At 48.3% G+C, this 67,273-nt stretch overlaps 9 protein-coding genes across 14 annotated transcripts; 4 read left to right on the forward strand and 5 right to left on the reverse strand.

Annotated features, from left to right (window-relative positions):
• Positions 1-13,501: 13,501 nt before the first annotated feature.
• Positions 13,502-19,967, reverse strand: coq8b (coenzyme Q8B). 2 transcript variants are annotated; one of them, XM_084675063.1, is made up of 15 exons: positions 19,860-19,967; positions 18,914-19,095; positions 18,349-18,684; positions 17,825-17,891; positions 17,446-17,517; positions 17,202-17,318; positions 16,999-17,084; positions 16,766-16,906; positions 16,554-16,635; positions 16,278-16,371; positions 15,914-16,055; positions 15,640-15,747; positions 15,187-15,252; positions 14,872-14,958; positions 13,502-14,694 (listed from the first exon to the last, which is right to left on the reverse strand). In XM_084675063.1, coding segments are annotated over exons 1-15 (1,902 nt in total). In that variant the 5' UTR covers positions 19,861-19,967; the 3' UTR covers positions 13,502-14,373. The 2 variants fall into 2 exon arrangements, with proteins under 2 accessions (XP_084531189.1, XP_084531190.1); XM_084675064.1 differs by lacking the exon at positions 13,502-14,694 and having other exon boundaries at positions 14,877-15,010.
• An 887-nt stretch (positions 19,968-20,854) lies between these two features.
• fbxo46 (F-box protein 46) lies at positions 20,855-28,436 on the forward strand. The gene is made up of 2 exons (XM_084673456.1): positions 20,855-21,270; positions 24,954-28,436. The coding sequence occupies exon 2, from the start codon at positions 25,124-25,126 to the stop codon at positions 27,272-27,274; it is 2,151 nt and encodes a 716-aa protein (XP_084529582.1). The 5' UTR covers positions 20,855-21,270; positions 24,954-25,123; the 3' UTR covers positions 27,275-28,436.
• A 109-nt stretch (positions 28,437-28,545) lies between these two features.
• Positions 28,546-32,881, reverse strand: slc5a2 (solute carrier family 5 member 2). 5 transcript variants are annotated; one of them, XM_084673462.1, is made up of 14 exons: positions 32,852-32,881; positions 32,664-32,768; positions 32,491-32,550; positions 32,137-32,241; positions 31,879-31,984; positions 31,620-31,700; positions 31,083-31,312; positions 30,774-30,909; positions 30,529-30,636; positions 30,265-30,415; positions 29,956-30,124; positions 29,535-29,750; positions 29,327-29,405; positions 28,546-29,118 (listed from the first exon to the last, which is right to left on the reverse strand). In XM_084673462.1, exons 1-14 carry the CDS (start codon positions 32,864-32,866, stop codon positions 28,883-28,885), a joined length of 1,797 nt encoding a protein of 598 aa, XP_084529588.1. In that variant the 5' UTR covers positions 32,867-32,881; the 3' UTR covers positions 28,546-28,882. The 5 variants fall into 5 exon arrangements, with proteins under 5 accessions (XP_084529588.1, XP_084529584.1, XP_084529587.1 ...); XM_084673458.1 differs by having other exon boundaries at positions 28,546-29,097; positions 29,297-29,405; XM_084673461.1 differs by having other exon boundaries at positions 28,546-29,097; positions 29,267-29,405.
• A 532-nt stretch (positions 32,882-33,413) lies between these two features.
• On the reverse strand, positions 33,414-37,871 carry LOC146257315 (kelch repeat and BTB domain-containing protein 8). The gene is made up of 5 exons (XM_084673457.1): positions 37,262-37,871; positions 36,722-36,875; positions 36,548-36,626; positions 36,196-36,423; positions 33,414-36,076 (listed from the first exon to the last, which is right to left on the reverse strand). The coding sequence occupies exons 2-5, from the start codon at positions 36,873-36,875 to the stop codon at positions 34,486-34,488; spliced, it is 2,052 nt and encodes a 683-aa protein (XP_084529583.1). The 5' UTR covers positions 37,262-37,871; the 3' UTR covers positions 33,414-34,485.
• Positions 37,872-37,997: 126 nt separating this feature from the next.
• Positions 37,998-42,895, forward strand: sars2 (seryl-tRNA synthetase 2, mitochondrial). The gene is made up of 16 exons (XM_084673463.1): positions 37,998-38,295; positions 38,491-38,586; positions 39,817-39,846; positions 39,968-40,108; positions 40,234-40,288; positions 40,393-40,456; positions 40,641-40,746; positions 40,835-40,882; positions 40,989-41,097; positions 41,374-41,419; positions 41,610-41,697; positions 41,786-41,898; positions 41,984-42,077; positions 42,157-42,249; positions 42,375-42,440; positions 42,559-42,895. Exons 1-16 carry the CDS (start codon positions 38,023-38,025, stop codon positions 42,697-42,699), a joined length of 1,563 nt encoding a protein of 520 aa, XP_084529589.1. The 5' UTR covers positions 37,998-38,022; the 3' UTR covers positions 42,700-42,895.
• A 260-nt stretch (positions 42,896-43,155) lies between these two features.
• Positions 43,156-49,021, forward strand: LOC146257317 (uncharacterized). Its single transcript, XM_084675162.1, has 6 exons — positions 43,156-43,471; positions 45,555-45,595; positions 45,864-45,936; positions 46,052-46,120; positions 46,290-47,335; positions 47,448-49,021. Exons 1-6 carry the CDS (start codon positions 43,426-43,428, stop codon positions 47,514-47,516), a joined length of 1,344 nt encoding a protein of 447 aa, XP_084531288.1. The 5' UTR covers positions 43,156-43,425; the 3' UTR covers positions 47,517-49,021.
• A 59-nt stretch (positions 49,022-49,080) lies between these two features.
• Positions 49,081-52,234, reverse strand: LOC146257318 (inositol-tetrakisphosphate 1-kinase-like). Its single transcript, XM_084675164.1, has 10 exons — positions 52,152-52,234; positions 52,030-52,054; positions 51,491-51,613; positions 51,159-51,276; positions 50,799-50,900; positions 50,496-50,536; positions 50,203-50,368; positions 49,790-49,857; positions 49,494-49,656; positions 49,081-49,367 (listed from the first exon to the last, which is right to left on the reverse strand). Exons 1-10 carry the CDS (start codon positions 52,232-52,234, stop codon positions 49,135-49,137), a joined length of 1,122 nt encoding a protein of 373 aa, XP_084531290.1. The 3' UTR covers positions 49,081-49,134.
• A 95-nt stretch (positions 52,235-52,329) lies between these two features.
• LOC146257319 (proteasome subunit alpha type-6-like) lies at positions 52,330-55,297 on the forward strand. The gene is made up of 7 exons (XM_084673973.1): positions 52,330-52,840; positions 53,130-53,224; positions 53,740-53,821; positions 54,038-54,193; positions 54,560-54,738; positions 54,863-54,957; positions 55,053-55,297. The coding sequence occupies exons 1-7, from the start codon at positions 52,765-52,767 to the stop codon at positions 55,108-55,110; spliced, it is 741 nt and encodes a 246-aa protein (XP_084530099.1). The 5' UTR covers positions 52,330-52,764; the 3' UTR covers positions 55,111-55,297.
• Positions 55,298-65,178: 9,881 nt separating this feature from the next.
• otx5 (orthodenticle homolog 5) lies at positions 65,179-67,245 on the reverse strand. The gene is made up of 3 exons (XM_084674145.1): positions 67,149-67,245; positions 65,980-66,131; positions 65,179-65,814 (listed from the first exon to the last, which is right to left on the reverse strand). The coding sequence occupies exons 1-3, from the start codon at positions 67,243-67,245 to the stop codon at positions 65,179-65,181; spliced, it is 885 nt and encodes a 294-aa protein (XP_084530271.1).
• Positions 67,246-67,273: the final 28 nt, after the last annotated feature.

Raw genomic sequence — 67,273 nt, forward strand, 5'->3', positions numbered from 1 at the left:
ATATTACTCTCTCCCTATCTCTCTCCTGCTCTCTTTCCCTCTCTCTTTCTCTGTTTCACAATGACTCTCTCTGACTGTCTTTCTTTCTCTCTCTCTCACTTACAGTCCTTTCCCTCCCCTTTACTCTCTCTCACACACCTATAGTAGTAGTAATAGGCATTAAACATCCCCTGCAAACCCGGCTTTAACTGGGTCTATTCTGCTAAAGTATAAACCATTAATCCCAGAATGCATTTCTGCAGAGATAGACCCACCAACCGGTACATACATCAGTCACACACACACACACACACACACACACACACACACACACACACACACTGCAGTAACCTACTTCTATTCAGTCAGCTACAGTCAGGTTAGATCCCAGTTCCTTTCATTACCCTCGGTAACACACAGACACATATACTGACACACACACACACTCACTCACTGACAAACAGATGCAGAACTCACAGACATACACACTACATTAATATTCTAATAAATGTGTAATATTTACAAGCATACCAAATTCATGATAAACACAACACTTCCTTACCATGGTCTATTCCCCCATCCCTCTCTCCTTTCTGTCTCTCACTCCAGCATGTCCCTCCACTCCACTCTCACTGCCTCCAAACCCTGTCCCTCTGTACAAAGCCACATTGTGCCCAAACAGGGCTCAGACAAAGGAGGCAAGAGCAGTGTCTGACAGCGGCATCTCAAAGAAAACAGAGAACCATTTTGATACTAAAGAAACGCACAGAAACACACACTTTAACTGTCTCTGTGTAACAGTAAATCAACTGTGGTCTTTGACTGTAGACGGGGTAAGAGAGGATCGATGACTTTCTTCTCTCCAGGGTGTGGGAAGGGGGGAGAAAAAAGGGGAGAGAAAGAGAGTAAAAGAAAGAGAATAAGATAGGGTGTGAGAGACTGCGAGGATGAGAGAGAAAGAAAAGAGAGAGACTGGAGAGAAAGAGAGAGAGGAGAGACTGGAGAGAGAGAGAGGCTATGGAGAGAATGAAACTGAAGAGTGAAAGTTTGAAAAAGAGAGGGTTAATCAACTGAAGTGTGTCATGTCTCAAAGTTTGCCTAGGGGGCAGTGGCGAGCTCGTGACAGCATCTGTACATGGTCAGCTCAACGTCCTGCTGTTCAGTCCCACTAGCACAGGAGCTCAAGCTGCTGGCACGGATACAGCAGTTAGAGGTACCAGATCTAATACCTCTCTCCTCCTACAATACTAGATGCATTCTGACAACTTGTTTCTGTGTCTCTCCATCTCTGTGTCGCTTTTACTCTCTTCTCTCTCCATCTGTCTCTCTCCATCTGTCCGTCTCTCTCTCTCTCTCTCTCTCTCTCTCTCTCTCTCTCTCTCTCTCTCTCTCTCTCTCTCTCTCTCTCTCTCTCTCTCTCTCTCTCTGTCTCTCTCTCTCTCTCTCTCTCTCTCTCTCTCTCTCTCTCTCTCTCTCTCTCTCTCTCTTTCTCTGTCTCTCTCTCTCTCTCTCTCTCTCTCTCTCTCTCTCTCTTTCTCTCTTTCTCTCTCTCTTTCTCTCTCTCTCTCTCTCTCTCTCTCTCTGTCTCTCTCTCTCTCTCTCTCTCTCTCTCTCTTTCTCTCTCTCTCTCTCTCTCTCTCTCTCTCTCTCTCTCTCTCTCTCTCTCTCTCTCTCTCTCTCTCTCTCTCTCTCTCTCTCTCTCTCTCTCTCTCACACATTCTCCCCATCTCTCTTTCCCCTCAGTTTCAAGCTCCTATCAGTGTGCAATCAGTATGGTGTCCCGGGTCCGTTACACATCTCTCTCTTAAACACACACACACACACACAGAGAGACACACACAGACACACACATAGTAGTCTTCTACCCAATCGGACACACTCAAAACCTCACTCTGCTGCATGGCAACCGGCTACCATGGTAACCAGTGCTAGCATGGGCCTACTGGGCCAGGAAGAGAGGGAGAGGGGGCGAGGGAGAGAGAGAAAGGGGGAGGGGGAGAGAGGAAGAGAGGGAGAGTGGGTGAAGGAGAGGGGCAAACAACATGGAGGTGGTGACGGTGGTGGTGTTTGGACAAAACCAGAGGAAATGAAAAAACAAAACTGACTAAAAGCAAGAGGCTCAAAGGAAGAAACATTTCAGCCCAATACTCTGGGACAGTTTCACTGTGTTTCTGATGAAACCCTTCCGTGTGGGTTTGTGTGTGTGTGTGTGTGTGTGTGCGTGTGTTTTATTTCCTAAGCCCTCAGCTATCTGGCTGGCCGAAGAGGCTACACAGGAGATGTAGAGCTGGAGGGATGGAGGGATGGGTGTAGAGAGAAAATGAAAAAGGGAAGTACAGGAACAACCTTGTGTTTTAGAGGAGCGTGCCTTTGTTTACCACAAGAACTGTTCCTGGCAGGGATCAGAGAGAATGAGGGAGGCAGGGAGGGGAGGAGGGAGGAAGAGAAAGACAGAGTGGGAGGAGAAAGGAAGAGGGAAGATGGGAATGAGGGAGAGAGAGAGTAAAAGAGCAAGATAAAGGGAGAAAGAGGTAGGAAGAGAAAGAGGGAGACAGAGAAAGAGAGAGAGAAAGAGAGAACGGAAGAAGAGGGAAGACTTAATTGTAACTTGTTTAACTACATGCTCTTCTGGTTCTACCCATTGGCACTTATTTGCTTTTCACAGTATATGCTTCATGTTTTGGCTACCCGTAATGTTTTTGGGGCTATCTCGTTGATTATGATTATTGACCTATGCACTTTTTATAAAGCTCTTTCTTGTAAGTCGCTTTGGATAAAAGTGTCTGCTAAATAAATACATGTAAATGTAAATGTAAGACTGAGCTGAACTAGTGAATAAGAGGAACAGGGTCACAGAAACACAAATGGGAGTTGGGTTAATCCAGACAAGCCTGAGCAGATTCCTGCACTTACTCTCAACAGGCTCCATGCATGACATCACTTGACTGACAGCTTCTCGACAGTGTGTGTGGGCGGGGCTGGGTGTGGCACTGAGCACGCTCTGTCTGGTCTGATGCTATGACCTCATAAACGCTGCTGGATTAATAACAGCAAGATTCCTTCGGCACCACAGCCTTGCACTTGCAGGAGGAGAGGAGAGGAGAAGGGAGGAAAAGATTTGAGAAGCGAGCAGAGGGAGAGAAGAGAGGGAGGAGAAGATAGGAGAGGATCACAGATGGTTTCCAGGAGGTCTGGATAACACCACACGTCCTTCTGGGTGACAGCTAGTAGCGTACCCTGGAGAGAGGGGGGGGAGCAGCATGTCACTTTGTCATGTTAATATGGGGGGGCCAGCTGTCCTGGAGGGGGGAGCGAGACAGGACACACACACACAAAGGAAGTGTGAGTGAGTGAGTGAGTGAGTGAGCTGGTACAATGGCAGAATGGACCTCCACGCGCCACACAAAGAGATGAGCTCCAGGACCACCCCTTACCCTCACACCCCTGACCCTTGACCCCTGACCCCCCACAAAGAATGCTTTCCTCTTTGGCAGTCTGTCGATTCGTATGTGCATGGGTGTGACTGGCTTTACCTGTACAGAGAGATGTCTTGGTTTGCCTCATACATTCAGCCAGCTTGCCTGCCTGCCTGCCTGGTTGTTTGTCTGCCTGCCTGCCTGCCTACCTGCCTGGTTGTTTGTCTGTCTGCCTGCCTGCCTGCCTGCTTGTCTGTCTGTCTGCATGCCTGGTTGCCTGCCTGCCTGCCTGCCTGCCTGCCTGCCTGCCTGCCTGCCTGCCTGCCTGCCTGCCTGCCTGCCTGCCTGCCTGCCTGTCTGTGAGTTCCCAGGCCTGAAAAGCACCAGCAACACTCCCAGACTGTTTACATTTACATTTAGTAATTTCACTGTTCACTCACTCTGTTCACTCACTCTGTTCACTCACTCTGTTCACTCACTCTGTTCACTCACTCTGTTCACTCACACTGTTCACTCACACTGTTCACTCACTCTGTTCACTCACTCTGTTCACTCACTCTGTTCACTCACTCTGTTCACTTACTCTGTTCACTCAGCCCAACAGAACAACATCTGGTGGCACGGAAACCAGAACTTCTAGGAAAAATGTCTAGACTCAGTTTATTTAGAAATAACTCTCTAACTGAAATATGGCCAATGGATCAGTCGTAAACACTGTCTTTTTGTGGTTATTGTGTACCGACACTCACATGCCTGTTGGGACAGATTGACCTTCAGGTAGGCAGACATACAGGCAAGGAGACAGACATTCAGGGATACAGACAGCATACAGACAGGCAGACTACATTATTGATCTCTAATAGGCTAGATGGGTGGACTGGTGCCTGTCAGACACCAGTGAAAGCCTTTTAGAATTGCCAATGAGCTGATAACTTAGGAAAATTAATAAAGAATTCTGACAGGGTGACACTTCCAGGTAGAACCCCCCATTGCCCCTGTACGCAAAGACAGCAGGTAAACAAGTCTCTCAGGACTGATAGAATGTGTAGTGTCAGTGAGACAGTTTCGAGAACGAGAGAGTGAGAGAGAGAGAGAGAGAGAGAGAGAGAGAGAGAGAGATAGAGAGAGAGAGAGAGAGAGAGAGAGAGAGAGAGAGAGAGAGAGAGAGAGAGAGAGAGAGAGAGAGAGAGAGAGAGAGAGAGTGAGAGAGAGGAAGAACTGACGGGTGTTTATTCTCGTTGCTACAAAACAAAGCATCTGAGGGGAGAACGCTCCAATTGAACAAAATACACTTTCAGAAGAGAGGAAATGAGAAGAGTGGAGGAGAGGAGAGAATTAGGGAGAGGAGAGGAGGAGAGGATGAGAGGACAGAAGGGTAAAAGAGAAGAGAGTAGTGGAGAGAAGAGGGAAGGGGGGAAGGGGGTAGCTTGAGGTCAACCTCTTGCCCTGTAACAAACCCAGTAGACAGACAGAGAACATCTTGGGTAAACAAATCAGGCAGCAGTCCAGCTGCACATGTCTGTCATGTTTGTCTCCCTCTCTCTCCCCTCTGTCTCTATCTAACTCTCTCTCCCCTCTGTCTCTATCTCTCTCTCTCTCTCCCCTCTCTCTCTATCTATCTCTCTCTCCCCTCTGTCTCTATCTCCAGAAGAAATGTTAAACCCCATGAAAGAAAAGACAAACCGCAACAATAGAGCCCGCTCCCAAACAAGCGTGCCTGGACAAAAGAAGGGATTTCTGTTTTGAGGGAGGGAGGGACGGATGGATAAAGGGAGGGGAGGAGTGTGGACCCGGGGTGAGGGGGGCTCAGATTAGACGGCAGCCTCACAGATGGCGACTGTGGCTCGTCTTTTTACCACAGCTCCTCAAACAATGACCAGAGGTGCCCCCCCCCCCCTGCCTCCATCCTCCCTCCCTGCATCCCTCTCTTCTCTTATGTCGCATGTCTATCAGATGAGAGCGTGTGTCTCGCACAATAGCTGCCTCAATGGATCCGCCCACCCCCCGCTGCTGCTCTATAAACAGGCACGTGGGGCCGGTCAACCAGGGAACAATAAAGAGGAGCACGTCAGTCACACACCCATCCTACCCTGGAGCTCTCTAAACCAGCTGCTGGAATGACTACAACCCCAGGCTTCCCCATGGGCCTGTCAAGCTGGAGGCCTGGCAAGCACACTGCCAACAATGATGATAGGAATAGAGGAGAGAAACAGACAGACAGACAGACAGACAGACAGACAGACAGACAGGCAGGCAAGCAGACAGACAGACAGACAGACAGACAGACGGGCAGACGGGCAGGCAGGCAGGCAGGCCACCTCTACTAAAGCCTGACAGGAGTCTATTGTGACAGCAGCTGGTTGGAGAGGAGGTCAGACCAGCTGTGCCTCCAATGACCCCCCCACCCCCTGTTCCTCTGTACTCCCCCCCCCCCAGTTACAGCCCCCAACCAAACACAGCCAGCTGTAGGCTTGGGGAGTGGAGGGAAGAAGAGGAGGGGAGAGACAGAAAAAAGACATAGGATTGTAGAGGGCTAACAAGAAGTAAAGATCTCCAGATCTAGTTTCAAAGCTGCACCAATCGGGCAGAGTAACACACACACACACCATGGAAACCCATCTATTTGTGTGGCACGAAAGTCAGTGATTGCTTTATCCCACCTCCTGGTCCAAAGGTTCATCTCAAACACAGACACACTCCTCGTGAAGCCCTCAAGTTCCTTTCACACACACACACATCTCATAACTCTGGAAGTCTCCAGAGGGTGGCAGGGTAGGGCTGACTGGAAACTGGAAACAGCGATTAAAATGAACACTAAAGACTGAACAGGATCTTGCTACGACAGCAGAAAAATAACCAGGAGACCTTGGTAGCTGTGTATATATCGTTGGACCAATGATGCCAGATCTCAGGTGTGTGAAAGTTTTAGAAGAAGCATCAAGAGATATCAGAGGTCAATACAACCCACAAATACCACCACATCATGTCCTAATATAGTAGTCCCCAACCACACCATTAGCACCAGAATATCCTTAATGACTGCCTGGAAGTCATTCAGTCAGGCTGACTGGTGGACTTAGAAGGCTCTAATGCAGGCTGAGACTGTCTGCTTCTGCTAGAGACAGACAGCAAAGAGCTTCAAGCTGGTTGGGGCCAAGCACTCTCTTCCTGGAACTTACCCAACTATGATGGGCCAGCCCTGCCCTGCCCAGCCCTGCCCAGCCCTGCCCTGCCCTGCCCTGCCCTGCCCTGCCCAGCCTACCCTACCCCAGACCAGCTCAGCAAAGCCCAGCCAAGCCAATCCAAGCCCCTTCCAGACCACAGCCCCTAGCCTTGTGTCTCACATGGCCTGAGCTAACCTTTCCAATGGACCCTAGCCTAAGACTAGCCTAGCTTCTAGATTCCTAGATCCATGTTTAGTTTGCTCAATCTTAGACCAGACTAGCCACATTTCTAGCCTCTAGCCATGCCATGTCCCTGGAGGACAGTGAGCGTGTATACTGAATATTAGATGGAGACAGGCTGTTAGATAAGACCCCCATCCAGACATCATCAGAGCTGCATGACTCAGGAAGACTGGAACGCCATAATGGATGAGAGGCTGGAAGATACACACTCTACACTCACATGCAAGCTCAGACTCAACACACACGCTTCATGTTTTATTTACATTCGACCTTCTGTAGTGACAGAGACAATTTTACTGCAGAAAGGTTTGTTCTCTCAGGGCTGCAGATGGCCCAGCATGGTTTCAGCCTGGTTGTGGTCTGTTTCAAAGTTGCTTCCAGCCTGGTTCTTCTTCATAAACTCCTCTAGGCCAGCTAGCAGCTCTGTATCCTTATGATGAGAGACCACCCACCGAACAGCATCTCTGTTACTGTGGAGGGCTGCAGGCACCCCTTTTACTAGGTATATATTTGGATACCACTGTTATGACTGCAATGTGTTTGGATCTTCTACTCCTCTTTATACTTCTCTCTCTCTACCCCTCGTCCTCTTTGTTCTGGGATTCAACCAAAACACCAGTCCCACAGCATATTAGTGGTAGAATATACAGTAGATGCTTGGTATCTACTGTGGAAACAGGTAGAGAGATAGCATCTGATTCTGTGTGTGTGTGTGTATGTGTGTGTACGTCCTGCCTGCTTGTCATGTAAACGACACCAGTATGTCATCTTGTTATTCGTGCGCGCATTAGAGCTCAGTACTCAAGACAACAGCAGACCTGCATCCCAAGCAGGGAATTACCTCCATACACACACACACACACACACACACACACACACTAATTCCTGCATCTGGAATGTAACCTCAAGTGCAAAGAGCAGTGCATTGTGGGAGCATGCTCTAGGGATGTAAACAAAATTCATGAGAAAATGAGTGTGTGTGTGTGTGTTGTGTGTGTCTGTGAGAGGGGTCAGAGGGAGGGTTAAAAGCCATCCGGCCAAGTAGAAGAACAGTAACAGCTGGGCTTAGTATTTTTCTCTGCGGTTCTGGAATGTCAAGCCGAAGCAATAACACATTCCCCATGTGAAGCACACACACAAATTCACACACACAAATTCACACACACACATTCACACACACATTCACACACACAAACCCTTAATGTCAGGCCAAAACATGCTGCATAGGTTGTAAAGAGCAGGTCCGAAAGACTGACCGGCTGACTGATTCTGTGACAGATAAACAAACCAAATCCACAGTACTTATCACATAACCTGACCATTATTACCACCATTATCATGTCCTGTTACTGTTCCTCCATCCTCTCTCCACTTACCTCCTCACCCTTCCCTCCTCTATTCTCCTCCTCAACCCCCCTCCTCTATTCTCCTCCTCACCCTCCCCTCTTCTATTCTCCTCCTCACCCTCCCCTCCTCTATTCTCCTCCTCACCCCTCCCCTCCCCTCCTCTATTCTCCTCCTCACCCCCCCCCTCCTCTATTCTCCTCCTCACCCCTCCCCTCCCCTCCTCTATTCTCCTCCTCACCCTCCCCTCCTCTATTCTCCTCCTCACCCCCCCCCCTCCTCTATTCTCCTCCTCACCCCCCCTCCTCTATTCTCCTCCTCACCCTCCCCTCCTCTATTCTCCTCCTCACCCTCCCCTCTTCTATTCTCCTCCTCACCCCTCCCCTCCTCTATTCTCCTCCTCACCCTCCCCTCCTCTATTCTCCTCCTCACCCCTCCCCTCCTCTATTCTCCTCCTCACCCTCCCCTCTTCTATTCTCCTCCTCACCCCTCCCCTCCTCTATTCTCCTCCTCACCCCTCCCCTCCTCTATTCTCCTCCTTTCCCCTTGCCTCTTCTGTGCTGTTTTCCCCTGCTCTGCTCTCTCCGCTTCCTGGAAACCAATACCATTAGTCTCTTTGAAGATGATGACAGAGAGGGGGTGTGTATGTGTGTGCAAAAGAGAGAGAGACAGAGAGAAAGAGAGAGACAGAGAGAGAGGGAGAGAGAATGAATGAAAGATAAATTAAATGGTTAATGTAGAAATAAAAGTGCTCATACAGACATATTGATTGTGAGCTCTCTTTTCTCTCTCCCTCTCTCTCTCCCTCTCTCTCTCTCTCTCTCTCTCGCTCTCTCTTTTACTTTGTATTGAGTAGTGTGTCCTGGTCTACTGGTTAGCTGGCTGAATGACAGACTAACTGGTTGCCCTAAAAGCCTATCACGAAGGCTGACAATGGAGGGTCTGTTCCTCTACCAGCAGACCCTCATCTACCAAGTTCCTCTACTCCTCCTCTCGTCCTCCACTCCTCTTCCAATCATCCTCTTTCTACCCACGAGAAACAAGGAGCTGTTGTGTCATTGCCATACCTATTTTCTTCTCCTTTCATCTCTTCTCCTCTCCATTCATATATCTCTCCATCCATTCTGCCGACCCTACTTTCTTTGTTCTCTCGTCTAGCCTCCTCTCCCTTTTCGACATGCATCCTCAGTGTATCCTTCTGTCCCAATCTACCATCCCACCTCCATCCCTCCCTCTGTGGTCTGTGTGTCACAGCTGGGTGAGAGAGGAGAATCTGGCCTACAGCTGGGGCCTGGCACTGGACACATTATAGGAGGAGGGGAGGACAAGAAAGAGATAGAGAGGGAGGGATGACAGGACAGGAAGAGGAAGTAGGGGAGAACAGGGATGGAGAGAATTAGAGAGAATGAGAGGGGAGAGGAGGTGGGAGCCATGTTGTCGAATCTGGAGCTCCAACAGTTTGTGTTGTCAGCACCAGGCCTTGGCACAGTCAGAGATAGAGAGCACTCCAGCAGTCTTAAACTGTAATATCTACCAAATGGATCCAATAAAGTCATGTTGAGTCTTGGCAAAGATACAGTATTGTATCATTTATCCCTGTGAGTCAAGCTGTCAGCTAAGAGAGAGAGGAAGAGAGAGAGACAGGAAGACAGAGAGAGAGAGAGAGAGAGAGAGAGAGAGAGAGAGAGAGAGAGAGAGAGAGAGAGAGAGAGAGAGAGAGAGAGAGAGACAGACAGACAGACAGACAGACAGACAGACAGAGAGAATGCAGAGCATGTAGCTGGTCAATAGAGCACCATCTTGTAACTGTTCACTTCTACACAAGAATGTTTCCCCTCACTCAGTCCTGAGTGCCACCATGTGACGGACGCACATCTTTCTGTTCTCTAACAACCAACCTTCCTTTCTTTATTTTCATGTCTTTCTTTCCTTCAGTATTTCTTAACCCTCGTTGTGTTACTGTGACGAGCTTGTGAAGTCATCCACCCCCCCACCCCACTCCCTGTGTCAAACTGACAGCTCCCAGCCTCCAGCCTCCAGCCTCCAGCCCCAGTCCCTGTTGACCCCCACCCTACCATCTACTTCAATGTGTCTGTGGCTATGCCATCATGGGCCTTTTATGACACATGACTAAAATCCACCAACCGTTGAAAGGCTGCTAACCCATCCGCTAACCTGGTTTGAAGGCGTTTCACACATCACACCGCTGACAGAAATCTCCTCGATGAGATTTCAGCGTAGAAAGGAACAATTTCCACTTTCTCGTTATCCTCCACAAAACGTCCACTGAAGCAGAGGAATCACTGATTACTTGGGGAATAACACACAAACACACACGCCCTGATGCACACACGCTCGCACGTACACACATCCTGTGGTGTGTGCTGGGTCTACCAGCAGACAGCTTTCTATTATAGAAATAAGTAGCAAAGGCTGGGCTGAAACCAGATCTATGCAGGTTGTCCTGATGCATAAATGACCCTGGGTATGTGTGAGTGTGTGTGTGTGTGTGTGTGTGTGTCATAACACAGACCAGTAGATGACGAAAGTCCAGAGTGTCAGCACACACTGATGCCATCTCGTCCCACAACCCCAAGAGTTTCTGACAGAAATGAGAACAAATAGCTTTTTTCTTTCTTTCTCCACTCCGTTGGCCAAGTGCCTCTCCTTGCTCTTCTCTCCTTCTTAGTTCTCTCTCTCTCTCTTTGATCTTTCTTAGTTTCTCTGTTCATCTATCTATCCCTCCCTCTACAACTATGTATCTTCCTTGGGTTATTTATCTGTTCTTTCTCCAGTTCTAATCTCTGTCTTTTCCTCCCTATTTCCATCTTTCTCTTTTCTCTTCTGATCTCCTCCTCAGAGCTCCGTAAACAGACTCCTGTAATCAATTCTGCCTTGATCTGAGGTTGATCCCTGTTAATGTTCACAGCCAAGGAGGGACACGCACCTCAGACACGGCTCGTCAGGTTATTCTACCAGACACGCTTCAGTCTTGAACATCCTGTAGGCTTTACCACTGTGCTGCTTTCATAGAGAGAACAGTCCTAGTAGGTATTCTACATATCATGCTAATGTTCTAGAACCAGCCCCTGAGTATGTCCGGTCCACCAGCTTTGGGTCTACTCCGTTGGCGAGAGCCCGCAGACAGGAAGTGAACCCCGCTGGGGTGTCGGCCCTCCCTGACGACCACAAAAGGAGCCCCCCTCCCCTGCCTGCTCCTCTCCTCCCCACAGCTGATTGGGTGACCTCTGACCTCATCCCATTGAGGGGCCAGCTGGTGTCTGGCTAACGGCAGGCAGCTCCACACACCGCTGCACCCAGCACGGAGGCCCAGGGCCAGGGGCAGAGAGAGAGGAGATGTTGGTCTCCCTGTCGGATTTGCCTCCTCTCTCTGGTTCCTACGGGTGTCTTTTACACACACCACATTACAAATGCAGTGGACTGCAGTCAGTGGCCAAATAGGAGTCCGGTCCACATGTTGTGTCATTGCCACAGCAAAGCCTACCGATCTTCCCAGCCATTGATCCCCTCCAGCCCAGTCCTCCAAACCAGCCCAGTCCTCCAAACCAGCCTAGTCCTCAAGTCCTACAAACCAGCCTAGTCCTCAAGTCCTACAAACCAGCCTAGTCCTCAAGTCCTACAAACCAGCCCAGTCCTACAAACGAGCCCAGTCCTCCAGCCACAAACTGGTCCTCTAGTCATCCAGTCCAACCTTGCAGCTGTCCAAGCAGGTGGTCTCTACTGGGCATAGCCAGCTCGTACCCTTTCCCCTCTGTAACTACTTTGCATATGACACACACGTGCAGGCACACACACACACATGGATACTTGCAGGTGTGATGAACTGTTTCATTTTGATGGTAATACACTGTCACGGAGTAACAAATCCAGCTGCCACCAGTCCCACCTGGTTAACGACTCAACCGACTGACCCTGATCACACCTGACACCAGGTGCAACTTCAAATCACCCAGAAACACAGTTTAACAGGCAAATGCCATGACTATACAATGTTGACGTGTGTGTCGGAACAGTAATCCAGGTTAGAGAACAGACCTGTAATAAAACTGCACTTCCACTTATCAAATCATTCCACGTGATATCCTTAGTAGGCTATACTGTCATGGTTACGACGTTCACCACAAGAACGTGGCCTTAAGTCCTCCACTGACCATCAAAAGCAGCCTTTCTGATCTGTTCTACTCCGCTAGTTCCGTACTTCGCTGTACGATATTATCCTGTCAAACGATTTGTGATCTGGACGAGAAGCGGTACCTACGTGAGAGGGGAACCAGGTTCACCACCGGAATACACGTATTAAAACGCAGGGCGCGTTTTTGAAATGTAGGCAAAGATTATAGTCGGTCTCTACTGCACAGTGCAGGCAAGAAATGTTGATGGAAATTATATTTTATCTACGACCAGTAGGCTACACAAAAATGTCATAAAGAAACGTTCCTTACTTTAAACACAAACCATGCGCTAATGTCTGTTATCTGCAGAACAATAAACATACTTTATTGTGGCTGCTGACTGGCGGCAGACGACGCAGCTCGAGGCTACGAGGGTGGTCGCTCTCTCGGAGCATGCTGCAGCAGTCTGGCCGTAGAATGATCTCAACGTGTATAACCTACACCAAATGCAATGTTGTTCAACAGAATTGGGCTTAACACCCGGCCCCAGGTCCCAAGTTCCCGGGTCTTGTTTTAGAACACCAAAACGCAAGAGTCGTGGTCCCTTGCATGCTGCCACTGCCATACTACCTCGCTGTAATTCATTCATTATTAACCATTAAATCATCTCAAAATATTTAAGTCTTAACAAAACGATAAAAAAAACTATGTTTTACATTATTAAGTGAACTCACCGACTAGAACGGCGGATTGTTCAGTCCGTGCCGCCTTTTGTGTAATCCAATCCGTTTATGAAATATGGAACAATCTATGATTTCAGAATTTCTTCATCCAATCTATAAAGCGATGAAGCGGTCCACGCAAGTGATCTTGACGTGTTGATAAAAAATAAACACTGACTAGTCAGTCCACAGCCCAAATATTAAATTATATACAATAACAAGACAATAAGACAAAATAAGGATTTCGATCAATTTGTAGTAATCTTGGATGCTTTGGATGTTGACTGTGCAGTTACTGACGCACAGATTGGGCTGTTCCTCCGGCTCCACCCGCTGGGCCGGCCTTCTGAGCAAGCCGATTGGCACAGAAGCCCGGACATGCAAATTTCCTCTTTCCATTGATGTTTTACAAAAACAGGCAAAAATAAGAAATTTCAGTTACTCTGCAACGCCATCTTCCGGTGGTCTCATGGTTTTACAAACTAGAGTTAACCAACAGGTTTCATGTTTGTAACCGCTTTATAGGGTGGATAGAAACCCTGGTTATGAACATATACATCGTACTTTACAAGTATTGAATAACACAGTGAAACAACAGTTATAGCTGTTTAACATTTTGGGTGCTTTATAACATCAACAGTCCTCTTAATAATGAAGGCAATTTACAAAGCTCCATCATAGGGTCTGGAAGTGATTTCTCCAAACCACTGGTTCATTTCCTATCCTGCTTTTCCAACATATTCAAGACTAGACTAAAAGGCTGCAAGAAAGAAGTCCTGTTCATTTACAAGGGCATTTACTTGGTGTGGAAGCACCAAGACATTGTTGCACTGCAAAATAAAACCCCAATTGCTGTACAACATGTGATCATACTAAGGACTAAAACATCACCTTATTTTGCTTTAATGTCAACAAGCGTTTGTACAAGTGCAAGTGCCACTCGAGAACATTTGTAAGCCTGGACAATTATCAAAAACACCCCAAATTGATATAGTAATCAAAACAAATGCATTTTGACTTCATTGTACATGATACAATGGGCAACAATCCAATATGAAGTGATTTAAATCACATAACATTATTATAACGTTTTTATATAGTTGTATACAGTTCAAGCCAATGCGTCTGGCTAGGGCTTTGACTGACGCTGGCATTTGGAATTGGGCTGGGTATTCTTGACATAGGCATCTAAGCCTAAGGCTATCGGTGGTAAGGACCTGTGCTTGAGGCACTAAGCATGAGATGGGGGGAGTTAGTGTGGATTTAGGCCTGCTGGACCCAGGCTGAAGACAGTCTGATCCATGTAACCTTGGCTTGGTCCTGGAGCTAGGGAACTGGTCCCTGTGGGATTGGGCCACTAACTGGGCCAGCTCTAGGCCTGGACAGATTCCTCTAGGACAGGACGTTGGTCCCTTTCCTGGCGTCTCTGGCTGTAGGCGTTATAGATGTCCAGGAACATGTCCCTGCAAGCGATGCGGGCGCCCAGCTTGGAGCAGATGAGGAAGGAGCCCGCCATCTTGCGGTGGAGGGAGTAGGTCTCCTCCGGGGGCGGGGTCAGACGGTGGCGCAGCATCACGGGGATGAGGCTCTGGATGCGCTGAGTCGTGCTCTGGATGCTAAAGTCAAACGGCTCAGAGGAGGCGAAGGCCTCGCCCAGGATCATCACCGCCTCCACGTGGGCTTCCTGGAAGGCCTGGAGACGGAGGACAGGAAGGGAAAGATGGATGGACAGGAAGGGAGGGAGGATACAGGGGGAGGTTGGGTGTAGTTGGAGAGAAATTTAGTTTGCATTTTTCTTGTGTTACCAAGAGTCAATTAAAAAAAGATGTCCACCATGACAAGTGAAAACCAGAAAGAAATTGGCTCCTACCTTTGCCTCAAACCCTGTGAGGAACTTCAGGTCCTTGGACTTATCTAGAACTGTTTTCCTGTCGCCGATGGAGGCGGCATGGACCACCTGGTCATGAGAAGGAAGTGGTGAACATCACATCCTGCCAGTCCGTCCATGGCTAGCATGCAGCAGCAGTAATGAAGGTTTCAGATGAAAGGTTTACAATGTGTTGGCTTTATGCGACCTTAGAGTTCAAGAGTTCCATGGAAGTTGCTGTGGTAGGATGCGATAGCAGCTAGCAAAAGAGAGCATTTGTGGAAGGGTGTCAGGTGAGACGTGGGGATTTTTTCATACCTGGATGTAGTCATCTGTGAAGGATTCTGGGTAATCCCTGCAGGCACCAAAGTCCAACAGAATGATCTGGAAATGTAATAGTGTTTTAAGTGTGTCAAAAAGTTACAGGACATTTCTCTGCATTGCTGGAAACCTCTTCTTAACATCATGAGTCATAACAGTCAGTTTGCTTCCCATAAACCAACCATAAACTGCTACTGCGGCAGTATAGAATTACACTGAGTTTGATCTTGGCTTTGTCCAACTGAAACGCAATCTTCACTCAGCAAAGTTCTGGCCAACAAGGTATCAGATGAAAATTATTCAGGGGTTTTCTTTGCAAACAACTTGGTACTTGACCAAAAAGTCATGTGCAAGTTGAGCTGACACGTGAAATACTTCATCCACATGATAGTTCCCAACAGCCTGCTAATTCAGCACGTTCAACTGTACTGCATGAAAACGTGCCCACACCTGGTTATCCTCGGCACTGTAGAAGAAGTTCGCCCAGTTGGGGTCTGTCTGCATGAACCTGAACTCAAACAGCTCCCTCAGACACAGCTGCAGGATTTTGAAGCAGATCTGTAGGGAGAGCCCAGGGGTCAGTCCTAAAGTAGCACCATCAGAAGAATCCTGAAAGTATCTTTATTTTCATTCAACATTATGTAAATGAAAGGGTGCTTCTGCTTAGCGCCTCCCTCTTTCAGTCAGGTTATAAGAGTGTGTCTAAAGTTGGATACAGTCCTACCTGGTTGCGTGTATCCTGGTCCAGGTCCACACAACTGTCCAGGGGAACCCCAGACACCAGGTCCATGGCGAGAACCCTCCTCCCACACAGCTCGTCCACCACCTCCGGGACGCGGAAGAACGGGTCGCCTTCCAGCAAAGACCTGCAGGCAGAACAACATAGAATATAGGTCAGAACCAGCCCCCTAACCCCAGCTCAAAGTAGGTACCACCAACAGCTGAAAACACAACCACACAAGCAGCAAGTCCTGTGGTCTGGGTACAGGCCTGCAGACAACCCCAAGCATGAACACGGATTGGGAAAAACCGACCAAGTATGGCACACTGTCACCTCAGAAACTCGTCCAGCTGAACTGCGAGCATACCTGAAATGTTTGGCACTGTCAGCCTCCCTTTTATAGTCACACTCCCATGCCAGCTCCCTCTGAAGGACATCTAGGCTGCTGTCAGCAAACAAGCCTGAATAAAAACACACAGAATACATAAGCAGCATAATTAGTCTTTTAACAGTTACAAAGATGCTTCTGTTACTTCACTAACCCACAGTTGCCAAATTCACAAAAATGCCTGGGGATTGCAACATGAATATACCACAAAGATGTAATTAAATGATTACAAATGTGTAATAAACTGGAGGGTACCATCGGGCAGGACCACGCTCATCCTGAGGACAGACATGAGGTTGTTGATGTCGCTGTGGATGCTCTCTGCCACTCCTGGGTACTGTGGAGGAGAGAGAGCGATAACAGACAGCTGACATCAAAGGAGGGAGGATCCAATACAGGGAGAGGGAAGAGGATGAGACAGTGACAGAAAGACAGCCGGAAAGAGAGAGCCAGAGCGGATAACTCACCTGTATCTTCATGGCGATCTCTCTGCCGTCCTTCAGAATCCCATGATGCACCTGGCCTATGGAGGCCGCAGCAAAGGGTTTGTCCTCAAATGACTGCAGCTTCTCCCTCCAATCAGTCCCCAACTCCTCCTGAAGCACTTTCTACACACACACACACACACACGTTTCCAACTAAAGATATTCACCATGTTATTGTTCATATATCGGCCTCTAGATTCCAGCTGTTAACTCACATTCATCTGCCACGCAGGCATGAAGTCAGCACTCTGTCTGACCCTCTCAAAGATCTTCTGCAGCTGAGGGTTGATAAAGGTGTTATCTGGAGAGAGAACACAGAAACGCCTTTGTTTTTATACTGTAGTAACTTGCAGTAGGGCTGTTTCAGTAGCACATCAGTACTGCATTAGGGTTGACGTCGTGCATGTTGTGCCAGTACCTTGGATACTGAGCATCTGCCCAAGTTTGAGTGCCGCCCCCCGGACCTTGCAGAGGGTGTTTACGATCCGCTCCGCATTGGCGTCCGACAGGAGGGGGGAGTCCAGCAGGGCCCCCTCTGGGTGGGGAAGCACATTTAGGTTTAGAGCAACACGTGTGATTTGAGTTCATAATGACAGTAGATGTAAGAGTTGACATGACCTCTTACGCACCTGAACTGCAAGTTTAGAAACGGAGTAGCTCACCAGATCGCTTGCCTCCCATCGACTGCTTGGCGACCTCTGCAATGGCACCAATCCCCAGACCCACAGCCAGCCCTAGAGGAAGCAGGAGAGTTCCTAGTTTCAATAATCCTGTCCCAGACCAACACCCAGCCTGAGAGTTACACATTGAGAATGGGGGTGCTACTTTGAACAAGGACTCCGGTCTGGTGTCACTATGTCATATACTACATCATCTGACGCTGGACATTGATGGACACTTAAGAGTCTACACTTTGAGCGATATAGATCCATACATCATGTCTTGTCATTTGGGTTTGGGTCTATATGCTGTTACCTTTGAGTAAATCCTCTAACACATGTCATACACACACATAGAAATAATTGCTTGTGAGAAACGTACCCCCAAAGTTGACGAGTCTGCTGATCCTGGTGGCAGGAACCTTCCTCTCTCTGGCACGATCACTGAGCTGGGAAGACACCACAGTTAGAGCAGCCCACACCCTAAACCTCACTACTACCCAAAACTCTAGACGGCGGGCTACAAAAAAAAGACTCTGCATGACTAAAGTCATGTGCCACGCATGAAGGACAAACAGACCAGTAACCTTGACTCGGATCATACAGTGAACCTGCACATGCAATTCTGGTTTACCCATAACAAGTGTTAGACAGACCACATGGCCACTTGTCATTGGGATATTTAAATCACGTGTCTAGTGGCACAGTCTTTGTACAATACAGGGTACAACAATATAGTGAGTGGTATCTACCAGTGAACACACTGGAAAGAAACTGGTGTGCCATCAGCTGCTTCCCTTTACTTCAAAAGAAAGTCTGCATCCGTTTGCAATTTCCTGAACTAATGTCCCAGCACCAGACAGCTACAGGTTACACTTTAGACACCTGTAACCCAGGGTAACTTACCTTCTGTTTGGCTGGTCTGGCCAGGGCCTGCTTGGCCTCGCGGGCCTTCTTGATGTCCTCTGGAGTGAGCCGAACCACCCCTGAGTCATGTAGAAAGCGGGCCTGCGTGTACCGGAGAACAGAGGACGTGTGGAGGGATCTGGTACTCTGGCTGGGCCAGCCCGCTGCTCCTGGACCCGGATCCTGGGTAGGAGGCACGCCACTGGGCATGCCTGCTGTCCCGGCTCCCTGGCTGGAGGGAAACTCAGAGCCGACAGCCCACTTGGCTGACTCATCTGGATCCATCTCATCCCAGCCCTCCGCGTCAGGGAACACATCCTCCTTAATAGACTGTTGCTGTGAAGGGAGGACCAGGGATGGCAACCATTATTATATCACAATTCTATCTCTGTTATAACACTTTTCAATTACTGTTATACCACTGTCATATCACTTAAGAGTAGAGTACTACTGTTGTGTATATATTTGGTAGCCAAGGATACAAACAATACTACAGCATGCACCATACTACTTTGTGTGTTCTATGACTGTAACTAATGTGTATATTTATATGTGTGGGTCTCACCGTGGCAGTGCCCCCCATGACAGTACCCACAAGTCCTTCCACTACATCCTGGGCAGCCTTGAACCCAGCGCCCATGGTGGAGTTACACGCCATCAGCCTCAACTGATCCCCCTGGGTGGTGACCAGTGCTGAGCCCACCTTGCCCGCTCCACGAAGAACCTGCAGCACTTCCGCCATCATCACTACAACATGAGGGAGGGCAGAAATTTAATGGAATAGACAGCTAGGTAGATGGGAATTGGCAGACAGGGACGGACAGACATTACTCAGGGGGAGTGGGAGTCAGATGGCTGAGCGGTAATGGAGTCGGGCTAGTAATCAGAAGGTTGCCGGATCGATTCCCCACCGTGCAAAATTGGGCAAGGCACTTCACCCTACTTGCCTCGGGGGGAATGTCCCTGTACTTACTGTAAGTCGCTCTGGATAAGAGCGTCTGCTACATGAATACATGTAAATGTAAATGAAAAAGTCTCACAAAAATATGACACGCCCACTGCAATTGACATATAGCCAACTACACCTTACTTAATAGTAATACGACACACAACACAAATATAAGTAAAGGGAAACATTTTTACGTATTACAGCGTTTCTAAATGTGGTGTTATGAAACAGTGTTACTGCATATGATTGCTGTACAGTTATTTAACCTTGGGTGTATCAGCCTGTAGTACATGTTAAACACACGTGAAATCTTAAGACAATGTTGAGTCATTGTTCCTCTAAGTAAACACAGTTCACAAGAACACGTATTGTAGTAACATAGAAACCAATCAGATAAAATGTAACGATACAGTTTAATTTCAAGTCGGAGCCTGTGATGTAATGATGCTAACCTTACGTTCCTACCCAGTTAACGCTAGCTTGTACATTTCAACGTGTCACGTAATGTTACTACAAGAAAAGGTGCATCACTCTACAGTAAATCGATGTGTTTGCAACTCACTTTTGAAGAATTTGTGGTTAGAAGCCACTAATGTTCGTGTCCTTCACAGAACCCATGTGAATGAATGCTGTTTTGCAACAACGAAAGATACCGGAAGCTTAGTTTTGACCGTGGACGAAGTTGACCAATCAGCCTATGCAGTGAAGGCTTACATATACAAAGATGTGATTGGCATTATTGTAGACCAATGATGAGTGACCAAAAACACGTCGCGATAGAGTTACAACTTGACGGACGTCTGAAATGTACTTGCTAGGCCTATCATCGAAGTGAAAAGCTAAAGAAGGGCGGTCTTATCGCAGCACTCTGGGCAAGATTCTTTGTGTAGGGGCGTCCCCAGTTGGAGTATCACCAACTACACGTGCTGAGTGTGGTTAAGTGTGGAAACAGTTGGAACAAGGTACTCTCATCTGTAAAGCACTGAATCCCATCACATCTTTTTCATGTTACTTATAAACTAAAATAAAGAAATATAAGTGCAATCAATGACACCAATAGACATGTATACGTTTAAACCGGTTAGTAATAGCAGTGACATTTGAACCATGTACACGGTCTATCTCTTAGACAGTTATGTCTTAGGAAATAATGATATAATATTTTCATGATAAATAAGGAGAGATATCAAGATAGGTCATCACCCTGAGCTCTACTTTACATTCACTCTTTCAAACCCATCATTTGTACATTTATTATCCTGTAAGGCTGGGGGATGAAGTTACAGTTGTTCGTTCATTTATTTATAGCCTTGTGTCAGGAATCAAGACATACATTTTTAAAGATGGCATGATTATCTCAACTCTGATGGGTTTGACTGTGCAAGGTGCAATATGATCACTGACTCAGTAACTATGTGTGCGTGTACAACAGAAAGAAAGAGTGAGGGCGAGAGAGAGGGGGATGAGGAGGAGACTAAAGAGGGAGGAGGGGGGAGTCATGGGCAGCCATATATGGGCACACCACTGACTCTGCATCGCTATTGGCTGTGGGCCTTGTGCAGCTGCCTGTCAACAAGATGGCCTTCCTCCCCGCTGCTGTTCTGACTCTGATTATTTTGGTTCTTCATTAGAGAACATACCGTAAAGGGTTGTGTCATTTTTAAATAGACAGCAAGAGAGAAGAGGAGAAATGTAAAACAAGTGTCGGGTTTTTACAAATAGATTGTGTGTGATATAAACACTGTTAGCAAGTCGCGATATCAACCAACACTTAGTTGATTAGCTACAGAAAGTACTACTACTAGCAAGCTAGCTACGTGGACATGTTAAGATAACCGGAGTCACCTGCACCCATCCTCTCTTTAAATCATTGGTCATTTTGAGGCAAACAGGCCTGCAACTCGGGACGACTTTAAATTACTCATCAGCACCATCGGCAAGTTTGCGCTTGCGGGGCTGGCCCACAACTAAAGGTAAGTCAAAACCTGAACGGATATTAGCTAGCTAGCGCAGTTACTAGTAGTGCTAATAGTATACCGACCTTAACCGTTGTTGTTAGCTTAGCAGCTAGTTTAGCTAGCTGGTTGGCTAGCCAAGCAAAATATGGACGCCGTTGCTGGTTTTCTAACAGGCTAACTGTGCTAAGCAAACTTGCTTTGAAAGGAACTCCTAAACGTACTGCCAAAACGGAATATTGAATGTCCGACTAGTTAGCTAGCTGTCCGGCATGCACTAAGCTAACACATTTGTCTCAGTTCAAGAGCCCAGGGTAGCTGTCAAAATAGTTTTTTTACTTCCTGCCGTTTCTGTACAGTCTGCGATAGTTGACATGCTAATATTGTTAACTCGGCAAACTATCTTGCTGGCTGTGGTGTTAGTAGGATAGCGTGTAAACACTTGTCGAAGTAGCCGAATTATACTAACTAAATATTTTTATTTTTATAGCAATTTTGAGTAGTTTTGTTATACTGGACGATTATGTTTCAGGTACTGTACTGTTGGGTTGTCAGGTGATTTCCGAAGTCTGACTTCTTGCTAACTTCAAACCAAGTGAGGCGCGGGGCCTATTTGAAACATTAGCTATTGTACAATAACCGAGAGAGAGACAGCTAACCTCATAAACGTATCCAAATGTTTATCATTTAGAACAAAGTTCACTTGGGCTAGGATAGACTTCAGTGGTAGCAATGGGACCCCTCCGTGTAGAGTTTCAAACAGTAATAGGGTTTGGCGTCTTCACTGAACTGCCAAGATCAGTGTATGAAAAGGTGATGTCAAAAATGTATTTTCCTAGTCAGTGAGCATGGCAGTAGGCGTTCAGCTACACACTGCATTTTAGCACTGAGCTCTGAGTGGCCTTAAAATAGTACCCAGGACCAGGTGACCACAGATGACCTTCCTAACAACCCTTAGCCCCCTCGTCTGTCTGTGATGACAGAAGGCACTCCAGTGGTGTGTGTGTGTGTTCTCTGGGCTGGGAGGGAAGAGTGATGCTGTCAGTCTATTGTTCTGCCAGACTGGGCTGAGGGGGGCTTTCTTGCCGGCCCTGCTGCTCCTGCTGTATTGTCTCTTGGGGTCCATCAGAAAGAGGGCCAGCGGACGCCTTTATTTATCTGCCCCTGCCTCCCTCCACCGTGTCTGAAAGGGAGAGGGATGGAGGTGGAGGAGAGGAGGACATGTCCCTCTGAATGCCCCAGCCACCCCCACCCCCTCCGAACAGTCTGGCTCCTATCTAATGGTTTCTCAAATTGTCAAAATATCAGAGGGTCCACTGGGCTACATTTTCTTTTCACCAGCAATCTATTCTGCTGGTGGCCTACTGTCTTTTTAGGTGGTTGTTGTTGATTTTTTGTTTTTTTTGTTTTGTGTGAAACCTTTGTTTGACCAAGAAGGTCCCATTGACAAGACCATCTCATATCCAGGTGGGAGGAGGCCAGGGTAGGAAGGAGGCAGCTTGTAGCCTGTATCAGCATGATGTCAACCAGCCAGGTCCCACTGATGGAGAGAAAGCCCTGCCTCCAGGATTGGTGCAGTTCAGCTGAAGGACATCTTGGGGAGCCAATGAGATGAAGCTGTTGAGTCTGGCATACAACATTCTGGGATTTCTGTGGTGCTGAGCTCGGGACAGGATTTGGAGGATTACGCAAAAAGCTTAAAACCCAACCCAAGCCTTCATTTGTAGGAATTGTTTATAATGATAAAGGGGGGGGGGGGGGGAGAACTGCATGATCATTGCTTAGGTCATGTCAGCAGTCAGGTTTTATGAAGGCAGATTGCTGTGCCTGGTCCTTGTAGTCTGCTTTATCTACAATGGACAGGAGCATATCTTTTTCTCTAGTTGTCCAGAAATGTGTGGGTTTATCTGTGCATCCTTTCCTTCTATTTTAAGACCAGTAGACTACTCTAGTATAGCAACAGTGCATATTGGAGCAAAACACGACATCTTAATGTTACTTCCTCTCATTTGGTCTTCCTGGTTGATGGATCATATGGATATATGGATGAGATTCCTTATATGAAATGAAAACATACGGTGTGAAGATCTTATTCTCCGGCTGCTAGGGTTTTATTCTGGACCTTAATGTTACATTTTGAATTACCAACAAGCCTTCAGCCTCAGTTGGATTCCATTCTATTTTTTTTCTTCTTCTCTGAACAAACTTTAGTAAGACCTGGCCTACGTTTTATTGACATGACTCTGCAGTCTTTCTAGCGCAGGGCAGGGCTATGCTGTGATAGGAATCTGTCTGTAACCATCCAATCACACTCGGGTCCACACTGCCCCAGGAAGCGCAGTGTGTGTTTGTCACCAGGATGGACAGACTGACTGACAGACTGTGTCCTCTGACGCCATCCAATCTTTTTTTTATGAGGGAGAGGCAGAGAGAAAGGAAGGGGGGAGGCAGTAAAATGAAGAGAGGGAAGGGAGAGGAAGAGACCGTCATGCCGTGCACTGAGAGATGTAGCTATGAGTCTCGTATAACGGGAGTAATCTGCCTGAGCTGTGGCTGCTTTGTGGTGACATAAGGCATTTGATATAGCTGGCCTGGCACACCATGATGGCACAGTCTGCATCCTTTCACCATTCATTTGGTCCTGAAGCACTAACTCCACCCACCTGGTGCACCTGGCCAGTAAGATAAAGTGCACCCGAAGGCCAGAGAGCGACAGCAGTGTAAAACTGACATTGGGCCAGCTAGCTAGCTACAGGCCCGGACCACTGTTACTGTCTGTTGCTAGGTAGAAACATTTAACGAGGCAGCTTTTACAGTACATCACAGGCCTGGGCTTGCGTGAATAAATACTGATGATCCCTCTTGGACACCAAACTACTACAAATGACACTGTGAAACAGCAGTACAGCTGTCTAAAGGCAGCCTGTCTACCTGCTTGCATGTCTGTCTGTCAATCTGTCAGTGCCTGCTTTTCTGCCATGACTCTTTCTCTGTTCTGTTTGGCTCTGGTCTGTGTAATCTCCTCTTAGGCAGGTTCCCTTTGAAGAGCAGCGAGGGAGAATCCATTTGATGCGTTAGTCCTTTCACTCCCTTCATCCCTCTCTCCCCATCCTTTCCTTCATCCCTCACTCTCTCTATCCTTCCCTTCATCCCTCCCTCACTCCATCCCTCCCCCATCCCTTCCTTCAGCTGACACACTCAGACCCGGGGCTTGAAATGAGAGATCTCTGGCTAATTTGATTGGAGGGCTTCAAGGCGAGAGAATTGATCTTACAGTAAAGCTCACGTATGGTCTAATTGAGTTGAGTTGTCCGTCTGTCTGTCCACCGGCCTGTCTGTCTTCCTGAGACCTTGTCTCGGAGCCAAAATCTGTTGTTGAAGAGGTGGTAGTACATTAGCATAGTTGTAGTCTAGTATTGTTATTACTGTCTTCCATTAGCAGAGAGAGGGAATAGGAGAGAGTGGGGGGGAAGTGCTTGGATCCAGTTGCATATGTAATCAGTCCATAGTGGTTGTTGTGGTGAGCAGGAGCCTGCCCAGTCACACTGCAGTCCATCCAGAAGGGATACAGCTCCAGAGATTGAGTCTGATCTAACTCCATCACCATCTCCTTCTCCCTTTTTCCATCTATTCCCCTTTCCCCGTCTCCCTTTCCCTCCCCTTCTCACCCACCCCCCTTTCCTCTCTCTCTCTCTCTCCAGATTGCATGCCCGTCCCCTGTGGCGGTGCCCGCTGGTCTGGAGTGCCAAGGTGCCAGGTGCCCGTGCAGACAGCCAGCCAGCCAGACAGACAGAGAGAGAATGAGGGACCAGGAGCAGGGCCGCGGGCCAGCCTAGGTGTGGGCATGCACCCGCCCCCCCTCTGAGCCCTGATGGACAGAGACACCTTCTCCCACATCCGCCTCTGGTGCCCCCGTCCCTTCAGCACCTACTCCCAGAACAAGCCTCGCTCGGCGGGCACGGGGGGCGGCGGGGGCGGGGGGGGTGGCCCTGGGGCATCATCCTTATGTAAGACCAACTCCTCTGGGGGGAAGGGGGCGTTGGATGGCGGGGGGGTCGGCCTGGAGGGGCAGGGTGAGGACGAGGATGCCGGTTCTGAGAACACGCCCCCGGTCGCTGACCCTGCCTCGGCCACGCCCCAGTCCCCCGCTGCCTCGGCCACGCCCCAGTCTCCCGCTGCCTCGGCCGCCGTGATGGAGGACGGCCGCGTGCTGCTGGACACCTGGTACGTCATCAAGCCTGGCAATACCAAGGAGAAGATCGCCTTCTTCGTGGCACACCAGTTCAGCGGGGCGGGCCTTCCCAGACCCAGCGCCATGAAGGTCAAAGGTAACTGGGCCACCGACTGCACTAAGGCCAAGCGTCGCCGGCGCTGCTCCTCCTACGACCCCCCCACCCGAGCCCAGAACCCCCCCGATGACTCGGCCCCCTCCAGCCCAGACGAGGTGCCCGATGGGGGGGTGAGTGAGACGGACTTGCTGTCAGTGGCAGAGATGGTGGCACTCGTGGAGCAGAGGACAGCCATGGCTCTACAGAGCATGGTGAGCCAGGGGGGGCAGACCTGTCCCAGCCCTCGCCCAGGGACCCCCCAGGGACACACTGTCCTCAGGGGCTCCGTCTCTGACCCCAGCCCCATGGTCTTCCTCTCTGAGTGCCACCCCACACCCTCTCCCCAGCACCACTCGCCCCTCAGCTCCTCCCCGCCCTCCCTGCAGGAGCAGCAGGAGTCCCGCCGCGTGGCAGAGGCCGTGGCCCACTTTGAGTCCCAGAACCCAGAGAGCACCCTGGGTCCGGGGTGTGGGTCTGGGTCCGACCTGGGGATGGACTCTTCTTTCCAGGAGAAAGAGAGGGAGACCGCAGCCCCCCCCACCCACGGGAGAGGAGAGGTGAGGATAGCCTTCCGAGTGTCCAGCCTGGATCCCCGCTCCCAGTCTGAACCCGCCGGGCGGCCTCGCTGTATGTTTATGAGCTGTGGCGGCGGGGGGGGGCAGGGGGGGGCCCGGGGCAAAGAAAAGATCACCTGCGACCTCTACCAGCTGGTGAGCCCCTCCAGGGACCCCAGCCTACTCCTGGGACCCCCCAAGACAGACCACGGGGAGCCAGACAGGCCAGCCTGCAGCAGCCCTGACCCCAGCCAGGAGCTCTGCCCCGGGGACAAGAAGAGCTCCGTGGGGCAGGAGAGGGTGACGGGCTTCCATGTGGAGGTGGTGGTGACAGGCGCCGTGGACCAGTGTGTGTTCTACGGGAAGGACAGTACAGAGAATGTTCAGGAGGAGACGGTGTGTTTCGCCATGCCCCCCGGAGCCAGCCCTGGCGGCGACTCCGAGGACCCCCCCCCAGGACAGCTGTTTTTCCTGCAGCCCTCCCGGGGGGCCCCCCAGGGTGGCGAGGAGGATGGGGGGCATGGCACCGGCAGCACCAGTGGAATGTGCTCTTTGGACTGTGCCAATAACAATGGGCCAGCAGGGGGGGCTATGGAGCGTCCAGACTCCCCCCTGGGCAGGGGAGGAGGGATGGGGGTGGGGGACGACTGCTCGGACCCCTCCCTCTGCAGGCTCTACCGTCACGTGTCGCACGACTTCCTGGAGATCCGTTTTCAGATCCAGCGTTTGCTGGAGCCCCGCCAGTACATGCTGCTACTGCCCGACCACATCCTGGTCAACATCTTCTCCTACCTTCCCACCCGCGCCCTCGCCGCCCTCAAGTGCACCTGCCATGACTTCAAGGCCCTCATCGAAATGTACGGCGTGCGAGCCACCGACTCGCGCTGGAACCAGGACCCGCTGTACCGGGACGACCCCTGCAAGCAGTGCAAGCGCCAGTTCCAGAGGGGCGATGTGTCCCTGTGTCGCTGGCACACCAAACCTTACCACCACGACCTGCCTTACGGACGATCCTATTGGATGTGCTGCCGGCGCACCGACAAGGACACGCCCGGTTGCCGGGTGGGTCTCCACGACAACAACTGGGTGCAGCCGTGCGAGTTGGTGCAGACCAGGGCCAAGAGGGAGGATGGAAGGTAGGGGGTTGAGAGAGGGGAGGATGCACTCACCCCTCTGTTACCCCCCCTCTCTCTCTCTTTCCTTCTTGCACCTTCTTGTGGTGGGGGAGGGGGGTTGCTCACCTGTCCTCTTTCTTCCCCTCCCCCTTTCTCTGCTCCCCAGCCTGCTGGCTAGTTGTGATGGGACACTTCAGACCCCCCAATGTTGCTCCAACGTTGAGTAACCCCCCCGGTGCAGGTCTGCTTCTGGAGGGACAGTTGGAGGAGAGGACCTATGCTGCTGACTCACTGACCTCTCTCTCCCTGCCTATTGGTCACAGACAGTTATATCATAGCCATCTGATTGGAGCAGACCCCAGTCTTGCTGACCACTCTGCACCCCTGCCATGGACTGCTTCCCTGTTGTCAAGGGAGACGGGGAGTTGGGTTTAACGAATGAGAACTTGAGAAACTTTGGGGTGGGGGGGCAGCGGGAGCTGTGAAGAATGAAAACTAAAAAGAACAATTTGATGTCACTTTGCGGCTGCCTGATGTCACTTTGTATGAACTGCGGTTTGATTGACGACTTGCTTGTTTATCTATTTTTGTGGGGTTGTTTTTTTTGTTGTGTGAAAGAATGTTTGCTGTTGTTTTGAGGACTGTGTTCTCTGTTATCACCCTTCCAGATCATTCATGTCGATATTGATCCTCTGTCTCTCTTGACCTGTCTTCACCTCTTTTCCCCCCTACCTCTCCTCCCCTCTCTAAAGTGTGAGAAGAAACCATGGACCATAGAAACTCAGTTACACCAGCTTCCAGCCTTAACCCCACCCCCGCCTTAACCCCCCTAGCCCCCCCGTCCCTTCCACCCTGGTCACAGCCCCTCCCACACACTTCTCACAGCCTCCCCTCCCTCTCTGCAGACTGACTGGAAAACGAGCCACAAATAACGACTGAAAAACCAAACGTAGTCTGCCATGTTTCTGTCCATCTGGTCAGGGGGAGATCTGTCTGTCTGACAGTGCCTGGAACTGGGGAAACAAACTGGGTCGTAACTAATGGACTTGCGAGACCACCCAGACGTTTATTAGTCTGCCTGCCGTTTTCTGGCCTGTCTGTCTCTCTGTGGTTGCCATGGTAGGGTCAGGCTTGTACAGTGCTAATGAGGAATATCTGCTTCTCAAATAAAATGTGATTGAAACTGGGCTCTCGACTCCTTGTCTGATTACTGATGAGGGCTGTGCTGCAAGCAGTGGCTCTGACTGTAAAACGAGTCAAATCTGAGTGAAGAATCAATAATTACGGTGAACTGTCTCGATCGCATGGATTTATTTGGGTGAGGTAACAGGTACATTCTTCCTTTGTCAGCATTTCTCCATGTTCAACAGAAGCTGATTCAAGACTTCACAACAATGCTTTTATTATGGTGTTCTGTCACATGATCCCCACTAGAGGGCAGTAGATTTACTCCTCCAGTATCCAGATGGGGGGGATTAAATGTGATATAAAACTGCCCAAAGCAAGAATCCAATCATAAACCTGTTTTTATAGTTTCTACAGTTACTACAGACAGAAAGGCTAATCTAGATTATTACAGATTTTAATTTCAGTGTTTCTGGACTAGAACCAGTTGAGATAAGCCCTCTGTGCTTCAGGCGTAAAATCCCCACAGGAAGACAGCCACGGCCATCATGACCAGTGCGTTGGCATTCACCACGTACTTCCACACGGGGGCCTCGCTGATGTCAGGCAGCTGCTTGGACGCCTCAGTCACTTCCTGCTCCGTAAGCTCTGGAGTCTGATTGGTGCTGACGCCACAGAACCAGCCAAACAGCCGACAGATGACTGACTTGGGTTCTTCGGTCACTGATGGGGGGGGGGGGGAATACAGATGAAGAGGTCAGAGGTCATGATCCAGACCATCCGGCCCAGATATCCATCCCTAACCCTAACTCGACCTCCATGGTCAGATGTGTGGGCGACATGCAGTTCAATATTTTACTGATTGACAATCCTATATTTCTCCCACAGACACAACCTGAGCTGTTGTCAGCCTTGCTCTTGCTATTCTCCTCAGCTTGCCGACGTGCTCTCCTCCCTGCCTCCTCCTCCTTCCAGTCCAGGTCCTCTCTCTCCTCCAGGGAGTGACGGAGGCTGAACACCAGACGATGTAGCTGCGGGGAGACCAGGAACACCTCCATCAGACCCTCCCTCCCTCGTTACACGCAAGCACACACTCATAGCCACGCCCCTCTTTTAGATATGCTCCTCTTTACACACACACACAGTGGTTGGGTACTCACATGTACATCCTCTATGGGTGTGGTGCAATAGCTAACCAGCAGAACCAGAGCTGAGGTGCACAGGAACAGCAGCATGGCAAAGTAAAGGTAGTGCACCCCACACACCAGCGGGGGGCAGTGTGACGGAAACAGGCAGCTGCCAGTTCCAAACCAGAACTCTGGTACCATGCGACACAGGCCCATGGCCAGGCCCCCAACCAGGCCCCAGAAGGCCCCCTGGAGGACAGAGGAAGACATAGTCTATAGGAAGCAGCACGTTTGTTACTTTGTTTTGTACTTTTGTACTCTCACTATAAGTTTATTGTTATGCATCATCAGACCAGCAAATTCCTTGACTGTGAAAACCTACTTGGCAATAAACCTGTTTCTGATTCTGACCCCTCTCTAAATGTACAAACACACACACACACATCTGACTTACAGGCTCGTTGACCCTCTTGACAAACACAGCCAGGAAGAAGACTGAGGCAATGGGCGGGGCCAGGTAGCTGGTCACTGATTGGATGTAGTCGAACAACTGACCACTCTGAGCGGCCTGTACCACTGGGATCCAGCAGATACTGATGGAGACAATACACAGAACCCACACTCTGCAGGAGAGGGGGAGGGAAGTAAAGGAGAGATTTAGGAGGAGAATAAAGGATGGAGTAAGCTAACATACAGTAAGGGTGCCGCTAGATGAGTAAATGATTACATGAATTCATGTGTGAATGAAGTGACAACCCCAGACCTGCCGATGACCATGAGCTCGCTCTCGCGCGCCTGTGGACGGATGCGTGTCCAGATGTCCATGGTGAACAGCGTGCTGCTGCTGTTAAAGATGGACGCCAGCGATGACATCAACGCCGCCAGCATCACCGCCAACATCAGGCCCCGCAAACCTGGAGAGCACACAGACAAACGTTCAGGACTTAAACAAAGAAGTGAATAATGAAGTGAATTAGTCAATGAGTGAATTAAAGCATGAATGAATGGTTGTGGTTGGACCACTCACCGTCAGGCATGACAGAGACCACCAGTTTGGGGTAGGCGATGTTAGAGCAGCCCACCTCTGTGCCACACACCTCCTTACACACCTCCGGCACCACACAGCCAACCTCGTCTGCACACACAGCGGACACATTGGACACGTATATGCACACACATGGGCAAGAGAGTGTTTGTGCGTATGCGTGCGTGTATGATGGAGAGAGAGTGTGTATAGCATGTGTGTGTGTGTGTGTGTGTGTGTTGTCTGACCTGGGTAGAGCACTCTGCTGATCATGCCAGGGAACACCATGAGGAACATGGGCAGCAGTTTGAGGTAGCCACACAGGATACAGCCGGCCTTCACATGGGTCAGACTGCGGGCTGCTAGGCAGCGCTGAACAATAACCTGCGTTAGACACACACACACACACAACAAATGACCAACAATATCCAGCTACCTCAAATGCATACAGTACCCAAGGAGAATTGAAACTGTTTGGATCTAGAGAAAAATAGCCTTGGTGTTTCTAGAACTGGTCAGTATCTGTACTTGGTCAGTGTATATGACTGTGACTGTACCTGGTCAGTGCACCAGTACCACCCCCCTACAATGGCAATGCCAAACAGCACCCCAGGCCAGGGCAGGTCTCCAGAGGACGGGTCCCTCAGCAGGCTGAAGGCGTCTGCCCGGGGGGTGTAGCACTCGGGGGAGATGTTGTAGCGCTGGGGGTCCACGGACTGGGTGGCAGAGGGGAGGGCCAAGTAGTACCTCTCTACCAGCTCACTGTAGCCCCCCACCTCAGAGAAGGCTGGGGAGAGGGGAGGAGGACAGACAAAAGGAGAAGAGGAGATATGGAGAGGAGGAGAGGACAGGAGAGGTCAGAGATCTACTATAAGTAATATCATTTTTTTAAATGCATCTACTCTGCTCTTAACTGACCCATATGACTCTTATTCTCTACCCTACCCTCTGTACCTTACAGTCCAGGAGTCTATATGGTGTGATGCAGTATTAAAAGAAAGTGCAGACTCAACAGCAGTTTCATGAATGGCTGCTCAGAGGTACGAAGAAGTGGTGCCATGACAACGGAGAATCGAGGAGGACTCTGGACCTACCAAAGCCAGTTAGGACGAAGGCTCCAGCAATGATGACAAAGGTCTGGACTGTGTCTGTGTACATCAGAGCGGCCAGGCCTCCTAGTAAACAACAACAACAAGCCTCGTCAACATTTAGACTGGAGATTAGAACAATGTCACACTGTGGAGGGGAGAGAGGCGGAGAGGAGAGTGTACCTGTGACAGTATAGAGAGCTGTGATGGAGAGGAGAGTGTACCTGTGACAGTATAGAGAGCTGTGATGGAGAGGAGAGTGTACCTGTGACAGTATAGAGAGCTGTGATGGAGAGGAGAGCGATGACGGCCACATAGATGTTCCATCCCAAAGCCTGCTGGATGAACACCGCCCCGGAGAACATATCCACCTGGAAACACAGACACTCAGGACTTTTACAAGAACTAAACCTTGGCCCCCTCATCCTCTAGGACATACACCAAGCCCCTCCCCACACTATTAAGTGTCCCACCACACCCCGGACAAAACGGATTTCATCTTGGTGCATCCAGGGCGACTTACAGAGATCTTGGTGAAGATGTAGAGGAACAGAGAGATGATAGAGAGGTAAAGGCTGATCCTGGTCCCTCCAAACCTCTTCTTCAGGTATTGGGGCATAGTGATCACCTAAACCACAAACAGCACACACACACACACACACCATGACTAGGACATGTGGAGATACAAAGAGCAGGAGACTGCAACCAGGATGTTAGGAGACAAGCTGCTGTGGTCTGGGAGGACACTGGCCTTGCGCAAGGAACACATGACAAAGAGATGGGCACCCTAACGTTCTGTGGTTAACAGTTCAGTGAAGTAAGTAACTATGACAACAGGTGAGGCGTGTATCCACTTCCGTGTGATGATGTCACTCACCCCTGCAGTAAGGTAGACGGGCACAAACAGCCAGCCCAGGAGCAGCACGATGAACAGAGCCTGGTGGAGGAGAGAGCGGGGAAGAGAAGGAGGACAGCAGAAGGGGATGAGCCAGTCAAATAGGTCCTAGGATGATGCTAACCTGACTAACCAGTCTTAGGTTAGGTACTCACATTCCACTCGAACCCGCCCACAGCGATGCCACTGGCTGCCCCGGTGCCAGCCAGACCCACAAAGTGACCACTTCCAATGTTACTAGCAAACAGGGACGCACCAACCTGAGAGATGTGGGGGGGTCTAGTCATTAGAGGGCTGTTTACTATAGTCATCTGTGGAGGGCAGAGATAAGGGTGCAACTCACCGGCCACCATGTCATGGTACGACCAGCCAGGAAGTATCCACCCACTGTACCTCGATTGGTCCGGGACATTGACTGGAAAACAGATCAGTTAGAGAGCTTCTCCACCTCACGTTCGTCTTGACATTTTGTACTGTATAACAAACACAGACTTTCACTCACCCAGATGCCTACGCCAATGACCATCACAAAGTATCCAATGATGACGGTGATGTCCGCAGGGTTGTTAACGGTCACCTGTGGGGATTCAGGTGTGGGTGACGGCGAGGACTTCTCCATGTTCAAAGCAGAACACCTGATCTATGATGTTACAGAAACTTCCCCTGGAAAACCTGCCAAGCCACCTCTCCCTACTTCTCAAAGTGAGACTGTGGAGAGACAAGCCGGTCAGCTGAACCTTTGACCATTAACATGCTGAACCAGAGTTTTATTAGACAATGTAATAGTTAACCAGTTCAGAATTCTCCAACAGAAGCTTCTGAGGAGCTTGACATAACTAAATGAGCAATGATTAATCGATTAGGAGATTTTCACATTTGTGTCAGGAGAATAATGAAGATGAAAATGACTTTTAAGCAAATATTCCTTTAATTGTTTGATAGCTTGGCTGTCATCAAAATATCCATTTGCCTTTCAGTTCAAAAACGTACATCACATTTTTCCTTGTGGGAAAGGGTGAGGGTGGTAAGTGTATCTTAGCGTTACAAACATTTCAAATCGACAGTCTGTCTCGCACAGCCACAGACACACACACACACACACACAGACACACGCACACTATTACACATAACTCAATAGAGGGACGGGGTAAAAAACATTTTAAATCTGTGCGAGTAAAACTGTCTGTTTTAGACAGTTTACAGATCAGGTTCTCTTGTGTTAGGGCTGTGTTTTTTTTTTTTTTACCAAGTCACTGATGAATGATATTCAAAGGAAATCAAACCTTACTGCTTATGTTTCAGGCACGAGTTGTGTTTTGGTGCGCAGAGTGGAGAATGTGCTAAAAACAAAAAACAAAAAGGACTTCTTAAAACCACACCTCCTCTGAGATACTCCAATTTGATTCGATGAGCGCTTTGGGCAGACGAGGGTTAAAGTTCACAGTGACATCACAAAGCAATCCTTTGTTGATTTTAATCAGATCAATCGATCATATTCAGGATAGAAAGGTCAAGTTCTAGACCACGCCAAACGCCTCGTCATCCCCATTCAAATAAATAAGCAAAACACTTTGCATGTTGCATTCATTCAACCACAATTTACAGTCAATTCATTCTTACAGAGGCAGACTGAGCTTGAGAGGACATGTGCAATAAGGACAGGCTTCCCACTATCCCACCTCCCCCACGATCCACCACAATCTCACTGAGGGACGACTTCAAACGTTTAAAAACATCTAAAAATCCATGAATGACCATGAATACCTCTGGTAGGCTACATCCAGTAGGTATCTTTAATACATTCAAGGAGATTCCTTCCCAAACTGATAATGGTGAAGGACATGATGAATGCTGTTGCTGTTGGTGTGTTATTGTAGCAAACTGTGGCTGGTTACATTCAGATGGGAATGCCCACTCTCTATGTGCCTGTCTGTCTGTTTCAAGCTTTCAAGGTTCAAGCCCCCTGATGTGTTGCCATCATTTCTTAGTCCAACTCGATTGGTCCGTGCCAGTCTCATCATCATCGTCCTCATCATCGTCATCTTCATCATCATCATCATCATCATCATCTTCGTCGTCATCGTCGTCATTCTTACAGTCGTCCCGCGCCAGCCTCAGTCTGGACAGGATGGCTTTCTTGGGGAACTTCAGAGTGGTACATCCGAACTGGCTGACCCCCCCCGTGTCCCCTGGTAGTTTCTCCCGCCTCTGGACCCAGCTCCTCCAGCCGGGCTTCCAGCAGTACACGCTGTCATAGAACCTCGACCCGTTCTCCCCGCCCAGCACGTAGATCCGCCTCTTCCACCTGGCCACGCCCCCTGCTGCGATCCTCCGTGGTAACCCAGGGAACACCACAGGGCTGGGGGCCCGGTCACTGCCCCCACCAGCCCCACCCCTCTCTGCTAGCACGGCCCCCGCCACCTCCCGCTCCACCCCAGAGCCCCTCCCCTCCCTGAAGAACAGCACGCGGCCCGTGGCGTCGAGCGGCTCCAGGTGGGTGTAGTTTCCATCCAGGAACTTGGTGGCGTCCCTCATGTACCCGCCGATGGCACAGACACCCCCCCGCACCGCCACTCCTCCGGCCAGGCAGGTGGCACCGGAGTCGAGCGCCACACGGCTCCAGGAGTCCGTCAGCGTGTGGTAGATGAGCACGCCCGCGTGCACCACCGCTCGGTTCTGCTCCAGCGTGGCTCCGCCCAGCAGGTAGATACGGCCGCGGAGGGCGGCGCAGGCAAAGGAGCGCAGGGGGAGGGGCAGGCGGGGGCCGGGGGACCAGCAGAGGGAGGCCAGGTCCAGGGTCTCGCAGGAGTCCAGCAGGGCGGAGCGGTTGCACCCACCCAGGGCGTACAGGGCCCCCCCGCAGCCCAGCAGCCCCAGCATGGCCCGGGGGTGGCCCATTGGAGGCCGCTCCAGCCACCGGTCCAACACTGCGTCGTACTCGTGGACCGAGGACGACACCGACCCCCCCCGGAGGATCCCCCCCGCCACAAACAGACGGCCGCCCACGGCCGTGCAGCCCGGGCACAGCAGCGAGCCCAGGGACGCCAGCTTCTCCCACTTCCCTGTGCGGGGGTCAAAACAGTCCACGGTGAAATCTCTCTCCGTCAAGGACTCATCCTCGCGAGGCTTTAGGTCCACACACACAATCTTCTTCTCGAACATGCCCTCCCGGGGTCTCAAGGGACCGCCCAGGCCCAGGCCCCCGCTCGGGGCCGCCGGCCCCAGCTCTTGCCTCAGCCTCTGGGCCTCCTCCTGAGACAGCAACCCTGGACGGAGATGGTGAAGTAGTGCCGGCATGTGGGCGTAGCGCTCCAGGGGCCTGTGCTCTGCCCAGCGGCGCGCCGCGTCGTACACCTCGGCCTCTGAGTCTACCCCCAGCCGGTCGGAGCCCAGAAGACTACCCAGAGTTCCTGGGTCCAGGAGCAGGAAATCCTTGTGGCGAGCGACCCGGGGGAAGTGCTGGGCAACCAGGCGGAGGGAGGCGCGGAGCAGTAGCTGGTCGTGATGAGACCGTGCCAGGGAGTACATCCCCAGACAGTTGTCCACAGACAGGTGTTCAAATAAAAACCTACAGAGACAACATCAAACCAACTTTGGTGATCATATCTTGTCAAAAAAATAAATACTCCTACTGACTTCACCAGTGGCAGAACAGACTTGTCACCAAGTAACTATGACCATGGTTACCTGGAGCACAAGTCTTGCAGTGGCATCACTTGAAGACGATTGGCTGCCACAAACAGGTCCTCTGCCGTGTCCAAGGATAGCCCAGCCTCCCCAGTGTAGACGAATTGGATGACTGTCTCCATGACAGATGGCGTGACCTCCTCCAATCGGATTTCAGTAAGGCGGGACTCAACCAATGGGCTGGTAAACATGGCTCTGAAGTATGGGCTTACTGCTGCCAGGAGAACCCTGGAGGAAGGAAGGGAAACAGGGAGTAGGAGGAAGGAAACAGGTGGTTAATTTAAGCACGGGAATAATGGAAAAGAGAGAGAGAGAGATAGAGAGATATAGAAAGAGACTATTAGAAACGTACCTGTGACACATAAACCTCTTTCCCTCTACAAGGAGTGTAACATCACACAGCTGTTGAGCATCTAGTAGCTGCTTCAACCCTGAAAGAGAGAGACGGGGGGAGGAAAGGAAATAAAGTTAAATCATTAATAAAGTTACAAATGGTAGGATAACAAGTCGTCCGTCCCCCCCTCACCATGAGTAACATAGTCTCCCAGAGGGGTGGTGCTGTCATCAGGGAAGTCTTCTTCCTCCGAGTCACTGTCTGAGAGAGGCTCCCCGCCTCCCCCATCACCATCCTGCCACGGCTGGGGTCGCCAGGTCACTGTACCCCCCCGCACGGTGCTCATCTGACACAGACAAAAACACACTGTCTGTTTACAAAGTGTGTTACAAAGTTTAAAGGTCTATCTGTAATCTATAATTGCAATAGAATCAGACACTTGGTATTTGTGTGAATCCCAACCCCCCCCCCCCCTTCAAAAAAAAGAGGAGAATACATATTGATCACAGCCGTGACATCCTGAAAACACTTAAATAATCTCAGCTACCAAACATAGTGAATCCAATAGTAAGAAGAGTTCACTGCCTTGGGCTGTAAGACTCAAATAGTTATATTTGTTGACTGTAACTAAGTCAGCACTTTTAGCCCATCTCGTCCCTGAGTCTAATTTGGAACAGATATATGGTTGCAGAAACATTAACACGATATGTCACAGTCAAATGTTGCAATTACCTTAAGTCTGAACCTCCCTTCGTTCTCCTCTGTCCCTGAGTGGTTAGACTGGAACACGGGCCGCTTCGTCAGCCACTCTGTGACCAGAAGCCCGTCTCTTTACGATAACTCAAGACGGACGATACAGTTGGTTGTACAGTTGCCATCCGTGTGTCTCGCCCCCCGATACCTTCGGTACACCTTCCCTGTCCTGCTGTGAGTGAATCCGGCTTCTGGTACCGAGCGCATCACGGCTCAAGGGTCTCTTGTCAGCCCCATGCATATAACAACAACACGAGACAGCCCGCTAGCTGGCTGGATCTGCAAAATCACACTCTTCTATAAAAGCATCAACCAGGTCGATCTCGTTTTACACTATCCCTGATTAAATATGGCATACAAATGTATTTTTAAAAACATGTTAAAAAGCGGAAAGCGAGAGATGTACTTAGCATTCCGACTTTGCTCGGCCCCACTTTACACAGCGAACGAAGCCGCATTACCGCAACGCAATGCTACCGCTTATTTCATTGGCCAATCTTTGGACGTAAAACGGACGTGACGATTTATTTCAGACGCGCTTGTGTTTTAATTTTGTGTAAAAGATTATATTGTATGTCCTACATTTAATATTAAAGTTGAAACTGAAAAATGTCAACATGACTTGAAATACATTAAATAAAAAACTGATTTAGATCACACTTCATCCCCTGTCTAATTTTGATTTGTTGTTTAATGTTTTGTCCGACCTCCTGTTCCTCAAACAATTTCCGCCTTCAAACATGGCGACCTCCATAGGCATGGTGGGAAGACTCGGCTCAGTATTGAATGTATTAAAACCGGTTGCTAGACAGTATGCAAGACAGGGCACAATACTTTTCACTCAGCGTCGTTTGGCTCATGGCGTGCGCAGCAGCCTTTACGAACACGTCCGTGATGGCTACAGTGACAAGCCGGAATTGGACATGCAACTTGTATGCGAGGAGACCGACAAAGTCATAGCTAATGTTGTAACTCGTAAGGGGGATTTGCGTGGAGAGGACGTCAAACTAATTGTAAGCAGTCTTCTTGTTTACATATGGGATGACGCAAACCGTTATTGAATACGCTATGCTGAGTCAATGCCACAGTAAACAACAGACTGTTAGTCTAGCTTGTGTCAGCAGTGACACCTGTCTGTATAATGTGAATGTACATACTGTGTGCACAGCCAAAGAGGTCACTCACCTTACTGTGGATGTGTGTTTCAGGTGTGTGTGTGGCAGCAGCTCCAGCAGGTGAGGAAGGAAGTCTCTGAGCTGGAGGAAAAGAAGAAACGGATAAGTGAGCGGGTCAGAGCGCTGGTGGTGTGTATCCTTGTAGAGCCCAGGTGTCAGAGTGGGAACTTGTTACGGTGTGTCAAACTAAGTGGAGAAGGATACAAGGACAAGGTTACATGCCAGACCAAGTTCTTTGTAGTTTATTCATAAGAAATGATGCAATCAACAATGAATACAACAAACCAGGATGTTCTCAGTCTAGTACAGTGAATCAGTCGATGATGTCAATGCAGCTTCACAGACACAGAGTCACAGAATAGATCAAATAAAGGCCTTCGTTGAGAAAGTAGTCTTGACAGAAATCAGAGAGAGTTCTGACCAGTCCAAATTCTGTCTACCTGTCCTCGGGGGATAGGTCTTTGTTGGGTGATTGGTCAGAAGACCATGGGGAGGGGATGTGGTTATCCAATTATGTGTCCAGGCCGTTTGTGGTGGCACATGGTGGGCAGTCCAAGGACCTGATGATGTTCAGAGAGGGAGGGGGGCAGACAAGACCCAAAGGTCTGATGTTGTTCAGGGAGGGGGGCAGAATCAAGGGGAGGGGGTCTTCTCCAAGGTAGGGAGTGGGTCATCCCAAGGTCCTGAAGATGTATGGGGTGATGGGGACAGGGTGTCCAGGGCTGATGATGTACGTGGTGGTGTGGTGCAGGGTCTTCAAGAGAAAAGGGGCATCCAAGAGAAGGGGGGATATAGTGTCCAAGAGAAATGGGGCTTTAGAACAGGGGTTGTATATCCAAAGGTGGTCAGACCGGCCAGTCTGACTCGTCCTGCAGGAGTAGTGGGTTACATCTTCCACGGCCCAAGCGTCAACTTATCTCTCATGTTGACACTTGACACCATGAGCTGAGAGGCCCTATTGTGCTCGCACCAGTCCCGGGCATTACCAGTTTACTTCCCAAGTCAGTGTGGTGACCTTCAACGTTCCTACACACACACACCAGAGTTACATTTCAGCATGACCTCACTACACAGACCCAGAATCATCCTGTTGCATAGACCCATCGTTAAATTGATTAAGATCTATTTAATCACATTAAGACATATGTTTAATCATATTAAGATATATGTTTAGTATAAAGTACACATTTCATATAATTGAGGTATTGATTGTTGCAGCAGCATTGGATTAGCAGTATAGATATCAATCCTTCACAAACTCTAGGGTGTTCAACTCATAACACAGCTCTAACTAATTCACTAACCTACTAGGGTTTAAGTTAGTGGGCATTGTTGTGACTGTCTCTCTTCTTTCCTCAGGAGAAGAACGACAAGAAGTCACTAGCCAATGTGAGTGTTGTCTTTGTGATATGGAGAAATTAGATAGTAGGCACTAAGCAGAGTGAATTAACCCTGATATCTGCTGTAGCAGTGCTAGGCTAAGTGCTCCATGGGTGTGTGTGTGTGTCAGCTGCCAGAGCACAGGCAGGCCAGAGAGGAGGGCAGAGAGATCCGCAACAGGCTGAGCCAGCTCTACCCCAAACAGAATCAGCTGGAGCAGGAACACTACAGACAAGCCCTCCGATTGCCCAACACCACACACCCTGACGTGGTGAGGAATACACACACACAGTCATACACAGTCACACACAGTCACACATAGTATACACACAAACGCACAGATTTCAAGAATACAGGGTCTGCGGTTGATACTCTGGAACCTTTCTTCCCCACCAGCCAATCGGAGACGAAAGCCAGGCAAGGGTGGTAGAGCTGGTTGGTCAGAAGCCAGGTGAGAGGAGTCTTAATAGATGGGTTATATTGTAGCACACCGATTTGAATGTTTACCAACTATGTTTGTTATGTATAATCAGTTTTTTTCCATGGTTTACTCAGTGTTTGACTTCAAACCCAGAGGACATGTCGAGCTGGGGGAGGGGCTTGGTCTTATCAGACAGAGGTGAGGATCTCTCTCTCACACACACATCCTCCTTTTCCTTTCCTCTCTCTCTCTCTCTCTTTCTCTCTTTCTCTCTTTCTCGGTCTCTCTCTCTTTCTCGGTCTCTCTCTAGCTCTCTGTGTCTTACTCCTCTCTCATGTATTCAGTCTCTGACCTATCTCTCCCTCTGGTTCCTTCCGGGCAGGAACCTTGCTCACATCTCAGGCCACAGGTCGTACTACCTGAGGGGGGCAGGGGCCAGACTGCAGATCGCTCTGCAGAATTTCGCCTTAGACACTCTGCAGCGGCGGGTTAGTGAGTGTTTGTGTTGGGGAGAGAGTGATCCTTAGGATGAGTTATAGGATGTCCTACTACCTACTGTCTCCTGTGTTTTCTCAGGGCTTCATTCCAATGGCAGTGCCAGACATACTGAAGGGGGCAGTGTTTGTGAGTGTCACACACCACACACACAACATCTACACGTATACCCCGATGAGATGGTGTGTGTGTATATAAATCAATCCTGCCCCCTGCCCTCTCTCTCTCTTTCCAGGAGGGGTGTGGGATGCAGCCCAATGCCCACCGCTCCCAGGTGTACTCTCTGGATCCCGGCCGCTTCCCAGACCTCAACCTGGCTGGCACTGGCGAGGTGGGCGTGGCAGGTGAGAGGGGGAGGGGCTCTAAAATGGACTGATTATTTAAGTTCAAGTTAAGGAGTGAGACAGTGGGAACGCCCATACCTGCGCTGTCACTGTATAAGGTCAGCTGTTTGAGGGAAAAGTTGCTATGGTACAAATGGTTAATAAACAAGTTGTATTACCACTACCTAAATCACATTTCTTCAAGTTTACCAAATGCACCATAAATTGTGTTCAAACCAAAAGTATTATCTTATGCTCTCTCTCCCTTCTTTCCTTCCCTCCTTCCCATCCATTCAGGTTACTTCATGGACCATGCAGTAAACTGGAGGGACCTTCCTGTCAGGTGAGAAGACACGTTAGGGTTAGCACATTATGCTGTCTTCTGTTAAGTGTGTGTTTTCAGTCTTGTGTTCTGCTGACTGTTGGCATTTTAGTGTGTGTGTGTGTGTGTCTCAGGTAGTGTTATGTGCTGTCTTCCTGCAGGTCAGTGTGTGTGTGTGTCTCAGGTAGTGTGATGTGCTGTCTGCCTGCAGGTCAGTGTGTAGCAGTACTTGCTACAGGGCAGAGACAGACACGGGCAGAGAGGCTTGGGGGCTCTACAGAGTTCACCACTTTAACAAGGTAACACAGACCCAGACACACTCACACACATATGACTTAAAACCAAACAACAATAATGTATTTGTGTATATGCGGCTGTGTGGACCAGGTGGAGATGTTTGGAGTGACCGCAGATGAAACAGGAGATGAGAGTTCTCAGCTTCTGGAAGACTTCCTGTCTCTGCAGAAGGAGATATTCTCTTCTCTGCATCTTCACTACAGGTGAGCCGTTCCACCCATCCATTCAAATAATAAATCATGTCATAACAGATCAAGTCTGAGCGCATGTGTCGTGTGTGTGTGTCAGAGTGCTGGACATGCCCACACAGGAACTAGGCCCACCCGCCCACAGGAAGTACGACATTGAGGCCTGGATGCCGGGGAGGGACTGCTATGGAGAGGTGAGACTGGTAACCAACACACACACACACACACACATGACACACTCCTGATCCTTCCTGTCCCGTGTGCCTGCTCCAGATCTCCAGTGGCTCCAACTGTACAGACTACCAGAGCAGGCGACTCAACATCCTGTATGAGAGGCAGGACGGGAGTCTGCAGTACGCCCACACGGTGAGGACAGGCGCCTGCCTCTGCTGCTGCACCTCACGGGGGGAGCTGGAGCAGCCATGTGTGGATGGGAGGTGTGATCAGATGTATGAGTGTGTGAGGTGTTAAACACTGTGACCTGTGTCCAGGTGAACGCTACTGCATGTGCTATTCCCCGAACCATCATCGCCATACTGGAGACTCACCAAACCAAGGTAAGACACACACACACTAACTCGCACCCATCTGAAACGGATCTCAATGTGATTTCAGAGATCTGATGCCAGGTGTGAAAATGGCCTGTCTCTCACTCTCTCCCCATCTTTCTCCCAGGAGGGGAGTGTGCGTGTGCCGCAGGTCCTGCAACCCTACATGGGGGTGGAGGTGATCGAGAAGCCCCACTACTCTCCTCTGAGGTACATCGGACCCAACCAGCCCATCAGACCCCCCCGTCCAGCCCCAAGGACCAGGTGACAGGTCAACCAGACCAGTACCAAGACACATGGTGCTGCCAGAATCAACACTGTACACAACCGCACTAGACTGTAATGTGTTCTGTAATCTGTTGTCTACTGTAAATATGTTTAAACCATGTTGTCTGCGAAAAAGCATCCTTTTATTGATAAACAGAATGACTCTGTGATATAATAAAATATGAAGTAAACATGGACATGCTTACTACAGCTTACTGGGAAATACAATACCTTACAATCCCCTAAGGGGAAGTGTGCTGCTTGTGTGTGCATGCGTGCACATGGCTGATGGATTACCAACTGTCAGATAGTTAGAATCCATTATTGATGTGGAATTAATTAGCTGGCGACTAAAGTAATCTCACACGCACTTTAGTATCAGTCTGCATGGGACAACTCATAGCCTGCAGTGCATTACAGAGAGTCAGATCTAGAGCTAAGAGTGAGAGGAACTGGAGATAGATACACGAGTAGGAGTATTACTCCGAGGTCAGTAATACCCCTTGCGCGTGACGCTGTCTGTATGTGCAAGCGCTATTTGACGCCTTGACGAAGCATCAAAGTTGATCCAACCTGTCGACTGGTCACCTGGGTCTCCTCGGTCTGGCGGAAGATCACACACACACGAACATATTCGGCTCCTCCTAGCGGGTTTTAAGTCGACGTGAGAAGGATCCGAACCGTTATTTCAAGGTTATACCCCTCGAGGCCCTGTCATACCAACCAAATGGGAGTCTTTATTATCGTGCTATTCTTGTGGAGCTTTGTTGGAGGTAAGAACACATTCGGATATGTACTGTCTATAGGATTTATCGTAAGAATGTCGGTCACAGGATCCGTGACGCTCATTTCATTAGTTAGAACATGGCTTACCTTAGAGAATGTATTAGGCTACTTCGGTAACCCGTTTATCAAAAGATATATGTAGGCTATTATTGACTATCATGGTGTGCCGGTTAAAAGCTTTGACAGTTTTTATCTGATTCAAATTCAAACCAATTTATGGATTGATGTGATTGCACGATGCATATAGGGCTACCCTTTAATACACTGTTTGTTTGGACGTTAACAATTCACATTTCTCACAGACATGGTTAAAGCCAGTGGTTATATGCGTAGTGGACGTCCTATCTACACCTTTAAGATTTCGATAGATTTAGACAATTTGATTACATAATTTGTTAAACGCACTAAACCCCTCCAACGACTTATTTCAGATCTGCTTGCGCGCTTTCCTGAGGGTAAGTGTTAATAACCGACTACAGAAAAATTTGTCTAGGCTACTTTACGTTATTTCCCTTATAGAGTAATTCCAATATACACAATACAATGAAACTGAACCTAAACCTAAATGCGGATTACGTGGTCCGGCACAGGAAGTGCAGGTGACGGAAAACGGCGCTTGTTCATGCCAAAACACTTAACCGGTCTCGTGTTCTCAGACCATTGCTGTGCTGTTGCAACCATGTATTGACAGATGCTTCAAAGCACATGCAATTAGTCGGCTTTGTCAATATTTCTTGTGGGGAAGTGGTTATTATTTGCACGGGGGCTTGACTATTCTTTTCGTTCTTTCTGTGATCTGGCCAACATGTCATTAACCCGGACCGTAACAGTGTGATGATGATGTAGCAGCTCTTTAGTGAGGCAGGTCTAGGTGTCTGGGCCACACGCCATGTGTTTGCAGGCCGGTGGGGTGGAAGCAGGACGGCCAGGATAATAACCTGGGATTGAACGAAGCTTTAAAACCAGCAACGTGTCCCAGCTTAAAGGACCAACACACACAAGCAGACACGCATAACAAAACAGGGCTCACATGCTTTTTTTTTTTTACTTTGGAGTCAATCAATAAAATGAATACATATAGCCTACATTTATTTAAGACATTCAGTTAGATATTAGGTGGTATCCTAAGCCGTTTTGTGTTTCTGCATTGCTGACCTTCCATTCATCCTCTGGTCAGAAATGCTGAACTTTTTTAATTGAACATGGTGGAATGCATGAGTACTGCCAGAACAGTCACCTCAAAGCAGCAGACAGTCACCTCAAAGCAGCAGACAGTCACCTCTTAGCAGCAGACAGTCATCTCCTACCAGCAGACAGTCACCTCCTAGCAGCAGACAGTCACCTCCTACCAGCAGACAGTCACCTCCTACCAGCAGACAGTCACCTCCTAGCAGCAGACAGTCACCTCAAAGCAGCAGACAGTCACCTCTTAGCAGCAAACAGTCACCTCCTAGCAGCAGACAGTCACCTCCTAGCAGCAGACAGTCACCCCCTACCAGCAGACAGTCACCTCCTAACAGCAGACAGTCACCTCCTACCAGCAGACAGTCACCTCCTAGCAGCAGACAGTCACCTCCTAGCAGCAGACAGTCACCTCCTAACAGCAGACAGTCACCTCCTACCAGCAGACAGTCACCTCCTACCAGCAGACAGTCACTTCCTAGCAGCAGACAGTCACCTCCTACCAGCAGACAGTCACCTCCTAGCAGCAGACAGTCACCTCCTAGCAGCAGACAGTCACCTCCTAGCAGCAGACAGTCATCTCCTAGCAGCAGAGTGTGTTGGCATTGCAGGAAACAGAGTAGTGGGTAAGACTTATTGGCTCTCAAAAGGGAAAGCTCTTCTTTGACCACCTCCAATAGAGAGAGGGAGGTAGAGAGTGAGAGAGAGAGAGGACACTAAGCTTCTTCCCAGTTTTGCCTGTTGTGTGACTGTGCTCAGCTTATCCCAGACATAGATCCCACCCCCCTTTAGATCATCTGACTGAACAACACTGTTGTAAACCTGATTGTAACTTTCTCTCTCTCTTCCTCCTTGTTTATATTTCCCTCCCCCTTTTTCCCCTTCCAGTGGGATCCTTACCAGTGTCCTCATCTCTGCACAATGCTAAGGTCAAAAAGAAAACTTGAGCATCTTTAGTACCAACCCCCAGAACCCAGCTTCCCCTGGCTGATTTCTGTAGTTCTGTGTTTGTATATGAGTATGAGCATGCACAGTATATCTGGGGTTTGAGTTTGTCTTTATGTGTGTGTTTGATCTTGTGTGTGCCAAATCATGTCTTTGTCTGACTGTGTGTGTACCCATATCTGATGGTGTGTGTATTTGTGTGCTTGTCTTGGCATATCTGATTGTGTATGTGTGTGTTTGGTGTTCCCTCAGATATTGGACTGCATCCAGGACTCTCTAGGTAGTAATGAAGATGCACATTCTGACTGTGACAAACGATTACCAGGTGATTATCTGCTCAAAGAAACCATCTTTCCTCAGACTCATTATATGCACAAAACTGTAATCACAGTGTAAGAAGACCAGGATGTAATGTGTTTGCTTTTGTTATTGTTGTTTAGACATGGGTCTGGATGCAGTGCAGAGACATCAGGGTCTGCTGAGAGAACTACAGGACCTCGCAGAGGAAGGTCTGTGCCCCTCATATGCTCACACTACACACACACACACATATTACTTGGGCTGGCATAGGAAAAAAATACTAATAAATCAATTAAATCAGTTTATCAACTCATTAGTAAGCATAGATGTGTACTATGTACTTTGAATAAATGAATCTTTCTTGTATTTGACTTTCAGAGAGAGATAGGGAAAGAGAATATGAACGAGAGGCAGACCAGTATGAGTTGAACCTGCCGGAGGAAGAGGATGACAGAGACGAACGGGAGGAGGAAGAGGACGAGACGGAGGCTGAAGAGGTGATTCCCAAAGAGAAGAAAGCGGAGGTAGTAGGAGGGGAGGAAGAAGAGAAAGAGGTGGAGGAGAGAACGAAGGGACAGATGATGGAGGAGCCCCGACTGGAGGAGAGCCGACGAGGGGAGGAGGAGAGAGCCAAGGAGCTGGAGGAGCTTCTGGCTGAGGAGATCAGGAAGAAAGGAGAGGAGGAGAAAGACGACAAGGAGCTGGAGGAGCTTCTGAAGGAGCTGAAGAAGAAGAGATACGAATCTGCGAAGGAAAAGGAGCTCCTGAAGGGTCCGGCCTCGGAGGAGGGGCAGAAGGGCAGCGTTGAGGATGAAGAGAAGGAGAAAAAAGCGGAGAGGGATCGTCTGGAGGTGTTGGGGGAATTGGAGAGGAAGAGGAGTGAGGAGAGGAAGAACAACGAAGTGGAGCTGCTGGTGGAGAAGGAGAAGGTGGAGAGGGAACTGAAAGAGCTTCTGGAGGAGCAGGGCAGCATGAAGAAGGGAGAGAAGGAGAAAGAGAGAGAGGAGAAGGAGGAGGAGCTGCAGGAACTTCTCAAGAAGATGAAACGAGTGCAGGAGGAAGAGGAGCAGGAGGGGGAGGAGAAGAACGAGGGCAAGACAGAGGAGAAAACAGAGCTGGAAAACAAGGTGGAGGGAGAGACTGGGAAAGACGCAGAACAGAAAAAGGGAGAAGCAGACGGTCAGAAGAAGGAAGAGGGAGAGGTGGAGAGTAAAAGGAAGGAGGATGGAGACATGAGGGACCCTCAACAGAAGAGGGTGATGGAAAAAGCGAGTGACGAGGCCACCCGTCAGTTTGAGAGAGAGAGATACAGAGATGATGAGGAAGGTTATGATGAAGATGATGAGGATAACAATGGAGAGGAGGAGGAGGAGGATGAGGAAGATGAAGAACGTGAAGGAGGCACTGAGGAGGATGAAGGAGAGGTGAGTGGAAAAAGATATGAGTGAAAATAAGTTTTATGTGTGTGTGTGTTCTGCAGTATTATTCAGTTATGTAGTTCTCTACTAGTATCCACATGTCTTTGTGTTTCTATAGGAGCTTTTGGAAATTGAGGCAGAGCTGAGGAAAGTGGCTGCTGAACTACGGGAGTTACGCAGGGGCTAGAACCCCCCCCCCCCCCCACACACACACACACACACACACACTCGCACTTACACTCAGCTCAGCCTGCTTTAGGAGATTATTTCCAGTGTCACAAAGTGTGTCGTACCCCATTTTATATCAAAGATTGTTTTAGGTCTAAAAGATGTGTGAGCTCAGCTCATCTCCAGTGTAGCTGTAGTGTCTCCATGTTTACAGAGAGACACAAGGAGCTCCCATCTATACAGAACCAGTTAGATTCTCAACTCATGAGCATTTTCATCGAGTTTCTCTTCCTGGGCCAACATGCTTGATTGCGAGTATGACAGAAGTGTGATACAGTGTGATTTACATGATGACTTTATTAGGAGCATTTCAGTCATTTGCATTGATCCTCGTCTACAGCCAAGTATCAGCCGATGACAACATGAGATTCCTTCACTTAAGTGACAAGACGCGCTTTCCAATATTGTTGATGTGTCAGTATATTTTGTGCAATAATCAATAACTGTGTGTTTAAAGTGGGTGGCAGTTATTGCTAATTTTATAACTGTAAGGTATGTACCACAGACTTGTAAAACACTGGTATTCTAAATGTATGACATCCTTGATGTTGTTTTCATAATGTGAGGATTATGTGTTGACCTGGCTTGTCCACTGTTAGTACCAGACTGTTAACGAAGAACTGGGGTGACAGGAGGGAATGTGAGAAAGAGAGAGAAAACAGGGTGGAGAGAGAGAGAGAGAGAGAGAGGGAGAGAGAGAGAGAGAGAAAGAGAGAGAGAGAAAAAAAGAGAGAGAGAGAGATAGTCCTTGCAGTACCCCACGTCTTCACCCAGCTTTGCACTCAATTAACCAAGCCAAGGAAACGGAGAGGGGGTAGGGAGGGGGGATTCAGGGTGGAGACACAAAGGTATTCACTATATCTGTTTCTTCACAGAAAGACTGTTTTAAATTAAAGACAGTTTTTTTTCTATTTCTGTTTCTATTGTAAAATAACAGCCTTCAATAATAATCACAGGCTTTGTACAACAGCGCTCCCACATGTAAAGGTTGTGTAACTGCACAAAATAACTGGGTTACTGTGGGAGAATGGCAAAATGTGACAAATAATAACATAACTAAAATTATTTGAATCTTTGTTTGTGATATACTAAATAATGCAATAATCAGCCAAATGCATAGTGAGAATTTATGTATACCTTTAATATTTTATTCCAAATGTATAATACAATTTCAAAATATTATCGCTTTTTTTGTAAGAATAGTTGATTTACATCATAAAAATAGAAAAGATTGTTAAATACTGTTAGGCATTTTGAGATTTACTAAATAATGAATGTATTATTTTCCATGTATCTAAACCAGCAAGGAGTGTGAGATGAAAGTCACCAGAGAGCAGAGACACAAGGAGACAAATAAAAACTTCTGTGTTTATAAATGTACTGGCCAATCAGAGTCATGTAATTGTGCCTGCTGTGTCTTTTACGCTACCTGTTAACCTAATAAACACAGTGGATGACCACTCACTTCCTGTGTGTCACCTGTATGTTTTTACAGGGGAATAGGAACTAACCCTGGACCAGGTGAGGTACTGAATCAGGGTCAGAGTTCAACGACAGCCAGGTCTGGTTGAACGCGGTCAGAGGGTTGTCCGAGGACTAGGAGGAGCTGTCGAACATGTAGCCTGGGAGGCAGGGTTTCCAGCGCCCTGAGGGTCACAGTGACCCAGGCTTTGTGGATCTGTCTGGGGGTCTGGAGGACCAGTGGCCTGGGAGGCAGGGAAACCAGCAGCCTGAGGGTCTTCTCTGGTGTCCAACACTGACTCAATGTGACTGAGGAGGAAGGAGAAGAACTGGGGGACCCCCTCATAGCCTGAAGGAGAAACAGAGAGAGATGACAGATTCCAGACATTCTGAAAGCAAGAAAGGAAGACAGAAAGAGAGATGTTGAGAAGGTGTCTCTCAGTTGCTTCCCAGGCCTGAGAGGCCTCCTGCTCACCTGGGAAGATGTTGATGTCTATGACGGTGAGCGTGTGGGTGTGAATGTTCAGGATAACGTCCACCCCGAACAACGCCATGCCCAGCTGTGTCCGCAGCTCTGCCACCAGGGCACCCACAGCCTGGGCACTGGGTGGAGGCAGCAAAGGTGTCTGCTCATCCAGCTACACGTCCAGCCACACACAGGAAGACACGTAAATCAATACATTATAGTGAAACATCTGTACTTGGTCAGATGTGGATTGGTCAGAACTGGTCATAGTTTAAAATGCACTGTGAGATGTGATTGATTCATACAGCAGTGAGGTCAGAACAGGACTCGGGTTTGGAGACCTCGTGGCTGTTGAAGAAGATTGTCTCCCTCTCTTAAGACAGAAAAGAGAACAGTACTAGTATTAATAGTATTCATAAAAGTATTAGAGGAGAGTGGACTGTGCCAGCTAAAGTACAGACCATTACTTGACCGAAATACTGTTACAGCTACGTGTACACTTCTGATCCTTAACGTTCTGTTGTACTTTCTGTCCTAAATGTATGTCGCTTTGGAGAAAGAGTCGAGAGTTTAGGAGGAGGTGAAAGAGAAGATGGAAAGAGCAAGGGAGAAGAGAGGAGGAGAGAAGTGGAGTCGAGGACCAGATAGGAAGTGTGTATCAGTGTGTGTGTGTGTGTGTGTGTGTGTGTGTGTGTCAGTGTGTTCTCCCATGACAAACCACAGGGGCCGGAGGGGAAGTTCTTCAGCGAGGGTCTCTCCACGGTGAAGTGGGCGTCGCCCACCACAAAGACCTTGTGCAGCACGGCGCCGTGGTTGACGAAGCTCTGGAGGACGCAGGGAGGACGGACGTCACACAGCCCGGAGGGGCAGAAGATCAGGCACATCTGCAGAGAGCCAAGAGAGACACCAAGGTGCCGAGAGAGGACGGCCACAGTGCCGGAGGAGTGAGACATGACAAATAGAAGGGGTGAAGGAGGTCAGGTGAACCGCCAGCGCCAGCTCGGGGCTCACCTCATGAGAGCGGGAGCCGTGGGCCACCCTGGTCTTGCAGACTGGAGGAGGGAGGAGGAGAGAAGGTGAGGCTGAGACATACAAGAGGAGGAGGAGGAGAAAACGGAGGAGGAGAGATGGAGAGGCAGATACACACAGGAGTGAGAGGAGGAGAAGGAAGACAAGGAGGAGGAGAAGGAGTTTGTGGTGAGACTGAGACAGAGTAGGAAAAGAGGAAGATAAAAGGAGGAAGAGGAAGAGAAGGAGGGGGAGGGGGGTGAGAAGGAGAGAAGGTGGGACTGGGAGCAGCTGCAGTATACTGACTGAGAGGGAAGCTGAGGCCTTTCTTCTGTACAGTTTGTTGGAGGTCTGACATCTGACTGCTGCTCCTGATCTCCAGGTAGGACGGACTACACACACACCAGTCTGGAGAGGAGAGGAGAGGAGAGGAGAAGGGAGGAGAAGGGAGGGAGGGAGGGAGGGAGGGAGGGAGGGAGGGAGGGAGGGAGGGAGGGAGGGAGGGAGGGAGGGAGGGAGGGAGGGAGGGAGGGAGGGAGGGAGGGAGGGAGGGAGGGAGGGAGGGAGGGAGGGAGGGAGGGGAGGATTTAGCATAAACCTTAATGAAAAAAAAATTGGTACTATTTTAATGATTACAAATAATTGTGGATGATGTAATGTTGCTACCTCTGAGAGCATGGTGCAGTTTGCTCATGATCCTGTAAGAGGCGTAACGGTCCAGAAGTTGGGTCATGGCAGGGAGGGGGTCCAACAGAATCACACTGGGATGAGCAGACACATAGCTCTGGATTACACCCCCCCACACACACACACACACACACACCACACGCACACACACAAACACATGCATGCACACACACATGCACATGCACACGCACCAGACGTTTAGAAAACTGAAATCTGTTACACAGATTCTCCAATTACAATTGCAATTACAGATGGACAGACTACAAGACTACGTAAACAGTGATACCACTAATCACAACTGTTAACTGTACTTGGAAGTTGGTGAGGAGCTGCTGTGATTGGCTATCGTACTCAGCCTCCACAATGACATCAGAGAGTTTGTGAACGATGACATCAAAGGGTCCTTGGGAGGCCAGTGGTTGGGTGAGGTCTATCTAGACAAGCAATAACAACATTACTAGGTCCTCACATCTGGGGTGACATACTATTTTGAAATAAACTACTACAGTAGTTTAAGTATACATGGGAAACTCTGTAAATTGCACTGCTGGGATTTATGACCAAATTCTCATATGTTTGGGAAGGTACCAAAGCATTAAACAGTCTCTTCATGTTACTGTGTCTGTGTGAAGGACTCAGGGAGCAGGTGACTGCATGTGTCTGTGACAGTGTGACCAACATGATAGGCACCTGCCACTGACAGCCACTGACAGCCACTGAGATGTGTGCCTGGTGTGTGTGTGTGTGCCTGGTGTGTGTGTGTGTATGTGTTTGAGCAGTTAACAGTTTGGGTTATAATTCACAAGTTAGTTGGAAATAACGTAATTATAAACGTATTTTGGCCACTAACCTCAATCACCTCCAACCCATGAGTGCTGTGAAGCAGAATTTGTAAAACAGAGCATTTTATTATTGTTTTTTTTAAGACAGTGTAATTTTCATAATACAAAAGTTTGTAAAATGTAAACTTACGCACAGAGCTCCGCAAATGTGATTAAATTCATCTTTCTCCGTTTCTTATCGCTGAGACAGAAGCCCACCCGGCGCTTAGACATTAGGACGGAGCAGTCAGGTATACTGGTCCCTTGAACAGCGGGGGAGCACTTGTTCAGAGAATACGAAAGAAAGAGAGAGTGGGAGACAGGGACATAGAGAGAAAGAGAGAGAGGGGAGGGGTTGCTTATGGAAAAATCACTACATTACTTCTTAATTTTGACCAAATTAGAGGATAGCGTCATATTTTCAAATGTTTAGTCATCCTCGTGTATCAAAGCTTCATGTTTTACTGTAGGGTTTAAACTGGAACAGCGACTTCCTTGTTTCTATCCAATAACAGGCGCCAGACATCGCACGGTTTACTGAGGACAGAAACAGAAAGTAATTCACCGGGAAGTTTATCAAACAACAGGCCTGCAGAAGTACTTACTCATCGTCAGCCCAGCACAATCTGAGAATAATCTATCACACCAATTTATTGTTTCGAGAAATAGCCGAGAATTAAGTTTGTTGTCGAGATAAATCTACCGATCATTTTTATTCGTTTGAGGTCATCATCTCTTTCTGACAAGCAGAAAAGACGACGACAATGTCCCGTGGTTCTAACGCTGGGTTTGACCGACACATTACGATTTTTTCTCCGGACGGGCGTCTCTATCAAGTCGGTAAGAAAGAAGAGTTTTCTCATTCCTGCTTTCAGTTTTGTTAATCTAATCTATAAAGCTCTTATAGTCTACAAAAAAATCAATAAACCTTAGGTAGCCTACGTGTGTCTTAGAATACAATGATCATAGGCCTCGCACGTTATGTGATGTGGTGGCCCGTTCACTTACTTACACAGAGTATATGTATTTCATACTCTTTCATGTAGTGTATGTATTTTACCTGCTTTCCTGTATCCACTGTAGATACTGTATGTATCTTATGTTTCCCACTCTTGTCTTTCATATGTAGAGTATGCCTTCAAAGCCATCGCCCAGGGTGGCCTGACCTCTGTGGGGATTAGGGGAACAGACAGTGCTGTGGTGGTCACACAGAAGAAAGTACCAGTAAGGCACACACGCACGCACGCGCACACACACACAAACGCACGCACACACACACAAACACACATGCACGCACACACACACACACACATGCGCGCGCACACACAAACACACACACTCACATGTTCAGAGACAAGTGAAAGAGTCAGTGAGACCCAGTGAAGCCAGAAAGAGTGACTCCAGCATCCTGCTGAGTGAGGGCACGCTCCTTCTGGCTGTGGAAGATATGTATGTCTATATATGTGTGTAGAAATATGGGTGTATGTACATGTGTGTCTGTACTATATATATATGTATGCAGATGTGTGTTTATGTCCATATGTGTGTATGTATAAATATGTTTGTGTATGTATGCATGTTTGTCTGAGTGTTGTAATTAGGTATGTGATCAAACGCACTCCAGTGTGTAGATATTTTATTATGTGTTTATGGGTATACGTTGATGTATACAATTATATATGTGTTCATGTGTATACTATACGTGTATTTATGTTGTCATGACAACATTTGCTCTGCAGGATAAACTTCTGGACTCGTCGACCCTAACCAACATGTACAAGCTGACCCCGAGAATCGGCTGTGTGATGACCGGACACAACCGTGAGTCACCTGGTCTCCACACACACCTGCACACTGCTCATCATGAATGACAAGGCTTTGTGTTTTAAATGGCATCTCATGACAAACTGTTTTTTAAACGATTCTCAGCTGGTTTGTGTCAGCTCTGTAGGCTTAGGGTGGCGGGTACACTGGCACACACACCTGAGACTGGTACACCCAGTGACCCCCCCCCCCCCCCCCCCCTCCCCTCTGTAGCGGACAGTCGTTCCCAGGTCCACAGAGGAAGGGTGGAAGCTGCTGAGTGGAAATACAAGTTTGGCTATGACATCACGGCGGACATGTTGTGTCGGAGGCTGGCGGACATCTCCCAGGTGTACACCCAGAACGCCGAGATGAGGCCGCTAGGATGCTGTGAGTGACATTCTACCTCTAGTCTCCATCCCTCCTCTCCCTCTCTCCCTCTCTCCCTGTTCTCCTCTACTCTCCATCCCTCCTCTCCCTCTCTCCCTCTCTCCCTGTTCTCATCTACTCTCCATCCCTCCCTCCCTCCTCTCCCTCCTCTCCATCCCTCCTCTCCCCCAACCTCCTCTCTCCATTCGCTACCTCCCCTTCATTTATTTTTGGTCCATTCTTTCCAGTCTGCTAACTACTGTTTCTTTGTAACTACCCCCCCCCCCATCCCACACACACACACGCATATACATACACACACACACACCCATACACTCACACAAACACACACACATACACACACACACACACACGCATCCTCTCCAGGTATGATCCTAGTGTCCATAGACCCGCAGCAGGGCCCAGTTCTGTTCAAGTGTGACCCTGCCGGCTACTTCTGTGGCTTCAAGGCCACTAGCGTGGGGGCCAAGCAGACGGAGGCCAACAGCTACCTGGAGAAGAAGCTGAAGAAGAAGCCTGACCTCACCCACGACAGGACTGTGGAGGTAAGACCCTCCTCCACAGCCATCACCAGAGCTTTTCAAAGCAATGTCAACCCTGAAAGTTAGCAGAATGTGGTTGGTTATTTTTAGACAAATGGTTTCCTGAATGTTAGCCCCTCTCCCTCAGCTGGGGATCTCCTGCCTGTCCTCCATCTTGTCTATGGACTTCAAGCCCAACGAGCTGGAAGTGGGAGTGGTCACCAGAGACAGCCCCAACTTCAGGTATGTTCTCCACAATTACAATATGTGCTCGGACTGACTTTGCAGTGCATTCATGTACTAACATTTGGGCCTGATTTGAACCCCCTTCCCTCCAGGACACTGACAGAGGCTGAGATTGACACCCACCTGGTGGCCCTAGCAGAGCGGGAGTAAGCAGGCAGTCACGTCACACCACATTAGTCCTGGTCAGCAACTCATGTTTGGTTGCACTTGATTTTACTTTCCCATTGAAACAATGTAACCCTGCCCATTTAGACAAAGGTGGACTCAATACACATGGCTTCATCCATTGTGTGCCAAACACACAGCATTTCCCTGAATAAAACACTTTTAATAATGACTCAGTTGATGTTACACTTTTCTTTTGACCACCAGGTGGCATACTGAAATAGATTATAGGAGCAGTGTGAGTAATGGCTGAGAATAAATAAATTGAAGTGTCTAGTTAACCACTAGATGGAAATGTTGTTACAGTGTTATTTTGATTTACTGTGGGCTAGCTCATTGTCTACTGAAGCACAAATCAGGAACATGATGCCTAGATTAGACTGTATGGCTGTAGTAGGCCCAGGTCATCACCTTCAGGATCCTCACACACACTATTACAAATTATTTCACTCCCTTCCTGTTTCTCCTGATGACTTAATCGTTATTTGTCTCTCTGTCTCTCTTTGTCTCTCTCTGTCTCTTCTTCACACACACACACACACACACACACACACACACACACACACACACACACACACACACACACACAGTGGACATGGACATGACCAGCTGTGGACCAGAGTCAAGACCAATAATCGAGGCAGAGACAAACAAATAGTAATCAAAGAAGGCAGGATTTAATCCTTTTGTTTTCAATGAAAGTGTGTGGGGTCGGAGGGGGGGGGGGGGGGTGCAGAAGTCAAGTGATTTGAAAATGACATGACCCTACACTCACTATCAAATTCCGTATAATTCTGAATAATTCATCCATCACACTGTCTCTTCTTCCTTTCTTTATTGTAAGTATATTATTTGCTGCTCTTCTCTTTTCTCCCCTCGTCTTTCTCCTCTCATATCATACCATCTTTTGTCCTCCTCTCCTCTCGTCTCCCTCTTTCTCCATTGTGTCAGACTCTCACGGAGCTCTGATGAAACTGGCTACCAACAGGCCTGTGATGCATTTTCCCAGATTATACACAGTCAGTCCCCTTCATAAATGAGATTAGAGAGGTTGATTTTATTCCTTTTCTTGCTGTGGAAAATGAAAACTTTATAACTCCCCAGTAAATCTAAGTGAAGGATTAGAGCAACATATCAAAGACTGGCTTCTTTTGGGATTTAGATGCTTGTTGTGCGAATTTCACATGCAGGCTGGAGGGGGGGGGGGGGGGGGTTGTGCCAGAGCTGGAGGTTGGCTGCAGGACCTGCTAGAGTGGTCTACAGGGTGGTGAAGTGTGTGTGCACAGTAAAATGTATGTGTGTGTGTTGACCTTCTCCATGGTTTGTGTAGGGGTCCTCTACATCTGTGTCTCTGAGGATTACTGATATGACCCGTCTGTCTGCTGGACAAGTGCTGACAGACAGAAAGACAGACAGACAGACAGACAGACAGGCAGACAGGCAGGCAGACAGGCAGGTGCCAGATTACGTAACACAGCAGCACTGTTAGGCAGAGGGGGCACAACAACCTTACATTTTTTGGGAACAAACGGCGGAATGGTGGCATTTCTTTTTATTTTATGTGAAAAACAATGCGCCTCAACCTGACCCTGCCTCTACTAATAATACTGAGGATGGGGAAATCTTTTTCAAAGCAAGTGAAATGTTCCCCCCCCAAAAAGCAACATTTTGACCAGTTTTGAAAGACAGAGAGTGATGGGAATATGGGAATGACAACGATGAGATGGGAGAGAGAGAGACAGGAAGAGAGAGGGAGAGAGGTAGCGATAGACACGTAGAGACAGAAATGGGAAAGAGGGAGACCAGGGAGAGACAGAAAGAGATGGGAGAAAGAGCAATGGATGAGACATAGGGAGGGCTGCGAGGGGACAGGTTGGTGAGGGGGAGGCAAGGGTGGGGGGGGGATTAGCAGAGTGGTGCCTAGTCGGGGTGTGGGGGAGGGGAGGAGGAAGAGGCGGAGGGGGAGTGGACAGGAGGGTCAGATTAGACCAGCCCAGAGAGGCAGGGAGAGATTAGTACAGCGTACCGCACAAAGAGATGGATAGGAGGGGGAGGAGGGTCCACAAGATTAACCTTGTTCAGCCACAAGCACAACCTGGCTTGGAACAGAGTAGCTGGCCCTTAACAGGCCGTTTCTGAACTGGGTGGTTAGAGCGACCTGGTTGTGATGATCAGGCAGGGGTGGTTCTACACGGGGGCCTACAGGGGCCAGTGCCCCTGTAAAAATTTCCCTGGCCTCCCCTGTGGCCCCCGTGAGCTGAGTAATAGTTTTTTTTTTTTTTTTTTTCTTCTTCTAGTAGTCATGAAACGAGGAAGGGACATTGCAGCCTTTTTTACCCTAGTTAATAAAAAAGTGAGAGAAACGTATCAATGTATTGAGAGAGCTGAGGAGCTGGAAGAGGGAGAGCCAGAGCCGTTTGTATGATTTTAATGTAAAGCTAAATTAAAGTATTTAATGTTTAAATATAATTTGTTTCCATTTATAAATGTGCCCCTCTGATTAAACACTGCCCCCCCCCCCTTATCCCCCCCAGTAAAATGTGTCTGGAACCGCCACTGTGATCAGGTCTTGTGTAGTGTTTCAGACACTGGACCCTTCACTGACACAAGTGTCTCTTAGTCCAGTGGTAGACACTGGGCTGGATGGAGAGGGCAGTGAGGAGACACTGGGGTGGAAGGAGAGGGCAGTGAAGGACACTTGGGTGGAAGGAGAGGGCAGTGAGGGACACTGGGGTGGAAGGAGAGGGCAGTGAGGGACACTGGGGTGGAAGGAGAGGGCAGTGAGGGACACTGGGGTGGAAGGAGAGGGCAGTGAGGGACACTGGGGTGGAAGGAGAGGGCAGTGAGGGACACTGGGGTGGAAGGAGAGGGCAGTGAGGGACACTGGGGTGGAAGGAGAGGGCAGTGAGGAGACACTGGGGTGGAAGGAGAGGGCAGTGAGGAGACACTGGGGTGGAAGGAGAGGGCAGTGAGGAGACACTGGGGTGGAAGGAGAGGGCAGTGAGGGACACTGGGGTGGAAGGAGAGGGCAGTGAGGGACACTGGGGTGGATGGAGAGGGCAGTGAGGGACACTGGGGTGGAAGGAGAGGGCAGTGAGGGACACTGGGGTGGAAGGAGAGGGCAGTGAGGGACACTGGGGTGGAAGGAGAGGGCAGTGAGGAGACACTGGGGTGGAAGGAGAGGGCAGTGAGGGACACTGGGGTGGAAGGAGAGGGCAGTGAGGGACACTGGGGTGGAAGGAGAGGGCAGTGAGGGACACTGGGGTGGATGGAGAGGGCAGTGAGGGACACTGGGGTGGATGGAGAGGGCAGTACTGAAGAGAAAGAAGAAAGGGGAGAGAAAAGGGGAGAGGAAAAAAGAGGGGAAGAGATGGAAATCAGCAACAGATCACCTGCAAACTGAATTAAAGGGAATTACATTTCCCCCGTGTAAGAAATGTTGTTTTCTTTCTTTTACATTATTTATTTATCTTTCTTTCATGCTGTGTGTTTTTCTCTTTCAGTGTCTTTCTTGATTTCTTTCTTTTTCTCTGTCTCTCACCATGCTGTCCATCCTGTTAGAGAGTGTACTTTAGTCCCCCCTGCTGGTGAGTGTCTTAATAACAGAAAACAAACACCACAAATTAATGCATTAGTAACGTTCATTAACTGTATAAGGTTTACGCTGTGATGTTTTTTTTTTACATTATATGCCTGTGTGAAACATAGTTACCTTTACCTTTAGTTTTTAACCCATTGAAGTTAATTAACCAAGGTTAGTAACACATAAGTCTGTCTTTGTGTGTGTGGATGTTTCAGATCAGTCTGACCTGTTGACCTAAGTTGTAAACAGAACCTGTGCTGCCAGAAGGCTTTGGGTGAAGGCACTACAGGATATAGAAATATTCACCTTTGGCAGACACAGAGACAGTCAATAAGAAACACAATAAAGCAAGCACATTTGAGTGACACCAGCATGGAACCAGTTGTTCTTTTGTTGGATACCTGTCTGAAGATCTCAGAGACAGTTCACACTAACAGGACCAAAGACTGTTTTTGCTCAGTTTGAAAGGACAGAACTCTGTGAAAGTATGTTGGAAAACTATTTCTGAAACATTGTTCAAGTGTCATCAAGACAATGATATCTTATCAAACCGACATATATGGTTCAACTCATTGGTGTACTACCCATACATATTGCCTGGTTAAGATGTTGTTAAAACTCATAGATGAAACGTACATTTTAAGTCTGTAGGTGACTGAGTATGGTGTTGATCAACACAATGTGAACCAAAACATGTTTATTGATTGTAGCCATGCTACAGACAAACAAGTCCCCCCCCCCCCACACACACACACACACGTACACACTTACACACATTCACACACACAGTGGGCAGACAATACCAGGCTTGATGAACAAACATGTTGTGCTATTCCAGGCTGATGTTTAGAAACAAACTAGACACCCCCACTAGACACCCCCACTCCCTTTCCCTTGCCCTCACAAGTCCCCCCCACCCCCCCACCCCCCCACCCCCCCACCCCCCCACCCCCCCACCCCCCCACCACCCCCACCACCACACTGCACGTCGGGGCAGATTAAAACATGTTCCCCCCCACTTTACCTCCCATGTTCTCGTACCCCGTGTCACATGATCCATTACATCACTGGATTGAGGTCAATGCTGGATTAGGATGTTAGGAGAGCGAGGGAGAGAGCAAGGGAGTGCTGGATTTACTGAAAGTGAGGCAGGACGGGAGGGAAATAGAGAGAGGGAGGAAGATGAGTGTTGAGAGTATAAAAGAAAGAATGAGGTAAAGAGCAAGAAAAGGGGGTTGGAGTGGCATTAAGAGTGGAGAGATGGATAGAGGACAGGGGGATTGAAGAGACATTTGAGATAGGAGAAAGTCCAGAGACGCTTAATGTGTGTGTGTGTGTGAGTGAGTGAGGGAGTGAGGGAGGGAGGGAGTGAGTGTATGTGTGTGCGTGTGTGTGTGTGTGTGTGTGCGTGTGTGTGTGTGTGTGTGTGTGCGTGTGTGTGTGTGTGTGTGTGTGTGTGTGTGTGTGTGTGTGTGTGTGCGTGTGTGTGTGTGTGTGCGTGTGTGTGTGTGCGTGCGTGTGTGTGTGTGTGTGTGTGTGCGTGCATATGAGTGTTGGGGGGGAGTGAACAAAGCAATGCTCTGTAGGTTGTAATACCTCTACATGTTTGTTTCAGTGAACTCAAGAGTGTGAATAAGAGTCTATAGTTTGTTCAGTGATATGACTGATATCACCATGTAAAGGTGATTCATATCAACAGAGAGGTCAATACCTGATGGATTCTGGGTAAAAGGAAAACAATAATAAAGGGCTATTTTATGGTATTACATGATATATCATTCCACTCCTCCTCTCAGTATCCTGTTTTCCTCCTCTTCATCAGGTGCTTCTGTGAACTACTTGCATTTATTATTTTGGTTATCTTAGTAATTGTTGATTGTTTATCCAGCCATATGTTTACCTTTTTTGTCTCTTCTTTCCTGTCATCCCTCCATCCCTCCATTCCACCATCCCTTCATCTTTCAGATTATGTGTAAAGCTTTTCATGTCATTGATGGTTTATGAAATCAGAGTGAATATTACACCAGCCAGATCACAGAAGTGCTGTCTGTCTCTGTGTGGTGTTTGTGTGTGTTGCTGGCTGGCTAGTAGGTTGGCTGACTGGCCAGCAGGATGGAGTGCAGCAGGAGTGCAGCTGGTCTGGCTGCTTTCTCTGAGGGACACAGGCTTCAATCAACTGTACTGGATGGAAAATGTCACTTTTTTTCAGTTACGTCATCCACTATTCCTTTTTCATTAGTTGTATCTTTTTTTATTCTGCTCAGAACTATTTCCTGTCTTATCTGGTTCTCCTCTGTCTCATCTGTAGCAGGTCAAAGGTTAATTAAAGTTTTTACCCACAATGCACTGTGCTGCAAGAGCAGCTGTCGTGGTAATGTTGGAACCAATTTTTCATTTGGAGACAAATAGAGGGAAGGAGGGAGGGATGGAGAGACAATGTGATTGAGGGAGAGGTGAGCATAAGAGAAAAATGAAAGGAAGGGAGAAAGAGAAAGAAAGAGAAACAGACAGACAGAGACAGACAGAGACAGAGACAGAGGAGAAAGAGAAATGAGGGGAGAGAATGAAGTAGGGAGGAGGGAAGAGGTGAGAGTTAAAGGTAAAACGTGTAAAAGAAAGAGTGAAGGAAAGAGAAAGAAAAGATGGAATGGCATAAAGTGGAAGGGCGTATGGGAAAAAGAAAAGAGATTCAGGCAGAGGTTTTCTAACATCTAACGAGGGATAGACAGAGGGCAGCATCACAGAGAAAAAGATAGAGGAAGAGGAGGAGGAGGAGAACGAGAGCAAGACTATAATCCTGAATAATTCACTTAGTGTCTTGCTGAAGGGCCAAAACACTAAGAGGATTGGAACATTCTTTAAATTAGATCAGTAAAAATAACAGCCTGGGAGGAGAGAAGATGAGAGGGGGAGAAAGGGGACAAACAAAGAGCGAGGAGGTGGGAGAGATGGGGAGAGAAGGAGCGAGGAGGTAGGAGAGATGGGTAGAGACTGGGATGGAGGCTGTGGAAGATGAGGTAGACAAGAAAACAAGGAGGGAGAGTGGTGATAACATACACACACACACACACAGGCTACAGCTGGGTGTGAGAAACTTTAGGCCTCATTCTCACACTTATCCTATACTTCCTTTCAAAGTTGACTATGGACCAAACTGTAATCCAGACTATAATCTGAGTTCAAGATATTACTGTTAATCCAGGATCCTAACATTGACTTTACTATGCGTAATAACTGGGCATTAAACTGTAAGCTCTGGTAATAACCTTAGCAGTAAGTGTTTATGTGTAAAGTGTAAGTGTGTGTGTGTGTGTGTGATACTATGATACTGACTATAACATTGATCTTGTTAACAGTGATATTCAATCCAACATACTGAATTCATCTGGAGAATAACTTGAGCAGTGATATGTTGGAAGATAATCACTTGTATTTATATTCTCGAAATACCATTGATTGCTCCTCAAATTCATAATCAATCCATCAAGTATCAATCCCCATCACCACCACCATCTGCGCCCGCCTTACTCTGTCTATTAACTGGGGAACCTGACTGGCATGATCACAGTGGCTCCAGGCAGGCTGGCTGACTGTCTGTCTTGATGACTGGCAGGCTGGCTGGCTGGCAGAGTAACAGAGTGACAGAGTGACAGAGTGACAGAGTGACAGAGTGAAAGAGGGACAGGCAACATGTTTGCCGTGGATTAGAGGGAGAAGAAATGAATCATATTTTAAATCCAGTGTGTGTGCTCCTTATTCTCGGCCTACAGTGTATGAGTGTGTCTCTCAACCTGCAGGCTACACGGTCCATATGCTGCTGGATTACCAGAAGACTCTGGTGTGTGTGGGTGTGTGTCTGTGTGTGTGTGTGTATCGTTAAGTGAGAGAGTTTGTGTTTCTCTCACACAGTATCGCACACTCATCACTAGATTTCTTCTTTCATCTAATCTCTTCTCGGCTTCTCTCTCTTTTTTTTATCTTTCTTTTATGTCCAACCCCTACCGTCCCTCAATCATGTCTCTTGTCCATTTAACTCTCCTCTTATTTTGACCCTATCACATACTGATGGAGTGATGGCTTTGGGCCAGACCTCATTCCTCATGACTCCCTGAACCTTGACCCATCTGGCCTTGCAGTGATGGGACAGAACACAAGCCCATGTGCATTCGTAAAGCCAAATAATCAACAGTCTTTCACGATCCAGGAGATTCGCTAGTGGGCCCATGTAGATTTACACATTTCTAATCTGTGTCCTCGATCCTGTCCTGCATCACTATCTCCCCTCACAACTGCTTGCATTAGAATCATATTCTGGGACACTGTAAAACAGGCACACACTAACACACCAGGACACATCCATGGAAACATACACACCAGGACACACAGACAGACACAAACACTTAAACCACGCACACACGTACACACACTGGGGAAGTGTTGTCTACTGGATGTAAGAATAAGGAATAGCTTGTAACTGTTATAATGCAAGCCTGATTCAATGATAAATTGAAAAACAGTGTTCACTTGTTTAATATGTCAATACTTGTCAGATAACGAACATGGGGAAGGGGGAACTGCAGAAGAGAAACAATATATGGATGGATAGATGGATGGAAAGAGGAATGGAGGGAGGGAGGACTAGAGGGAGGACTAGAGGGAGGACTAGAGGGAGATAAGGATGGATAAATGAATTGATGGAGGGAATACAAATACAAAGTTATTAATTCTATTACGTAAGCTTTAGTCTATTAATGTTAGAATAATAAACACAGTATGATAATAATCAGGATTTGATGAAGAATTGTGCACACCTTTGTTTCCTATCACTGCTACCTTTATTGGACAAAACCCCTGAGTTTGAAAAACAGTGTTCAGAAGAACCAGACAAACAAACAGAAAAATCAAAAGTTGGCAGTTGTCTAGAAATTAAGAAAGAGAGACATAAATATAGTTATGTGGTGAGTCTGTGTAGCATTGTTGATACCAGACATGAAGGAATTTTCAAGTAGAGTTTAATATTTACAAAACAAGAAAAGAAAAAGAATATCAATGATAGGTTTAGAATGAATAGTAATAATAATGATGATACTCATACAAATGATAATAATATTAACTTCAAACAAATTACCACAATTTGACTTTAAAGGATTCACAATTTTTTTAAAGAAACATAATATGTTATAGTCTAATACAAAAAGGTGAAACAATAACCCTCAGTAACCCCCTTGGTAACCCTCCCTCAGCTCAGGCTGTGACATAGACAACCCTTCTCCCCAGTGGGTGTAATACAGAGGTAACCAGCTCCTCTCTCCTCTACACGTCTTATTATAACAGTGTATATTCGGCAACAGGGCTTGTTAAGGGTAGATATTCAGAACTGGTGACCTCATTCCCAATGCAGGCCCTTCAACAAGACAGAAAGGGAACAGACATCCCAACATAAACACTTGTAGCCTACTCCCATATCCCAGAGTGCTTCATCTACCCCCATTCACAGACAGACCAGGACCCCACCCCCAACCTGCATCCCCACCCCCCTTTCTAACTGAGTCGGCTCTTTCTTTCCGTGGTTGGAACACAGAGACAACTCTTCCCTCTGCTGGACAGTTTGAGGATGAGACGGGATGTCATGCCCTCCATTTGGATTTTAAAGAGACACTCATGTCTGTCAGTCAGGCTGTTCCTGTCCTGTCTGTCTGTTTCTATGTGCATGTCCTGTCCGTCTATCTGAACGTCTGTCTGTCTCTCTCTGTCCGGTGTGTTTGGCTCTGGGGCATCTCAGTTCAGCAATGAGAAGCAGCAGTCTGGAGATGTCCTTTTTGGGACCAAACTCTGACAGTAGTTCAATCTAGATTTTTTTTTCTTCTCTTTTAGTCCTCTTTTAACTACCGATTTGTGAAAGCTGTTCGTCATTCACACGTCAATCACAGTTTGAAGTTAAGTTTGTTAAACCTTGATTGTGAAAACAACAGTGGACCTGGCAACAGGTACCTTGCTATCATGGTTCCTTTGTACTGATCAACACTTTCAATCACATTGTACAGATATCAATGCTTTCAATTGGTTTCAAGGTAGGAATGGAGTCCTGGTCCTTGCTGAGTCATTTCTTCACATCAGTAACTTGATTGTGTTTTTTTTTTCCAGGATGATAGTTAACACAGAACAACATTCCCCCTGGCTGTATAATACATCATAATTCACTGACTCAGCCACACTTACAGTCTTTGCCTCTCCAGTCAAATCTTTAAGAATCACTACACCAAAACATCAACAGATCTTTCCTCACGCTACCTCCCCCCAAAACAACCAAACACAGGCAGGAAAGTTACCTAGTCTATGAGTGGGTTCATAGACTGTTATGATGAAACCTTGGTGAGTCCAAAAGTCTTTAAACTGAATGAAATCTAAGCCCCTCCTCTTTCTTTTCTGTCCCCTTTCAGAACCTCTGGCCCTGCCCCTTCCTCTCCCCTCTACAAGACCTGGAACTTCCAGGAGTTCTGGTCCTTGTAGTCCAGGCAATCAGCCGTGTTGAAGTTGAGCTTCCAGGATGCTGCTTGGTCTTTGTAGTCCAGGCAGTCGACCGCTCCGAAGCCCAGCGAGGCAGCCGTGTAGCCTTGCGAGGACAGTGAGGCCGGCGACTGGCTGAGCCCACCCATGGAGGAAGCTGTGATGGGGCTGAGGGCACCCCCAGTGGCTGACAGCTGCGGGTGCATAGGGGACAGGTAGGAGCTGCAGTCCAGGCCCGTGAAGTACGAGGATGAGCCCCCGTAGCTCTGGGAGTAGGCAGGGGCCTGGGTGTAGGTCATGGGGTAGCCTGTGGAGCGCTGCATGCAGTTGGTGGAAGAGGCCGACAGCGGGTCAGGCAGGGGGGAGATGGACGCAGGGCTCCAGATGGACACGGTGGCACTGGCGCTGCTGGAGCTGGGGGTGATGGCAGTGCCGGGGATCGGGGGCGCCGGACTGTAGGACCCGTTAGTGTTGGCATTGGGCTCAGCAGAGGCCTCACGGGCTGGGGAGGCCTTCTTCTTGGGTGGGCGGGGTTTAGACTGGCCCGTGCTCTGCTGCTGCTGCTGGCGACACTTGGCCCGACGGTTCTTAAACCATACCTAGCAGGCAAATGGGCAGGGGTTACTCCTCAAACTTTCAAGCATTGTGATGACAATATACTGTTTATCTTCTAATTGTGTCCAGCAAAGGAGTTAATCATGACCAGAAAAGTCTTAACGTTCTTTAAAATCTAAACATAGTAATTATTGTGTATTGCTTGTCACCTGAACTCTAGACTCAGGCAGGTTGATCTTGAGGGCCACCTCCTCGCGCATGAATATATCCGGGTAGCGCGTTTTGGCAAACAGAGCCTCGAGGATGTCCAGCTGCGCTCGAGTGAATGTGGTGCGCTCCCGACGCTGCTTTCGCGGGGTGTCTGAAACAGAGAAAACACACGTTAATTATGACTATATGACGTGAGTGAGCCCGGTGAGACATTTTCCTTCCCGTATGTAAAACACCAGACGTTAAAAAAAAAGTTTTTAAGAAAAAGATATTAAGTCAAACGCGTTCGTTTTTGAAACACAATTTAAAAATTAAACTAGTTTCAAATGTTAACCAGACAATTATTTCAGCGACTTACTGTGTAATGCGGTGTGGAATTAATAAAGTCACAATTCTAAACCTGATGAGCTAAAAAATAACAAGTTAAAATAGACCTCCCAAAATATCAACCAACGAAAAAAAAAACTAAAAAATATTCCATTAGTGTAGGCGGATTATTCCAGTAGATAGGCTACTGTAATATCTACATTGATCTCTCTGTCAATGAACTGAGTGTATTGACAATACATCACGCATTCAAATAGTGCGTGTATGCTGTGAGAATTTGAGCGTGGCTCACAAAATAAATTATAGCACTTTTCGGAGTTAAAAAACCAAACATAATAGTTGTCAATAGTTACCCTGTTATTACTCTGTTTTTGAAATGTCAATATTCAAGAGTTGAGATTTATCATCCACAGAGCTGACCACACAGTCCTTATGTTATTCTTTAGGCTTAGCATAGACCAACTTAACTTAAACAACAAAAGACGGACTTGTGCGCACGAGGGCATTCCTTGAACAATGCGCTTTATTGTCCTTTATTCCTTAATCCTCGGAATTTATAGGTCAGAAAAGCGCATGATCAGGCCTCTGAGAAAGCATGTAGACATTGTATTTAACATTTTAATTGTAATGCTGACCGTTAAAACGAATTCAGTAAATACAGGACCGTTTGGTGGTTCCGTTGCGCATCGCTCCATTTACGCACTGGTTGCGCGTGAGAAGTGACAGACGCTTGAAATTCTCTTTGAATTCTCTTTGAATATTGGTTTCTTCAGTAAAATAAGCTTTTACTGACTTTTAATGCCATAAGATATCTAAAATTCACACAACTATGGTTACTTACTTGGATATCCAACGGCGGAGTGTAGAAGGTCCATGCCCGGGCCGGAGAGCGTTAACCCGTTCACGGCGTAATGTGGTTGCTTAATGTAGGACATCATGCCTGCACCGGCTTTAAACCGCTCCCTC

The sequence above is a fragment of the Hypomesus nipponensis genome, chromosome 15, assembly GCF_054491055.1.
Source record: "Hypomesus nipponensis isolate SF chromosome 15, ASM5449105v1, whole genome shotgun sequence".
NCBI lineage: Eukaryota > Metazoa > Chordata > Actinopteri > Osmeriformes > Osmeridae > Hypomesus > Hypomesus nipponensis.

Bases quoted from the DNA above. Each gene is read 5' to 3' on its own strand.
- coq8b (XM_084675063.1), bottom strand. The intron at 18,685-18,913 runs GTGAGACCCACA...CTCCCTTCACAG, and splicing joins TCATGGGGGGCACTGCCACG to CAACAGTCTATTAAGGAGGA. The intron at 14,959-15,186 runs GTATGAAAAAAT...TCTCATGACCAG, and splicing joins TCACAGATGACTACATCCAG to GTGGTCCATGCCGCCTCCAT.
- fbxo46 (XM_084673456.1), top strand. From the start codon at position 25,124: ATGGACAGAGACACCTTCTCCCACATCCGCCTCTGGTGCCCCCGTCCC.
- slc5a2 (XM_084673460.1), bottom strand. The intron at 30,637-30,773 runs GTCAGACAACAC...CTGTGTGTGCAG, and splicing joins CAGCAGAGTGCTCTACCCAG to ACGAGGTTGGCTGTGTGGTG. The intron at 29,098-29,260 runs GTGGGAGAAATA...CCCCCCCATCAG, and splicing joins CAACAGCTCAGGTTGTGTCT to TGACCGAAGAACCCAAGTCA.
- LOC146257315 (XM_084673457.1), bottom strand. From the start codon at position 36,875: ATGAGCACCGTGCGGGGGGGTACAGTGACCTGGCGACCCCAGCCGTGG. The intron at 36,424-36,547 runs GTACGTTTCTAA...TCCTTCCTCCAG, and splicing joins AAGAGGTTTATGTGTCACAG to GGTTCTCCTGGCAGCAGTAA. The intron at 36,077-36,195 runs GTAACCATGGTC...TTGTCTCTGTAG, and splicing joins CTGCAAGACTTGTGCTCCAG to GTTTTTATTTGAACACCTGT.
- sars2 (XM_084673463.1), top strand. From the start codon at position 38,023: ATGGCGACCTCCATAGGCATGGTGGGAAGACTCGGCTCAGTATTGAAT. The intron at 40,883-40,988 runs GTGAGTGTCACA...CTCTCTTTCCAG, and splicing joins TACTGAAGGGGGCAGTGTTT to GAGGGGTGTGGGATGCAGCC. The intron at 41,698-41,785 runs GTAACACAGACC...TGTGTGGACCAG, and splicing joins GAGTTCACCACTTTAACAAG to GTGGAGATGTTTGGAGTGAC.
- LOC146257317 (XM_084675162.1), top strand. From the start codon at position 43,426: ATGGGAGTCTTTATTATCGTGCTATTCTTGTGGAGCTTTGTTGGAG. The intron at 45,596-45,863 runs GTCAAAAAGAAA...GTGTTCCCTCAG, and splicing joins CATCTCTGCACAATGCTAAG to ATATTGGACTGCATCCAGGA. The intron at 47,336-47,447 runs GTGAGTGGAAAA...GTGTTTCTATAG, and splicing joins CTGAGGAGGATGAAGGAGAG to GAGCTTTTGGAAATTGAGGC.
- LOC146257318 (XM_084675164.1), bottom strand. From the start codon at position 52,234: ATGTCTAAGCGCCGGGTGGGCTTCTGTCTCAGCGATAAGAAACGGAGA. The intron at 50,369-50,495 runs GTGAGCCCCGAG...GGCTCTCTGCAG, and splicing joins ACGGCTCCCGCTCTCATGAG to ATGTGCCTGATCTTCTGCCC. The intron at 49,657-49,789 runs GTATGAATCAAT...CTGGACGTGTAG, and splicing joins CCTGTTCTGACCTCACTGCT to CTGGATGAGCAGACACCTTT.
- LOC146257319 (XM_084673973.1), top strand. From the start codon at position 52,765: ATGTCCCGTGGTTCTAACGCTGGGTTTGACCGACACATTACGATTTTT. The intron at 52,841-53,129 runs GTAAGAAAGAAG...TTTCATATGTAG, and splicing joins CGGGCGTCTCTATCAAGTCG to AGTATGCCTTCAAAGCCATC. The intron at 53,225-53,739 runs GTAAGGCACACA...TTTGCTCTGCAG, and splicing joins TCACACAGAAGAAAGTACCA to GATAAACTTCTGGACTCGTC.
- otx5 (XM_084674145.1), bottom strand. From the start codon at position 67,245: ATGATGTCCTACATTAAGCAACCACATTACGCCGTGAACGGGTTAACG. The intron at 66,132-67,148 runs GTAAGTAACCAT...TCTCTGTTTCAG, and splicing joins CTCCGCCGTTGGATATCCAA to ACACCCCGCGAAAGCAGCGT. The intron at 65,815-65,979 runs GTGACAAGCAAT...TTTGCCTGCTAG, and splicing joins TGCCTGAGTCTAGAGTTCAG to GTATGGTTTAAGAACCGTCG.